This window comes from Meles meles, chromosome X (assembly GCF_922984935.1).
Source record: "Meles meles chromosome X, mMelMel3.1 paternal haplotype, whole genome shotgun sequence".
NCBI lineage: Eukaryota > Metazoa > Chordata > Mammalia > Carnivora > Mustelidae > Meles > Meles meles.
This window is the reverse complement of record NC_060087.1, coordinates 102,143,790-102,214,304: the sequence shown is the minus strand read 5'-3', so window position 1 is coordinate 102,214,304 and position 70,515 is coordinate 102,143,790. Positions and strand designations below refer to the sequence as shown.

At 44.0% G+C, this 70,515-nt stretch overlaps 2 protein-coding genes across 6 annotated transcripts; one reads left to right on the top strand and one right to left on the bottom strand.

The window, feature by feature from the left end:
• Positions 1-17,616: 17,616 nt before the first annotated feature.
• Positions 17,617-59,735, top strand: LOC123934911 (NFKB activating protein). 5 transcript variants are annotated; one of them, XM_045995129.1, is made up of 13 exons: positions 17,617-18,108; positions 20,813-20,893; positions 31,361-31,431; positions 31,624-31,764; positions 33,855-33,918; positions 35,546-35,655; positions 35,753-35,828; positions 36,780-36,929; positions 40,888-41,026; positions 45,139-45,432; positions 48,144-48,256; positions 58,613-58,692; positions 59,006-59,735. In XM_045995129.1, the coding sequence occupies exons 1-11, from the start codon at positions 17,723-17,725 to the stop codon at positions 48,183-48,185; spliced, it is 1,554 nt and encodes a 517-aa protein (XP_045851085.1). In that variant the 5' UTR covers positions 17,617-17,722; the 3' UTR covers positions 48,186-48,256; positions 58,613-58,692; positions 59,006-59,735. The 5 variants fall into 5 exon arrangements, with proteins under 5 accessions (XP_045851085.1, XP_045851086.1, XP_045851084.1 ...); XM_045995130.1 differs by lacking the exon at positions 45,139-45,432; XM_045995128.1 differs by lacking the exons at positions 48,144-48,256; positions 58,613-58,692; positions 59,006-59,735 and having other exon boundaries at positions 45,139-45,665.
• On the bottom strand, positions 46,309-64,472 carry AKAP14 (A-kinase anchoring protein 14). The gene is made up of 4 exons (XM_045995134.1): positions 63,487-64,472; positions 60,280-60,443; positions 59,829-59,920; positions 46,309-46,895 (listed from the first exon to the last, which is right to left on the bottom strand). The coding sequence occupies exons 1-4, from the start codon at positions 63,894-63,896 to the stop codon at positions 46,683-46,685; spliced, it is 879 nt and encodes a 292-aa protein (XP_045851090.1). The 5' UTR covers positions 63,897-64,472; the 3' UTR covers positions 46,309-46,682.
• Positions 64,473-70,515: the final 6,043 nt, after the last annotated feature.

Here is a 70,515-nt window from a genome sequence, read left to right as displayed (position 1 = left end):
GGTTTGTTTTGATCAATGTCACACTTGCTCCTTCTCAGATGTCATCATGGAGCTATGGGAAAAGGACCCTGGGTACAGTGGTGTGAATATAATTTTCAGATGCCATGAGCTGTGTTCCACCTCTATCCTGTCTCTCTCTCTCTCTCTCTCTCTCTCTCACACACACACACACACACACACATACACACACAAAGAGTAGGTCTTAAGGTGAAGGTTTGAATTCCCAACATTTACATGCCAATATTTTAGACTCTAGTAATGCAATAAGGACCTCTTATACACACACACCCTTGGTTTTAAAATCAAGGGACACGGGGCGCCTGGGTGGCTCAGTGGGTTAAAGCCTCTGCTTTCGGCTTCAGTCATGATTCCAGGGTCCTGGGATCGAGCCCCACATCGGGCTCTCCGTTCCACGGGGAGCCTGCTTCCTCCTCTCTCTGCCTGCCCCTCTGCCTGCTTGTGATCTCTGTCTGTCAAATAAATAAATAAAATCTTTAAAAAATAATAAAATAAAATAAAAAAATAAAATCAAGGGACACAAGAGATTGAAGGGGTGGCATTCAGGGAATGGGTACATAACTGATAAGTCTAGACCCATCCTTTTTTTTTAAAGATTTTATTTATTTATTTTATAGATCACAAGTGGCAGAGAGGCAGGCAGAGAGAGAAAGGGAAGCAGGCTCCCTGCTGAGCAGAGAGCCAGATGCGGGGCTCGATCTCAGGACCCTGGGATCATGACCTGAGCTGAAGGCAGAGGCTTTAACCCACTGAGCCACCCAGGTGCCTCCCATGCTTTTTTTTTTTTTTTTAAGTAGACTCCATGCCCGATGTGGGGCCTGATTTCATGACCTTGAGATCAAGATGCCTAGACCCATCCTCAGCACAGTACCCAGATAAAATTAGAGCTACTATGTGAATTACAGATTTGGAGCACAACATTCTCTTCTTCCAGGACAAAGAAACTTGGTTTAGGGGAAAAAAAGATGGAGGCAAGGAAAAGTCTCTGTCCACTTGTCCTTTGAACAAGGGAGACAGAGGATGAAACAAAGGATGTTTTTAAATAGTAAGTGGAAAAGGAGACTGGAGACCTAGGGGAGGAAGAAATCCATGTCAACAGCTGGGCCCAGAGCTACTGATCAGGACTTGGAAGCTGGGGAGTGAGGGGGCCAGGCAGCTCAGCACTTCCTCTGGGAGGCAGGTGGTGGGGCACAAGGAGATGGCTCTGACCAGCTGGGCATGTAAGAGAAAGGAAAAACAGAACTCAGAATTCATATGCAAGTGAGTTCTTTACCTCTCCTTTCACCGCTTCGGCTTCTCGCTTGCCTACCCTCCTTTTAACTCAAATGGTCACCTTAAGGAATTTCATGAGGATTGACATATTCATAAAGAAGGAGGGAAAGTCAAACAGGGAGGAGGGAGGACGGGGGTCTCACAATGCAATTGACCCTGGCCAAGGTATCTAACCCCAAAGCCCCAGAAACATCCAAAAGGGTCCTATTTCTTCATTTAAGCAGAAGACGTTTCCAAGAATATCCAATGAATTATGTAGGCCCACCCTCCACATCAAAACCTCGATTCAAACAGGGAGTCAGACAAAAATATTTCAAGGCAGGGAGCCTGGTCTCAGTTGTCTCTCAGTTGTGTCTCAGTTGGTTAAGTGTCCATAAGCATCTGACTCTTTGTTTCAGCTCTGGTCACAATCTCAGGGTGGTGAGATCCAGCCCAGCACTGGGCTCCACACTTGGCATGGAGTCTGCTTGAAATTCGCTGCCCCTCCCTCTCGATCTGCACCCCCCAACTCGTGCTTGCTCACACACACACTCTCCCTCTAAAATAAATTTAAAAATAAAAAATTTAAAAATTTCAAGGTGTTAAATTAGGTCTTCTGCTACCTATTTAACATAGAGACTTAGACCTCAGGGGTCTCCACAGCCAAACCTATCTTTCCCTTAGATGAAGCCACTCTATAGTTTCAAAACTCCCTGTAACCTTTAGCTGAAAAGAGTGTTCAGTCCATTCATTCCAATCAAGAAACAAGAAAGCTGGCCACCATCCTGGCTGAGATGAGGGTGCAAAAAAAATGAAGAAAGAGCTCATGGTTATGAGGTAGCGTCCAAGAGTAGCAACCAAATTCAAGGTCAGAGATCGAGGTCCATTAGCCTCACCCTGCTCCTTCTCACCATTTCTTCCCCTGAGAACCAGGAGAAGAACTTAACCCATGAGCAATAAACAAATTATATATATATATAATTTTTAAAGATTTATTTATTTATTTACTTGAGAGAGAGAGAGAGGAAGACAACGTACAAGCAGGGGGAGGGACGGGGGGAGAGAGAGAGAGAATTCCAAGCAGACTCCCCACTGAGTGAAGAACCTGATGTGGAGCTTGATCCCAAGACCCTGAGAACATCACCTGAGCTGAAACCAAGAGTTGGTTGCTCAACTGACTGAGTCCCCCAGGCACCCCGACAAATGATATTTTGAGTAACTCTCAATACTTCTTTGGCATTTCAGTGTCCTTTGCACAAGATTGAGTCTTCCACATTGATTGTTTTCCCCAACACAGCTGGGTGGTGTTTCACATGTAACATGAATGGACAGTAATAAGAGCCACAGCTTTCCGAGGGCTCACTGTGAAGCACTACATCGCCAAGCAACATGCACGAATCACCCTGAACCTTTTCTGCAGACAGAGAAACTAGCACAGAGGTTGAATAGCATGCCCAAGATCACACAACTCACAAGGGGCCATAATGAAACTCATTGACTTAAATATTCAGTTCACGTCAATAAATTATTTGAGTTTGAGAGAAAAATGTACTGTGTATGTTTTCATTTTTCTCTTCAACAGAAAAGATGGAAATAAAAGAAAAACATAAGTTGTGTGTTCATTCTCAGTTCATCATAACATTTTTAAAAATTTATTTGCTTGAGAGAGAGATAGAGAGAGCACAAGTAGGCAGAGTGGCAAGCAGAGGGAGAGGGAGAAGCAGACTCCCTGCTGAGCAAGGAGCCCAATGTGGGGCTTGATCCCAAGACTCTGGGATCATGACCTGAAGCACAGGCAGACACTTAACTACTGAGCCACCCAGGCGCCCCACACCCCCTCACTTTAAATCTGGAGGTGTCTTTGGGTCTAAAATGAGTCTCTTGCGACAGCATACCAACAGGTCTTGGTTTTTTATCCATTCTGATACCCTGGATCTTTTGATTGGGGCATTTAGCCATTTTACATTCAGGGTAACTATTGAAAGCTATGACTTTAGTGCCATTGTATTGCCTGTAAGGTGACAGTTACTGCATATTGTCTCTGTTCCTTTCTGGTCTATATTTCTTTTAGGCTCTCTTTGCTTAGAGGACCACTTTCAATATTTCCTGTAGGGCTGGTTTGGTGTTTGCAAATTCTTTTAGTTTTTGTTTGTCCTGGAAGTTTTTTTTTTACCTCTCCTTCTATTTTCAATGACAGTCTAGCTGGATATAGTATTCTTGGCTGCATATTTTTCTCCTTTAGTGCTCTGAATATATCATGCCAGTCCTTTCTGGCCTGCCAGGTCTCTGTAGATCGGTCTGTTGCCAATCTAATATTTCTACTGTTGTAGGTTACAGGACTCTTGTCCTGAGCTGCTTTCAGGATATTCTCTTTTTCACTGAGACTGGTAAGTTTTACTATGAGATGACGGGGTGTTGACCTATTTTTGTTGATTTTGAGGGGGGATTCCCTGTGCCTCCTGGATTTTGATGCCTGTTTCCTTCCCCAAACTAGGGAAGTTGTCCACTATAATTTGCTCCAAAATACCTTCTGCCCCTTTCTCTCTTTCTTCTTCATCTGGGGTCCCAATTATTCTAAAATTGTTTCATCTTATTGTATCACTTATCTCTTGAATTCTCCCCTTGTGATCCAGTAGTTGTTTATCTCTTTTGCTCAGCTGCTTTATTCTCCATCATTTGGTCTCTTCATCACTAATTCTCTCTTCTGCCTCATTTATCCTAGCAGTAAGAGCCTCCATTTTTTATTGCACCTCATTAATAGTTTTTTTTTTATTTCAGCTTGGTTAGATTTTTGTTCTTTTACTTCTCCACAAAGGGATTCTCTAGTATCTTCTATGCTTTTTTCAAGCCCAGCTAGTATCTTTATAATCATCATTCTGAACTCTAGTCCTGACATCTTACTAATGTTCATATTGATTAGGTCCCTGGCAGTAGGTACAGCCTCCTGTTCATTTTTTTGAGGTGAGTTTTTCCATTTTGTCATTTTGTCCAGAAAATATAATAGATGAAAGAGAGAACAAAACACTAAAAGGTTAACAATGACCCCAGAAAAATATACACTACAAAAATCAGAAGAAACCTGAAACTGGGTAGGGGGCAATGAAAGGGAAAAAAAGAAAAAGGAAAAAAAAAAGAATATTATCAGGCTGTTGAATTGAACAGAGCCACACACTAGATTTTGGGTGTATTTTGGATCTGGTAGAAGAAACTGCTTCCCAACATTTTAAAGAAAGGAAAAAATTATACACACACACACACACACACACACACACACACACACACAAATACAGGTAAATATGATGAAGGGATGGAATATGACTGTAAAGATGAAAATTGAAAAGTATTTTAGGAATTAATAAGAGGTTGGTTGAAAAAAGAAAGAAAATTTTTAAAAGATGAGGGGAGATTGATCAGGTAGGAGACTAGAATAAAGCCATACACTAGATTTAGGGTATATTTTGGGCTGTTAGAAGAGACCGTATCCCAAAATTTTAAAGAAAGAAAAACTTATATATATATATATATACACAAAAAATAAGGTTAAATAAAATGAAGAGATAGAATATAACAATGAAAATTTAAAAAGATTTTCTTTATTTATCTGAGATAGAGAGAGTGAGAGAGAGCATGAGAGGGGGAAGGTCAGAGGGAGAAGCAGACTCCCCATGGAGCTGGTAGCCCGATGTAGGACTTGATCCCGGGACTCTGGGATCATGACCTGAGCTGAAGGCAGTCACTTAACCAACTGAGCCACCCAGGCGCCCATAAAAGATTTTTAAAAAGGAATTGATAAGATGAGATGTTGGTTAAAGTAGGAAAGAAGAAAAATTTAAGAAAAGAATAGAAAAAGAAAAAAAAACAAAGAAAATTTAAAAACTTAATTTTGAAAGACTAAAGAGTCATGGGGGAAAAGCCATGAATTCTTTGTGTTGTATTCCCCTAGTGCTGGAGTTTTGCAGTTCTCTTGAACTGGTGACCTTGGTCTTGGCTGAATGTTCTTGCTGATCTTCTGGGGGAGGGGCCTGTTGCAGTGATTCTCAAATGTCTTTGCCTGATGTGGAATTGCACCACCCTTGCCAGGGGCCAGGCTAAACAATCTGTTCAGTTTTGAACCAGTAGCTTTTATTCCCTGAAAGCTTTCCACACAGCTTTAGAGAAGAATGAAAATGGCGGCCTCCCAATCTCCAGCCCAGAGGAGCCAAGAGCTCAGGGCCCCACTCCTCAGTGCATCTTCAGAGAAAAGCAGTCAATTCTTCCCATCTCTCTAGTCTCCGGCTGCACTCCGTGCTCATATGGCCTGTGACCGAGCATCTCTATCTCTGGTGCACAGCCCCGTTTGGAGTCTCCAAACCCAGCAGATTCCTGCAGTGCACTCCTGTGCTGCTTCTCCTGGAGGAGGAAGGTGAGTCTCCCTGGATCTGCCACTTGTGGGTCCCTGCTTAAAGAGTAGTGGCCCAACTCTGCCTCGGATCACAGTTTAAGGTAACCTCAAGCTGAGAGCCACCCCCATCGGCTCCATCTTTGCAGCCAGCTTCCTGGCTCTGATACCTGTCAGCTCTGCTACACTCAGACACCCCCGGTCTTTCTGTGACCCTGTGGGTCCTGAGACCACACTGTCCCCATGAGGACTCCACCCACCACTTAGCCAGTGGAGTGACATCTCTCCGGGGAGCAGATATCTAAAAGTTCTAATTTTGTGCTCTGCTGCTCCATCACTTGCTGGGAGCCTGATGGCAGAGACTCTCTTCCCACCCCCCCCCCCACCCCCCACAGTCTATCTTCCTGTATGTCACCTCAGATTCACTTCTCCACATGTCCCACCTTTCAGAAAGTGATTGCTTTTCTGTTCCCAGAATTGCTGCTATTCTTTTCTTCAATCTCCTGTTGAGTTTGTAGGTGTTCAGAATGGTTTGATAAGCTATCTAGCTGATCTCCTGCTACCTGATATCGTCTCAGCCTGCTACTTCTCCGCCATCTTCGATTTTATAGTATGTTTTAAAATTAAGTTGTTTATATATATATCCCTATTTATTTACTTTTAAGATTTCATTTATTCATTTGAGAGAGTGAGAGCACAAGAAGGTGGAGGGGCAGAGGGAGAGGGATAAACAGGCTCTCCACTGAGCAGGGAGCCCCACATGGAGCTTGATCCCAGGACCCCAAGATTAGGACCTGAGCTGAAAGCAGACACTTAACCTACTGAGCCACCCAGGTGCCCCTGAAATCTCACACTTTAAAAAGTAAGACAAAGGCTTCCAGTTTCCAGTCCAACACATAAAAATCATGGAAGCAATTCATAACAAAAAAAATCTTCATAACAAGAAAAATAATGGACTAAACTAAAAACAATACTTAGGGGTGCCTGGGTGGCTCAGTTGGTGAAGGGTCTGCCTTTGGCCCAGGTCATGATTCCAGGGTCCTAGGATGGAGCCCTACATCAAGCTCCCTGCTCAGTGGGGACTCTGCTTCTCTCTCTCCCTCTGCTGCTCCCCCTGCTTGTACTCTCTGTCTCTCTCTCTCTCTCTCTCTCTCTCAAATTTCAAAAAAAAATCTAAAAAATAATTCTTCACAGATCTGTCAAAGAATTGAAGTCATAGGGGCAAACTGTTCCCCTGAAAAATAGAGAGAGGACAGATAAACACAGTTTACCCAGGAGCAGAAGAAGCCCAAGCAGAAACCCACAGTTGGAGCCAGTATGAGCTGGGACATATTAAACAGTAATTGGTGAATTTGGGAAGCTCAGTATGGACAACTTGAAGAGTTAATACTCTGGCGGGGGAAGGGTTCGGAGGAGCTATCACTGTAAAAATTGGAGAAATATCCACTCTTGCTTATAGATGGGAGAGAGGGAAAATATTTTAAAGATTTTATTTATTTGTTTGACAGAGAGAGACACAGCAAGAGACCGAACACAAGCGGGGGCAGGGGGGTGGGTGGGAGAGGGAGAATCAGTTTTCCTGCTGAGCAAGGAGCCTGATGCGGGGCTTGATTCCAGGACCCTGGGATCATGACCTGAGCTGAAAGCAGACACTTAACGACTAAGACACCCAGGCACTCCAAGAGGGAAAATATTTTAAGGATATTACTTATTTATTTATTTATTTTGAGAGAGAGAGAGAGATAACGCAGGTGGGGGGCAGTGAAAGGCAGAAGCAGAGGGAGAAGCAGACTCCCATCTGAGTAGGGAATGTGATGCAGGGCTCAGTCCCAGGGCCTTGGGATCATAACCTGAGCCAAAGGCAGATGCTTAACTGACTGAGCCACCCAGGTGCCCAAGGGGAAAGATATTTTAAAACATGTCTAAAGTGCTCTCTTTTTCTCAACCAAGGGCTGCCCTGAAAGGAAACTAAACAGAGCTTCAGGAACATGGGTTTTACCAAAGCCTAGTTGGGGTGGGGGGACAGGTAATACCCAGCTCTGTCCCCCTCTAGCCTTCCTGTTTCAGCTAAAGGAAAGCATGGGGAAGTTGAGAAGCACTGTAATGGCCCCAGCCTAGGGACACAGGCTGCCTAAAAGACAGAGATCTAATCATAAGACTATACACCTAACCCACCACCAAAAAATCAATGGTGTTCCATTACAATAACAGTGGGATACAGCTAAAGGAATTGTAAGCCTCAGACCCCGTCTAAGGACGAGCGTCTAGGAAAACTCAAACAAGACAGTGGAGACAAAACCAACACCACCAAAGGCCATTTTAGCCTCTGAAACCTACAGCCAACAGTGAACACAGCCTCATTCCCAGCCAGATAAACAGAAAACCTCCTCCTGAAAACTGCCCAGTTCTTTTATCCAACACATGTGTGGCTTTCAACAAAAAAGTATAAGGTATGCTAAAAACCGAAAAAAAAATTCTGAAGAGAAAAAGCATTCTCAAGCAGACTCAAATATGGCAGAAATCTTGGAATTATGTGATCTGGAATTAAAATAACTATGGTTAATAAGCTAAAGGCTTTCCTGAAAAAAGTGGACAACACGTAAGAACAGATGAATAATATAAGCCAGGAGATAAAAACACTAAGAAAGAATCAAAAGGAAATACTAAAAATCAAACACATTGTGACAGAACTGAAAAAGGCCTTTTTAAAAAAAAAGCTATTTATTTATCTATTTGAGAGAGAGAGAAAAGAGTGAGCGAGAGAGAACATGAGTTGGGGGAGAAGGGCTGAGTAAGAGAGGAGGAAGCAGTTTCCCTGCTTCCCTGTTCTCTACACCTATCATTCTTTTGCACATTGCGGTCTAGTTTTCCATACACCTTTATTAAAGAGACCGTTTTCCCTATTGTATATTCTTGACACCTTTGGCATAGATTTTTTTTAAGAGAGAAAGAGGAGGGGGAGAGGGAGAGACAATCCTAAGCAGGCTCCACACCCCAGTACAGAGCCTGACTTGGGGCTCGATCTCACAATTGTGAGACCATGACCTGAGCCCAAATCAAGAGTTGGGCACATAATTGACTGAGCCCCCCCCAGGCGCCCCTCCTTTGGCATAGATTAATTGACCATATAAGCATGTGTTTACTTCTGGGCTCTCTGTTCTGTTCCAGATACCTCCAGCTTTGTTTCTCTTTCTCAAGATTGCTTTGGCTACTGGGAGTCTTCTGTGGTTCCATACAAATTGCAGTATTATTTGTTTTAGTTTTGTGAAAAATGCTGTTGGTATTTTTTTTCTTTTGAGAGAGAGAGAAAGAGCATAAGCAGGGGAGAGGGGCAGAGGGAGAAGGAGAGAGAGGGAATATTAAGCAGCCTCCATGCCCAGTGCAGAGCCCAACTTAGGGCTTGATCTTACGACGCTGGGATCATGACCTGAGCCAAAACCAAGGGTCGGATGCTCAACTGACTGAGCTCCCCAGGTGCCCTGCTGTTGGTATTTTGATAGGGATTGCACTGAACCACTATGTTGTACACTTAGAACTAATACAACATTGCGCGTCAACCATACTCAAAAAATGTTTTTAACCTTCAAAAAAAAAGTAAAAGAGTAATACTGCCAGAGAATTTTTCCAAATTAATGGCAGACACCAAACAACACATCCAGGAAGTTCAAAGAACATCGAACAGTATAAATAACAAAAAAATCTATACTTGGACTTATCATATTCAAAGTGGAGGAAATCAAAGACAAGGAGAAAAATTTTGAAAGAAGCCAAATTGGAAAACAAACAAACAAACAAAAAACCCTGTTCCTATACAGGAACAGGTAAGAATCATATCAGACTTCTCTTCAGAAAATATGCAAGCAAGAAGAGTGAAGTGAAATATTTAAAGCATTGGAGGGAAAATATCATTCACCTAGAATTCTGTATCCATCAAAATTATCCCTCCAAAGTGTAGAGAAATAAAGACTTTCTCAGACAAATAAAACTTTTGAATTTGTCACCAATATACCTGTTTTGCAAGAAATGTTACAAGAAATGCTTAGAGATAAGGAAAATAATATAGGTCAGAAACTCAGATTTGGGGCGCCTGGGTGGCTCAGTGGGTTAAAGCCTCTGTCTTCAGCTCGGGTCATGATCTCAGGGTCCTGGGATCGAGCCCCGCATCCGGCTCTCTGCTCAGTGGGGAGCCTGCTTCCTCCTCTCTCTCTGCCTGCCTCTCTGCCTACTTGTGATCTCTGTCTGTCAAATAAATAAATAAAATCTTTAAAAAAAAAAAAGAAACTCAGATTTGCATAAAGAAAGGAAAAGTGTTAGAGAAATAATAAGTGAAGGTAAGATGAATATTTTATTCATAATACTCTTTTTTCTAAAGATTTGCTTATCTATTTTTAGAGAGAGGGAGGGGCAGAGAGAGAGGGAGAAGCAGACTCCCTGCTGAGCAGGGACCCTGGGATCATGACCTGAGCCAATACCAAGAGTCAAATGCTTAACCCACTGAGCCACCCAGTTGCCCCTATTTATAATCTTATTTGATCTAACAGATAATGGTTTGTTCAAAATAGTAATAGCAAAAATGTCTTCAGTGATTATAGCATATGGATATGTGAAATGAATGACAGCACTGTTATAAAAGACAGGAGACAGGACCTGGGAATACTGTGCATACGGTACTTGTGCTACCAGTGAAATGATCTAGTGTCATTTGAAAGTGGACTTATTTGCCATAAACATACATTGCCAATTCTAGGGCAACCACTAAAAAAAGTTTCTAAGTGTTACTGATATGTTAGGAGAAGAGAGAAAATTGAATCATAATAAAAAGTTCAATTAAAACCAGAGAAGGCAGAAAAAGAGTGGAAGACAAAACAGAAACCAAGAACAATGACAAAGAATAGAAAACGATTATAAAAATGGTAGATATTAATCAGAATATACCAATAATAATTTTAAATGTGAATAGATTAAAAACGCCAATTAAAAGATAGAGATTGTAAGTTTGGATAAAAATAAATAAATAAGGGCCCCTGGGTGGCTCAGTCGCTAAGTGTCTGCCTTCGGCTCAGGTCATGATCCCAGGGTCCTGGGATTGAGCCCCACATTGGGCTCCCTGCTCAGCAAGAGACCTGCTTCTCCCTCTCTCTCTGCCCCTCCTTGTGTTCTCTCTCTTGCTGTGTCTTTCTCTCTGTCAAATACATAAATAAAATCTTAAAATAAATAAACACCAACTATATATCACCTACAAGAAACCTACTTTATTTTTAATTTTTTTTATTTTTCAAAGATTTTATTTTTAAGTAATTTCTACACCTAACATGGGGCTTGAACTCACAACCCTGAGATCAAGAGTCACATCTTCCTCTGACTGAGCCAGCCAGGAACCCTAGAAACCTACTTTAAATATAAAGACACAGGGTTCCTGGTGGATCAGTCAGTTAAGCGTCTGTCTTGGGCTCGGGTCAAGATCTCAGGGTCCTGGGATCGAGCCCCATGTCGGGCTCCCTGCTTGGCGGGGAGGCTGCTTCTCCCTTTCCCTCTGCTGCTCCCCCTGCTTGTGAGCTCTCTCTCTCAAATAAACCAATACGATCTCAAATAAATAAATAAATAGACACGGGGTGCCCGAGTGATGCAGTTAAGCGCCCAACTCTTGGTCTCAGCTCAGGTGGTGATCCCAGGGTGGTGAGCTGGAGCCCGGAGTCAGGCTCCACACTCTGTGCAGAGTACGCTTGAGATTCTCTATCCCCTCCCACTCATGCTCTCTCTCTAATAAATAAATAAATCTTAAAAAAATAAATATAAAGACACAGATAGCTTAAAGGTAAAGATATTGAGAAAGATATACCATGCTAACACTAAGCAAAAGAAAACTGGAGTATCTGCAACAAAGCACACTTCAGAACAAGGAAAATTATCTGCGATAATGAGGGGCATTATATAACAGCAAAAGCCTCAGTTTTCCAGAAGACAGCAATCCTTAACGTGTACATGCTTAACAACACAGTGTCAAAATACATTAGTAAAAAGGGACAGAACTGCAAGGAGAAAAAGACAAATGCACTCTTGTACTTGAGGACTTCATCCTTTCTCTGTTACTCATTGCCAAAGACAACAGATAGAATATCAGTGTAATCAAATACAGTTGAACTAAGAGCACCATCAATAAACCAGATCTGATTGACATTTATAGAATACTTCAGCAACAGCCGAAGGCACATTCTTTTCAAGCTCCCAAGGTACATTCACTAAAATAGACTATATTCTGGGCCATAAAATACACTTCTAAATAACACATGGATCAAAGAATAAATCTCAAGAGAATCTGGAAAAGAAATTTTGAGCTAAATGGAAATGAAAATACAGCTTATCAAAATTTGGGGATGCAAATAAAATTAGTGCCTAGAGGGGCATTGGTCACACTGAATGTATATATTAGAAAAGAAGAAAAATCTAAAATTAATAATCTAAGTTTCCAGGGAATCTGGGTGGCTCAGTCGTTAAGCGTCTGCCTTTGGCTCAGGTCATGATCCCAGAGTCCTGGGATCGACCCCCCGCACTGGGCTCCCTGCTCAACGGGAAGCCTGCTTCTCCCTCTTCCATTCTCCCCACTTGTGTTTCCTCTCTCTCTGTGTCTCTCTCTGTCAAATAAATAAATAAAATCTTAAAAAATAATAATATTAATAATCTAAGTTTCCACATTAGGAACCTTGAGAAAGAAGAGCAAATTAAATCCACGTAAGCAAAAGAAAAGATAATAAAAATCAGAGCAAAAATCAATGAAACTGCAAACAAGAAAACAGTAGAGAAAAATCAATGAAACCAAAAATTGGGTATTTGAAAATATTGATAAAAGGGATAAGTATCTATTCAGGCTAACCAAAGTAAAAAAAAGAGAAGACACAAATTGCTACCATCAGAAATGAAAGGGGGACATCACTTCTGATTCCGTTGACATTAAAAGAATAATAAAAGAATATTATGAATAACTCTGTGGCCACAAATTTGATAACTTAGAAACAAAAGGCCAGTTCTTTGAAAAACAATCTAACAATACTCATAAAAAGAGAAATAGACTATATGAATAGGCCTAAATCTATTTTAAAATTGAATCAATAATTAATAACCTTCCAAGACAGAAAGCACCAGGCTCAAATGGGTTCACTGGGGGAATTCTACCAAGAATTTAACGAAGAAATGATATGAATTCTCTACAATCTGTTCTAGAAAATAGAAGCAGGGGAATGCTTCCTAACTTATTCTTTGAGGTCAGCATTACCCTAATACTAAAGCCAGAACAACACATTATAAAAAAGGCAAACCAAAGAGCAATACCTCTCGTGAATATGGATGCAAAAATCCTCAACCAAATATTAGCAGATCAAATCCAACAATGTCTGAAAAGAATTATATACTATGAGCAGCTAGAATTTATCTCTGGTATGCAAGGCTAGGTCACACCCAAAAAGTCAATTAATGTAATCCATCACATCAACAATCCCTAAAGACTGATATGATCATATCATCAGATGTAGAAAAAGTATTTGACAAAATCCAACACCAATTCATATTAAAAAACCCTCAGCAAGGAGCTCCTGAGTGGCTCAGTTGGTTAAACAACTGCCTTTGGCTCAGGTCATGATCCCAGGGTCCTGGGATCCAGCCCCATATTGGGGTTCCTGCCCCGCAGGGAGCCTGCTTCTCCCTCTCCCTCCGCCCATCTCTCTCCCTGCTTGTGCGTGTGCTCTCTCTCTCTCTCTCAGTCAAATAAATTAAAAACTTAAAAAAAGAAAAAAACACTTAGCAAACTAGGAATATAAGGGAAGGTCCTCAACATGATAAAGGACATCCATGAAAAACCTACGGTTATTAACATATTTAGTGGTGAGAAATTAGATGCTTTTCCCCTAGTACAATCAGGAAGAAAGCAGGGATGTCCTCTCTTCCTACTTCTATTAAACATCATACTGGAAGTCCTAGCTAATGCACTAAGACAGAGTAAAAAAGGTACGTGGATGGGGAAGGTAGAAATAAAACAGTCTTTATTCACAGATGACATGATTGTTTAGGTAGAAATTCCCAAAGAATTGTTTTTAAAAAAAAAAACAACAAACAAATCTTCCCGGAATGCATAAATGGTTATACAGCAAAATTGCAGGGCACAGGCTAATATGCAAAGGTCAGTCACTTTCCTGTATACCAGCAACGAGCAATTGGAATGTAAAATTTAGTTATTTATTTCTAAAGATTTTATTTATTTATTTATTTGACAGAGAGAGACACAACGAGAGAGGGAACACAAGCAGGGGGAATGGGAGGGGGAGAAGCTGGCTCCCCGCTGAACAAGGAGCCCTATGCCGGGCTCGATTCCAGGAGCCTGGGATCATGACCTGAGCCAAAACCAAGAGCCTGACTTCACCCAACTGAGCCACCTAGGTGCCCCTGGCAAAGGATTTCTAACTACAACACCAACAGGGGTCTCCATGCTCAGCATGAGGAGTCTGCTAAAGTTCCTCTCTCCCTCTGCCCCTCCACCCCCCACACCCTGGACTCTCGCTCTCTTTTTCTGAAATAAATTAATTAATCTTAAGAAAAAATAGTCCGCCAACAGCACAATTCATGAAAGAAGAACTGAGAACTTGGACTTCATTAGAATTAAAAATGTGTGCCCTGGATGGGGAATCCAGATGGCAGAATAGGGAAATCCTGAACTCAGCTCCCCCCACGGACAAAGCAAGGCTGCAACTACATAGAGGCGCTCTGAGAACAACCCGAAGGCCAGCCGATCAACTTTTGCTCATCTAAAGATATAAAGAAAAAGTGGTATCAAGAAGGGAAGGAGGGACAGAGATGCAGGGTGCTCAGGACCCACACCCCCAGGACAGTGACCCACAAGTGGGAGGCTATCACGGGTGCAGAGCTCTTCCATCATCCGGGCACCTCCAGCCCTGGGGCCCTGAATCAGGAAGATGATCCGATGTAATGTCTGGCTTTGAAAATCAGAGGGCCATAACTCTAGGGGAGTCAGAGGGCTGTAGAAAACTGAGGCTCTACTACCAAAGGCCCAGTGCCTAAACCCAGACCCAGCACAGAGGCAACAGTTTGAAAAGCACCTGTGCCTTACATGAAGATTTATTGACAAATTTTAGGGTATGTGCTGGAGGGGCAGAAATCTGTAGGAACTTTCTTTAGGGCAAAAGCATGGTCAAAGGAAATAAAAAACACTTCGAATGAAAAAATAACATTAAAAATCCTTGGGGAAAAAAGAGAAAAATTAAAAAATAAAGGGGTGCCCGGATAGCTCAGTCGGTTAAGCATCTGCCTTTGCTCGGGCTGTGGTCCTGGGGTCTTGGGATGGAGCCCCGCATTGAGCTCCCTGTTCGGTGGGGAGCCTGCTTTTCCCTCTGCCTCTGCCTGCCACTCCCCGTTTGCACTGTCTCTGTCAGATAGATAGATAACTTTGGAACACAGCAAAAGAAGTTCTAAGAAGGAAGTTTATAGCAATACAAACCTACCTCAAGGAACAAAAACTTCAAATAAACAACCTTGTACCTAAAGGGACTAGAAGAAGAACAAACAAAGCCTGAAGTTAATAGACGGAAAGACATAATAACGATCAGAGGATAATTAAATGAAATAGAGACTAAAACAGCAATAGGAAAAGCAGTGAAGTCAAGAGCTGGTTCTTTGGAAAGATAAACGAAATTGATAAAGCTTTAGCCAGACTCAACAAGAAAAAAAGAGAGGGGACTTAGGTGAATCAAATCAGAAATGAAAGTGAACTTACCAGTGACACCACAGAAACACAAAGGACTGTAAGAGAGTACTACAAAAATTTATATGTCAACAAATGGCACGATCTTGAAGAAATGTATAAGTTCCTAGAAACATTCTTCTAAGACCGAATCATGAATAAATAGACAATCTGAACAGGCCAATTACTAATAATGAAATTGAATCCCTAGTCAAAGAACTCCCAGTGAACAAAAGTCCAGGATCAGATGGCTTCACACGTCACGCTAAATGAGTTATTTTTTAAAACTTTTTTGTTATTTTTTAGTATCATCCCTACCAGAGGGGCTGGGGTATGGGTTTTGTCATTGGAACTAAAGTGCATGCCTACCAGCCATTGGGCAGATATACCAAGTGCTGTTGCCAAGCTGGCTTTTATGGGCAGTGGGTGTGAGAGTGTACAGCCTGGTGTCACAAAAGTTAGGTGTAGGTTTTCCATCCAAAACTTCCTTCTTTTTTTCTTTTAAAAGATTTTATTTATTTATTTATTTGACAGAGAGAGAGGGAACACAAGCAGAGATACTGGCAAACGAGGAGAAACAGCTCTCCACCGTGCAGGGAGCTAGAAGCGTGGCTAATCACAGGACACCGGGATCATGACTTAAGCTGAAGGCAGATGCTTAACTGAGTCACCCAGGCGCCCCCATCCTAAACTTATTAGATTAATTATTTATTAGATTAATTTTAATCAATTAATTAGTTTAGGTAATTAGATTAATTAATTTCTTATTAGAAACTTCTGCAAATCCCCATCCCAAATCATAGCATTTCTCCTACTCAATTCAGTCCTTGGCCCTCATCCCAAGATCAATTGTTTTTACATAGAAGATATCCAATAGTGCGGTCCACTTTTCCTATTTACATTCTGTTAGCATCTTTCCCTTAAATTCTAAAAAAGGAGATTTCCAATAATTGGTGGCATTAGTTCTCATGGTCTCATAAGTTACTTCTTACGAGGAAAGGCAAAAGGCCATCTAGCTACTAGTAGACTGGATTCTGAATTTCCGTAGCACACTCATTGTACCTTCGAAAATTAAAGTCAATAGAATTAGTGTTGGAATGCTCTTTCATTTAAAAGCGGTATAAGGGACCGCTTATACCTGAGTGGCTATAGCCTGGGTGGCTCAGTCCTTAAGCAGCTACCTTAGGCTCAGGTCCTAATCCCAGGGTCCTGGAATCCAGCCCCACGTGGGGCTCTCTGCTCAGTGGGAAGCCTGCTTCTCCCTTTCCCACTCCCCCTGCTTGTGTTCCCTCTCTCGTTGTGTCTCTCTCTGTCAAATAAAAATTAAATCTTAAAAAAATAAAAGTAGTATAAAATGAACAGAACAGATAACCATTAACCATGTATTGCTGAGCTAGCATATGATGGGACTAGTTTAAGGGGCTGGACAAGTAGGCGGTTACAAGTTCCTTTTGCTGGCGCATATTAGTGGTGATGAATTTCTGGGGAATAAATAAGCAGTTTTCTCTCCGCTGCGAACTTAACTGTAGCATATCAGGCTCAAATTATTAACAAAGAATTTGCGCCCTCTAAGCTAACTGAGGAAAATGGGGCTTAGACATCATATAGCTCACCACCAATTTCGATAAACCCTCCTTATTTTTTTTTGAGTGTAGAAAGAAAAAACTGTGGGGACGCCTGGGTGGCTCCCTTAAGCGACAGCCTCGGCTCAGGTCATGATCCCCAGATCCTGGGTTAGAGCCCCACCTCCAGCTCCTTGCTCAGCCGGGAGCCTGCTTTTTCCTCTGCCTCTGCACGCTCCCCCCTCCCCCCACCCGTTTGTGCTAGTGCGCTCTCTCAAATAAATAAAAATCTTTTAAAAAGAAAAGAAAAAGAAAAAATTGTGTGGGGGGAGGTGGGTGTACTCGCACACACAGACATATATATATATATATATATATATATATATGTTGGCTTTGTTATTCACACCGCCGCTCAGTGAAATGTCTCCTGTAGCCTATCGCCCTTCTCTTCAGGTGTTTCAACTCGGGGATAACAGACACGCTCTCTAAATCCAGTTGAGATTTGAGCAGCCTCACTCGGGACCGGAAGGATGAGTGGATCCAGTTGCTCCACGGACTTCTTTATACCGATGCACACATCCCCGTCCCGTGGGCAGGACCACCTAGGTCGGGGGAAGGGATTTGCCGACGTACCCGGAACTGTTACCAAGGTTTCCTGGGGTTCGGGCGGTGGCGCGACGGCGGGTTTGAGACACGAACCGACCGAGATCTTCCTAGGCTCGTGAGAGCGCCCCCTTCTCTAGCGGTTTAGGGGACCCAGCGGCCGCGATGGCCCCGGTGTCGGGTTCGCGCAGCCCTGAGGGGTCGGCTTCGGGCTCCGGGGGGAAGCGTCGCAGTTCGTCCAGGAGCCCTAAGCCCAGCCGATCCGCCCGCTCCCCGCGGGGCCGTCGCTCGCGCTCCAGCTCTCGCTCGCACTCTTGCTCTCGGAATGGTCTCAGCCATCAGCTGGGCAGCTTCGGTCAGGGCTCGCGAAACCAGTCCTACCGTTCCCGCTCGCGGTCCCGCTCCCGGGAGCGGCCCTCGGCGCCCCGGGGCAACACCTTCGCTTCAGTCTCCTCGACCGCGTATTATGGCGGCTACTCGCGCCCCTACGGGAGCGACAAGCCGTGGCCCAGCCTTCTGGACAAGGAGAGGGAGGAGAGCCTGCGGCAGAAGTGAGTGAGGCGGGCACACCTCTTGCGGGAGCCCACGCGACTTCGCAGTCGGACTTTCGCTTTTCGCCCTTTGCCCAGCGCCCTTTTCTATCCATCCTTTCAGTTCCCCCCCCCCCCCCAACCGCCTTTTTCCGCCCCCTTTCTTCCCTTGGGTTGTCGCTCGTCCTCGGGACCCTTCGTACCGCGCTCCGGTGTCTCCGCTACTACTTCTGCCTCCTGGCTTGTAGCGGTTCTGTCGGGAGCCTCAGACTTGCCCGAATTACAGTACCCGCTTGCTTGTGTCTTTATTATTTGGAAGCGCGCTTTTATTTCGCACTCGGTTGAGCTCGTGGCCAAGAAGAGACCTATTTTATTGATCACAAAATTAGCAGTGCCTAGCACTTGGTAGGCGTGCCACCGTTGCTTGCTGAATGATCGGACGGGTTTGAGGTCACAGGATGTGCACGGTGGAAGTGTTGTGGGGCGAGTTGGGAAGGCTGGAGAGGAAGAGTTTAAATCCGAGGGGAGAAAACCCTCTGAGACCAGATGATTGAGCGCGGGAAAAGTGATCCGCCAAACTGTTGATTAAGCTACGTTGAAAAAAGGCCTTGTTAAATGGTCTTAATTCGACTGTGAAAAATGATATTCACTCTCGTGAATGAGTATTGGAGTGGAAAAGTGGGTAGTTTAAGGAGGAGAAAGGAAAAGCGTTCTAATTATTGCCATGTAAGTTTTAATATCTAATACTTATTGATTGTTAAATTCTATCAGGCACTGTACTAGGGGCTTTACATGTCCTCTCTGTTTTGTTTTTAAGATTTTATTTATTGGGGCGCCTGGGTGGCTCAGTGGGCTGAGCCTCTGCCTTCTGCTCAGGTCATGATCTCAGGTTTCTGGGGATCGAGCCCCACATCCAGCTCCTTGTTCGGTGGAGAGCCTGCTTCCCCCGCTCTCTCTGCCTGCCTTTCTGCCTACTTGTGATCTCTCACTGTCAAATAAATAAAATCTTTTTTAAAAAAAGATTTTTAAAAATCTTTTCTTTCTTTAAAAAAAATTTTATTTATTTGACAGAGAGAGAGTACAAGCAAAGGGAGCAGCAGGCAGAGGGAGAGGGAGAAGCAGGCTCCCCTCTGAGCAAGGAGCTCCATCCCAGGACCCTGGGATCATGACCTGAGCAGAAGGCAGAGGCTTAACCACCTGAGCCACGCAGGCACCCCTACATATCCCCTGTGTTAGAAAAGAAATTTAAGAGTATCACAGGCATTGAGGGGCAGGTTAGGATTCCAAAGCTGGAAGATGTCTCCATAAATCTTTTTTTCCAAGAATGGGAATAGAGGATAGTGATGAAGAGGACAGGCTCCAGAATTGGACTGCCTTGAGTTTGAAACCATGCTTTGCTGCCTAATGGTTGTATGACCTTGAGCGAGTTTCTGAAGTTCTCTGAGCTTTATTTGTAGACATTTAAAAAGGGATAAAGTTGGCGCCAAGGCTTTTAGAGTTGTGATGATTTAGTTCCTGGAACATAATGAATAGTACTTGAGTGTTAGCCATTAGGCTTCCTGAATAGAAGCAGAAACAATAAAAACAGTAGTGAGTTAGGTTGGAGACCTACCTCTCCAAATTAAAATTTTCAGGCAGTTACCTCCTAAGCAGCCAGCGTCCTACTGGACAATCCTCATCAAAAGATGTCAGAACTTCTTGGATGAAATTTGCATTTGTACATTTAGAAGATAAATAATTTATCTTAAGAGTGCAGATGAATATGGTATGGTGACTAACATAACATTAAAAAAAAGACGTGCAGATGAAGCTGGTGGCAGCAGGGATGAGAACTTAACTGTTCTTACAGCCTGTCATACTTCCCCCTGCATATGGATTCCAAGTTGGGTGGTAAGTATAACCCTTTTAGGCTCTTCAGGTGGGAAACCTGAGTCTAATTCTGCATGATTATAATATCTTTTCTCCTGAATAAAGAAGTAAAAAATTGTATATTCAAGCAATCAAACCAATTTATTTTGTAAGGGTTTGGTGTGGGGTGTGTGTGTGTGTGTGTGTGTGTGTTTAAACAAATGGAATCAAAGCAGCTAAACTTTGAGGAATTGAGCCTTCTTTTTTTGTATTTTGTGAGCAAAATTTTTAAAAAATCACAAACATAATTTTTTCCTGTCCTCCGAGAGTAGATAGAGGATATAGTTCTTTTCCAAAAAAGGAACTAAAGGGAAAACAGAGAAAACAAACCCTGTATCTCATTGAGGACAGTTTTTGTCAAATAAAACTTTTCTTTTATTTTCAGACCTCTCTTTATTTTCTATTTCTAATGCTTCATTTTTATTTTCGGTATTAATTCCTGAGTTTCTGAAAACGGGTTTGACTAAATCAAAAGTAGAGACTGCTTTTTACTCTCATAAATGTGTAAAGGAATTTATTTCCAAATATAAATAAAACTGTTTGTGTCACATATTACAGAAGATGAAATGAGCAATTAAGAACTATGTCATACGGGAGGCAGAAGAGATGCTCTTGACGGCTTTTTAAGCTGTATTTCTGGCCTGGCCTCAGGCTGTCTCTAGTCTGTACTAAGAACAACAAATTATAATGAGTATTAATTTATTAATTTAACTTTTAAAAAAGGAAAATAAGACTTAACTGGACTCCTTTGAATTGATTATATATTTGGAAAACAGTTTAGCCATGGACTTATAATTTATATGCCTATATCTTCTAGGAGATTAAGTGAGAGAGAAAGAATTGGAGAACTGGGAGCTCCTGAAGTATGGGGACTTTCTCCAAAGAATCCAGAACCAGAGTAAGTGATTAAAAAATACTTCGTAAAAATGTAACATTTGTTTAAATCCAAAGACTTGTCAAAATTTTTGTTAAATGAACTTTTAAGTACAGCTCACATTTTCTCTTCTTTTTGTGATTTGTGCCATTCTACCCCTTAGAATTTTTTTTTAATTAATTAATTTATTTATTTGACAGAGAGAGATCACAAGCAGGCAGAGAGGCAGGCAGAGAGAGAGGAGGAAGCAGGCTCCCTTCCGAGCAGAGAGCCTGATGTGGGACTCGATGCCAGGACCCTGAGATCATGACCTGAGCCGAAGGCAGCGGCTTAACCCACTGAGCCACCCAGGCGCCCCTACCCCTTAGAATTTTAAAAACACTGAACATACCTAACGATTAAAACATGTTGCTGGGGCGCCTGGGTGGCTCAGTCATTAAGCAGCTGTCTTATGACTCAGGTCATGATCCTGGGGTGCTGGGATCAAGCCCTGCATGGGGCTCCCTCCTCCTCTCCTGCTCCCCCTGCTTGTGTTCCCTCTCTTGCTGTCTCTCTCTCTCTCTCTGTCAAATGAATAAATAAAATCTTTAAAAAATAAAATAAATAATAAAACATGTTGCTAGTGGATTTTAACATATTAATTGTTCTTTCGAAAGATATTTACTTTTAAAGATTTTATTTATTTATTTAACAGAGAGAGAGCACAAGTAGTCAGAACGGCAGGTAGAGGGAGAAGCAGGCTCCCCACTGAACAGGGAGCCCGACATAGGGCTCCATCCCAGAACCCTGGGATCCTGGGATCATGACCTGAACCAAAGGCAGCCACTTAACCAACTGAGCCACCCAGGCACCCCTTAATTGTTCTTTTTAAATCGTAATTCGTGGCAGTACTAATTTCCTATTCATAGAAGTGTTCAGTATTAAGACGAATACATTTTTATTATTTTGAATTGTTTTTTCTCAACCTAATAGTAGAATACATGTCACATGTTAGCCTTACAAAGGGATTTTTTTGAGATACAGTTGACAAACAATATGGATGGTAGAGTAGGGTTTTCTTATATATATATCATTTGCAAATAGTGACCGTTTTACTTCTTTACCAATTTGGATGCCTTTCATTTTTCTTGTCTTGTGGCTAGGACTTCAGTAGTGTGTTGAATAAAAGTGGCGAGAATAGGCATCCTTGTCTTGTTCCTGATCTTAGGGTAAAGCTTTCAGCTTTTTACTGTTGAGTGTGATATTAGCTGTGGGTTTGTCATAAATGGCCTTTCTTAAGTTAAGGTATGTTTTCTCTGTATTCACTTTGTTGAGAGTTTAAATCTTATTTGGATGTTGAATTTGTCAAATGTGTGTTTCTGCATCTATTAAGATGATCCTAGGATTTTTATCCTTTATTTTGTTAATGTGGTATATCCACATTGATAAGATTTGTGGGTATTGAATTATCCTTGCATTTCTGGAATAATTTCTACTTTAGAATGGTATATGATCTTTTTAATGTAGTATAAAATTTGATTTGCTAATTAATATTTTGTTGCAGATTTTTCATCTACATACATCAGGAATATTGTCTTGTAATTTTTTTTTATTTGTGGTGTCTTTGGTTTTGGTATCAGGATAATGCTGGCCTCATAGAGTGAACTTGTTCTTTCTTCAGTTTTTTGGAATTGTTTAAGAAGTACATGTCTTAACTCATTAAATATTTGGCAGAATTTACCTGTGAAACCATCTGGTCCTGGAGTTTCTTTTGTTAGGAATTTTTTGATTACTGAGTCAATTTCATTAGTAATAATCAGTCTGTATTGTAATCTTCCTGATTTAGACGATTGTTGTTTCTAGGAATTTATCCATTTCTTCTCAGTTGTTCCATTTGTTGGTACATAATTGTTCTTAGTAGTTGCTTACAGTTTTTTTCTATTTCTGTAGTATTGGGTATAACTTTCCCCTTTCACTTCTGGTTTTATTTATATGGGCACTCTCTTTTTTTCTTGATGAATCCAGTTAAAGTTTTGGGTTTTTTTAATCAATTTTATCTTTTCAAAGAACTAACTCTTAGTTTCTTTTTTTTTTTAAGTTATCTATTTGAGAGCAAGAGAGAGAGAGAGCATGCATGAGCAGGGGTGGGGAGGGTTAGAGGCAAAGGGAGAAGCAGGCTCCCCACTGAGCAGGGAGCCTGATGCAGGACTCCATCCAAGGACCCTGGCATCATGACCTGAGCTGAAGGCAGATGCTTTGCTAACTGAGCCACCCAGGCACCCCCAACTCTTAGTTTCATTGATCTTTTCTGTTGTCTTTTTAGTTTCTTTTACATTTATTTTTCACTCTGATTTTAATTATTTTCTTCCTTTTACTAACTTAGGGCTTTGTTTCTTTCTAGTTCCTTTAGCTGTAATATTAGATTGTTTGAGATTTTTCTTGGTTCTTTAGTTGGGCCTACAAACTTCCCTCATAGAACTTTTGCTCCATTTGATAGGTTTTGTACTGTTGTGTTTCCATTTTCATTTGTCTCAAGGTATTTTTTCATTTCCTCTTTGATTTCTTCATTGACCCATTGGTTGGTTGGTTGTTTTTTAAAGATTTATTTATTTAAGAGAGAGAGCACATGCACAAGTAGAAGGGTCAGAGGGGGAGGGAGGGAGAATCCCAAGCAGACTCCATGCTGAGTGGAGAGCCTGACTTGGGGCTTGATCTCATGACCCTGAGATCATGACCTGAGTTGAAACCAAGAGTCAGACATTTAACCGACTGTACCACCCAGGCACCCCCATCCATTGGTTGTTAAATTCCATGTTGTTATGCCTTTATGTGTTTGTGTTTTCCTAGTTTTCTTGTAATTGATTTCTAATTTCATACTGTTGTAGTCTGAAAAGATGCTTGATACAATTTCAGTCTTCTTAAATTTATCAAGACTTGTCTTGTGGCCTAATATGGGATCAGTCCTGGAGAATATTCCATGTACACTTGAAAAGAATGTGTATTCTGCTGTTTTTGGATAAAATGTTCTGTGTACATCTGTTAAGTCTATCTGGTCTCATGTGTTGGTCAAGGCTACTGTTTCCTTATTGATTTTCTATCTGAATGATCTATCCATTCATGTAAGTGGGGTGTTAAGTTCTCTTACTGTTAGTGTATTACTATCAATTTCTCCCTTCATGTCTGTTAATACTTGATTTATGTATTAAGGCACTTCTATGTTGGCTGCATAGGTATTTATAAATGTTATATCCTCTTGTTGGATTGATCCCTTTATCATATATAATGTCCTTCATGTCTTGTTACAGGCTTTGTTTTCTAGAATGTTTTGTATGATACAAGTTTTGCTACCCCAGCTTTTTGTTTGTTTTCATTGGCATAGGATATCTTTTCCATCTCTTCGGTTTTAGTCTCTGTCTGAAGTGAGTCTCTTGTAGGCAGCATATTGTTTTTTTTTTTTTAAACAATTGTTTTGGGGTGTTTTTTTGGTATTTGGTATTTTTTTTAATCTATTCAGCTACTGTGTGTGTTTTGATTGGAGCACTTAGTTTACATTTAAAGTAATTATTGATAAAAAAAATTATTGATAAGTGGGGCACCTGGGTGGCTCAGTGGGTTAAAGCCTCTGCCTTCGGCTCAGGTCATGATCCCAGGATCCTGGGATCGAGCCCCGCATCGGGCTCTCTGCTCAGTGGGGAACCTGCTTCCTCCTCTCTCTGCCTGCCTCTCTGCCTACTTGCGATCTCTGTCAAATAAATAAATAAAATCTAAAAAAAAAAATTATTGATAAGTATAGACTTGTTGCCATTTTGTTGATTTTTTTTTTAAAGATTTATTTGTCAGAGAGAGAGAGCGCACACAAGTGGGGAGCGGCAGGCAGAGGGAGAAGCAGTCTCCCTGCTGAGCACGGAGCCAGATGTGGGACTTGATCCGGGGATCCTGGGATCTTAACCTGAGCCAGAGGCAGACACTTAACCAGCTGAGCCACCCAGGCGCCCTTTCTGTTTTTGGAGGTCTTCTCTGTTCCATTCTTCTCTTGCTCTCTTCCCTTGAGAGTTGGTGACTTTCCTTAGTGTTATGTTTGTATTCTTTTATTTTTTGTTTATCTGTTGTACGTATTTGGTCAGTGGTTACCATGAGGTTCATATATAACATCTTACGTATATAGCAATCTATTTTAAGTTAATGCCCACTGAAGTTCAGATGCATTCTAAAAACACTGCATCCCCCCACTGTTTTATGTTTTTGACATCATATTTTACATCTTATTATTTTATGTTTCCATTGACTAATTATTGTGTGTCTGATTTTGCTGCTTTTGTTTTTTAACCTTCATCCTAGCTATGTAGGTGGTCGATCCACTACCTTTACTTTATGTTTACCTTTACCAATGAGATTTTAACTTTCATGATTTTCCTTTTTTTTAAAGAATTTATTATTAAATAATCTGTACCCAACATGGAGCTCGAACTCACAACCTCAAGATCAAGAGTCATGTACTCCACTAATTGAGTCAGCCAGGTGCCCCTCCTTTTATAATTTTCTTAGTTGTAGCTATGATTTATCTTTTCTACTTAAAATTAAGTCCCTTTAATATTTCTCGTAAGGCTGGTTTGGTATTGATGAGCTCCTTTAGCTTATGCTTATCTGAGAAACTCCTTGTTTCTCTTTCGCGTCTGAGAGATAACCTTGCTGGGTAGAGTAATCTTGCTTGTAAGTTTTTTCCTTTTAGCACTTCGCGTATATCATGCTGTTCTCTTATGACCTATAAAGTTTCTGCTGAAAAACCAGCTTATAGACTTAGGGTTCCCTGGTATGCAACTAGTTGTTTTCCTTTTGCTGCTTTTAAGATTCTTTATCTCTAACTGTTGACACTTCGATTATAATGTGTCTTGGTCTCTTTGGGTTCATCTCATTTGGGGGTGTTTGCTTTGTAGACTTGGATGTCTGTTTCCTTCCCCAAGTTAGGGAATTTTTCAGCTATTATTTTTTCACATAAGCTTTCTGTCCTTTTCTCTCTCTTCTCCTTCTGGGACCCCTATAGTATGACTATTAGTACATTTGATATTACCCCAGAGGTCGCTTAAACTTAACCTCATTTTATTCCATTCTTTTGCTTTTTGCTGTTTGGATTCAGTGGTTTCTACTATCCTGTCTTCCAGAGTGTTAATCTGTTCTGCATCCTGTAATCTGCTGTTGATGCCCTGTAATCTGCTGTTGATGCCCTCTATTTTTCATTTCAGTTATTGTGTTCTTTGGCTCTGATTGATTAAAAAAATACTTTCTGTCTCTTTGTTGAAGTTCTCACTGTGTTCATCCGTTCTTCAATAGAGTTCAAGGAGCATCTTTATGGCCATTAGTTTGAATTCCATCTGGTAGATCTGCATTTTGTTCTGAGGTTTTGTCATCTTCTTCCATTTGGAACATACTGTCTGTCTCATTTGCGTCACAGTGTTTGTTTCTGTTTTAGGTAGATTAGCTGTTGTCCCAGTCTTGGAGGAGAGGCTTTAGCCAAAGGTGTCTGTGGGGCCCAGTAGCACAAAGCCCCCTGGTCACCCAAGCAAGGTAGCCCAGGAGTGTCTCCAGTGTAGGCCGTGTGCTCTCTCTTGTGGCTGGTCATAATTTGTGTAGACTGGTATAGACTGGTATATGGGGCTGTTTCCTGGTGCAGCTGTCTGGTAGGCCTGGCTATGACTACTTTGTGGATGCTGGTGAGTGGGGCAGGCTTCTGGCCTGTCTGATTGACAGGCCTGGTTGCAGCTGTTGTGGGCATGCTGGTGTGTGGGGTCAGCTCTTGACACAGCTGGCTGTAAGGCTTGCTTGTGAGCGGCATGAACACTGCGGAATAGGGCAGGCTTTCAGTGCAGCTGGCTGCAAGGTCCAGCTGCAACTGATGCAGGCACTCTAGTGTGTAGGATTGGGCCTCCAGGGCAGGAGCCCTTGGATGGAAGGTCTGCTGGTCCTGGCTGAGGATTCCTGCTGGGTATGATGGGTATGGAGCTGCTAGAGAGGAGTGCCAGGCCAGGGCAGGTGGGCTGGGTGGGGTGAGTCTGCTTGGGCTGTGCCAGTACTGCTAGCACAGGAGATGGAGAGTGTCAGAAATGGCACCCGCCAGCGCTGGACCAGCTAGATGTAAGGGAAGTTAAAAGAAAATGGGGCCCGCCAATGCTTTTCTCTGGAGAATGTTCAGACAGATCCCTGCTCCTCTACACACACCCTAAACTTAGTCTCTTTGGATCTCTCCTTCACCTCTAACCTAGGTGATTTTCAAACCAAATGCCTCTGTACTGGAGTGCCCTTTAAGAGGGAAGTCTCAGTTTCCCACTGTCCTTTGGCTCTCCCAGACATAAGGCCCACTTGTGTTCAACGCCAGACATTATGGGTGTTTGTCTTTCTGGTACAGGTCCTTCAGGCTCTGGAGGCTGATGTGGAACAGAGATCTCTTATTTCTCAGTGAGGGACTCTACAGTTATGATATCCCTTCTGCTGCTGGTCGCCATGCCGAGGGTGTGGGTCCTAACCAGACTGTTTCTCTGCTCCTCCTACCTTTGTCAGTGTGGCTTTTTCTTTATATCCTTAGTTGCATATGATCTGTTCTGCTAGTCTTCAGTTCATTCTCAGAGACAGTTCTGTGTGTAGTGGTAGGTTTTGGTGTGTCTATGGAAGGAGGTGAGCTCAGGAATTTCCTACTCCACCATGTTGGTACCCTCTCCTGTACTACATTTTCCTCATCTCTACATCCTTCCATAGACATTTGGGTTATTTTCATGTCTTGGTTATTGTAAGTAATGTGCAGTGAACATGGGAGTACATATATCTTCAAGTTAGTGTTTTTGTTTTCTTTGGATAAATGCCCAGAAGTGGAATTGCTGGATCATATGGTTGTTACATTTTTAGTTTTTAAGGAAGCTCCACACTGTTTTCCATAGTGGCTACACCAATTTGCATTCCCACCTACAGTGTGCAAGGGTTCCCTCTCCCACATCATCACCAACACTTTTCAACATACTTTTCAAGTATGGCCATTCTAACAGGTGAGGTGTTATCGATTTTTTAAAAAAGATTTTATTTATTTATTTGACAGAGAGATCACAAGTAGGCAGAGAGGCAGGCACAGAGAGAGGAGTAACCAGACTCCCTGCTGAGCAGAGAGCCTGACGTGGGGCTTGATCCCAGGACCCTGAGATCATGACCTGAGCTGGAGGCAAAGGCTTAACCCACTGAGCCACCCAGGTGCCCCTCGATTTTTTATTTTGAGTTACATTTCCCTGATGATTAGTAATATTGAACATTTTTACATTTACTGGTTACCCAGTTATATGTTTTTGGAAAACATCTATTCAGATCCTCCGCCTTTTTTTTTTTTTTTTTTTTTTTTTTTTTAGAGAGAGAGAGCATGTGTGCGTGAGGTGGAGGTTGAGGGGCAGAGGAAGAGAGAGAATCTTTTTTTTTTTTTTTTTTTAATTTTATTTATTTATTTAACAGACAGAGATCACAAGTAGACAGAGAGGCCAGGCAGAGAGAAGGGGGGGGAAGTAGGCTCGCTGCTGAGCAGAGAGCCCGATGCGGGGCTCAATCCCAGGACCCTGGGATCATGACCTGAGCTGAAGGCAGAGGCTTTAATCCACTGAGCCACCCAGGTGCCCCGAGAGAGAATCTTAAGTAGGCTTCACACTCAGCACGGAGCTCAAAGCAGACTTGGTCTCATAACTCTGGGATCATGACCTGAGGCAAAATCAAGAGTTGCATGCTTAAGACAGAGCACCCATGTGCCCCTGTTACCTTTGTTCTTTTTTTTTTTTTTAAAGATTTTATTTATTTATTTGATAGACAGAGATCACAAGTAGGCAGAGAGGCAGGCAAAGAGGGAGGAGGAAACAGGCGTCCTGCTGAGCAGAGAGCCCGATGCGGGGCTCAATCCCAGGACGCTGGGATCATGACCTGAGCTGAAGGCAGAGGCTTTAACCCACTGAGCCACCCAGGCGCCCCTGTTCTTTTTTTTTTTTTTAAAGATTTTATTTATTTATTTGACAGAGATCACAAGTAGGCAGAGAGGCAGTTGGGGGTGGGGGGGAAGCAGGCTCCCTACTGAGTGGAGATCCTGTTGTGGGGCTCAATCCCACGACCCTGAGATCATGACCTGAGCCGAAGGCAGATGCTTAACCCACCAAGCCACCCAGGTGCCCCTGTTACCTTTGTTCTTATTGGGAAATCTAAAAACCAGGGCACCTGGGTGGCTCAGTCAGTTAAACATCTGCCTTCGGTTCAGGTCATGATCCCAGGGTCTTGGGCTCCAGCCCTGCGTCAGGCTCCCTGCTCAGTAGGAGAGTCTGCTTCTCCCCTTCCCTCTGCCACTTACCCTACTTGTGCTGTCTCTCCATCTCTCTCTCTCTCTCTCTCTCTCTCTCTCTCTCGCTCACTCTCTCAAACAGATAAATAAAATCTTTTTTTTAAAAATGTGAAAACTATTGCACAACTCCCATGAGGTGGTGAGGGAGCTAACTGCTTATGTTTTCTTCTAGGTAAATTTTTGTTTTCAAGTCTTCAGTCCATTTTGAGTTAATTTATGTGTATGGTGTAAGATAGTGGCTCAGGTCCGTACTTCTGTATGTGGCTGTCCAGTTTTCCTGGCACCATTTAGTAAAGAGGCTGTTCTTACTCACTGTATATTCGTTACTACTTTGTCATAGATTAATTGCCTATATATGTATGGGTTTATTTTTGGGCTTTCTAGTCTGTTCCCACAGGGATTTTTAAAAAATGAATATACCAATACAGTTTTGTTTAGTTTTCTTTTTTTTAAGATTTTCTTTTTAAATAATCTGTATGTCCTGCATGGGGCTCAGACTTAGAGCCCCACGATCAAGAGTCTCAAGCTCCACCAGCTGAGCCAGCCAGGCGCTCCTGGTTAGTTTTCGTGTATTAAATAGTATCTGACAGCCTAATTCTTTTTTTTTTTCTTTTTTCCCTTCGGTGCTGTTCCTAAGGTTCTTCTTCTCTCTCCTCTATTTCTAAGTCTTCTTTGAGTTGAAACAATGTGCTTGACAGGTATACTTGTGTTTTATGACAGGGCGATAGCATTATTATTTGAAACTTGTTCTTATAGATACTGTTGAAAATGATCAAAGAATCTGAACTAAAAGAGTGAGTTGGAAGGAAAACTACAAATAATTTTCTGGGCAATACATTTTGCAATTACTCTATATGTGGTCTTCAGATTAAGGTTATATGATATGAAAATTCCTCTTCTAAACTATTTTTATAAGATTCATTTATTTTTTTAATATATTTTTTAAAGATTTTATTTATTCATTTTTTTAAAGATTTTATCCATTCATTTGACAGACAGAGATCACAAGTAGGCAGAGAGGCAGGCAAAGGGGGGGGGAGCAGGCTCCCCGCCGAGCAGAGAGCCTGATGCAGGGCTTGATCCCAGGACCCTGAGATTATGACCTGAGCCAAAGGCAGAGGCTCAACCCACTGAGCCACCCAGGCGCCCCTTATTTATTTATTCATGAAAGAGAGAGAGAGGGCACCTGGGTGGCTCAGTGGGTTAAGCCGCTGCCTTCAGCTCAGGTCATGATCTCAGGGTCCTGGGATCGAGTCCCACATCGGGCTCTCTGCTCAGCAGGGAGCCTGCTTCCCTCTCTCTCTCTCTGCCTGCTTCTCTGTCTACTTGTGATCTCTCTCTGTCAAATAAATAAATAAAATCTAAAAAAAAAAAAAAGAAAGAAAGAGAGAGAGAGAAGCAGGGTACTCGCAAAGCAGAGCCCAATGTGGGACTCTATTCCAGGACTCTAAGATCATGACCTGAGCCAAAGGCAGACCCCCAACTGACTGAGCCACCCAGGTGCCCCAAAGATTTATTTATTTTAAAAGAGAGAGCAAATGGGTCAAAGGGAGAGGGAGCAGATCCCCCGCTGAGCACAGAGGTGAATGTGGGGCTCAGTCCCAGGACCCTGCGATCATGACCTGAGCCAAAACCAAGATTTGGCTGTTCAGCCGCCTGAGCCACCCAGGCTCCCCATCCTCTTCTAAACGATTATAGAATTTTAATAGTACTCATTTTTAGAATTATCTATAATAGAATGAAATCTGCTTATATTGTACTGTGTTAGGTTCTTCTTGCTCTGGGGACAGAATGGTTGCTGCTCTACCATATGTCCTTTATACGCATGCAATAAAATGCAGTCTTCCTTTGGTCTTCCTGTCTCTAGTTTTTTCGTCTTTCCTTACATTCATCTTGTGGCTTCTGAAAATTAAATCTTACATGTTGCTTTCAGTTTGAATAGTGTTTCGTAAATGTTAAAGCATGCACACGTAAATGATTATTACGTTATTTTGAAGGTGGTAGACTCTCGAACTGTACCTTTACAAAGTTATTCCAGTGTTTGCTTTTAATGGTTCTTGGACAACCGGTGTCATTACTGAAATTTTTTGATTCTGTATTTTTATACTCCATGATTCACGGTTTATCAGTTTTCTGATTCTTACAACCATCTTCTTTAAATTCAGCTCTGATGAACACACACCAGTGGAGGACGATGAGCCAAAGAAAAGCAGCAGTTCAGCTTCTACTTCAGAAGGTATTTTTTTAACTACTACAGAGCTGCTGTATTGAGAAGTTGAAAAAAATGTTTATAAATAGTCAAACAGTAGACTTTGCTTTTACAAATCAAGTTGTCTGTCATCTGTTCTTTTTCAGTATTTCAGATACAGTAAAATTGATAATCGTAATACTTGCCTAGAAGTTAATTTTATATTTGTACTTCATGTAGAAGAAAAGAAGAAGAAGAAGAAGTCTAGTCATTCGAAGGAGAGGTCCAAGAAAAAGAGGAAGAAGAAATCCTCTAAAAGAAAACACAAGAAGTACTCTGATGACAGCGACAGTGACTCTGACTCTGACTCAGACTCCAGTGGTAAGAGGCCGGCATCGCTCTGCAAGCCTGGCTTCAAAACTCGTTTTACTTCGTAGAACCGATTTCAGAGGAAGGTTAAGGACAGTAGCCGAGAGGTGTTGAGCGCTGACTGTCTCGGTGCCAGGAGCCCTGCTAAGCGCTCGGTGTTCTCAGTGCTGTTCAATGCACACGTGGCTCCAGACTACGTCTTAGAGATGGGGAAATGGGGCGCAGAGCAGGTCGCGACACCGCACTCCGGCTCACACAGCTGAGATCCAGACCCGAGCGCTGTGACCCCAGATGGGTGGTGTCTAGCTGTACAAGGCACGTCGTGGCAGCAAACCGAACTGAGGCAGGGTAGAGCCAGGAGACGTGTGGCAGCAAAGCCAGCCCCATGGGGCTGCTTCAGGCCCGGGGAGCAGCTCTCTTGTGTCGTCCTCACACTCAGTGGGCACCTCTGTGCCATTTTCCAAAAGGCACACTGCAGAGGACCCCCTGCTGGCTGGCAGCTGATTTGTGGAGGACACCCCCCCCCCCCCCCCGTGGCGTGGTGCCTCACAGAAAGCCACCTTTTTGTGCCTTCTCCTGGCTAATGATTGACAGGATGATTGACACCCCCACCCCCCGCCTCTGGGGACATTGCATAAAGGTGTCTTTTCTGCTAATGTCACTGGGGTTTCCTGTCTCCTGTTGTTACTTTTCTTCCTCACTCCTAAAAGAGTAAACTACCTTTTTTTTTTTAAAGATTTATTTATTTTAGAGAGAGTGTGCAGGTGGGAGGGAGGGGCAGATGGAGAGAATCTGGAGCTGACCTCCCCACTGACCATGGAGCCTGACAACAGGGCTGGACCCCGCAATGCGTGAGATCATGACCTGAGCTGAAATGAAGAGGCAGCCGCTTAGCCGACTGGGCCACCCAGGTGCCCCTGATGACCTTTCTGAGAGCGCAGATGTGAGCGCATCTGTCCCCTACTTAAAAATTCCTTCAGCAGCTCTCTGTCGTCTTCAGGGTAAAGTTCGGACCCTGATTGATCCCTCTCTGATCACACATGCCCTGTCGCTCTTGCAGCATCCTCTTAGCCTGAGAACGACTGTCTCCTCAGTCTTCCATGTTCTTTCTCTTGCTTCTGTGACTTGATACAGAGAGTCCATCTGCCTGCAGTGCCGGTCTCTCCCTGCATGCGACTTGGCTTACTCTCCTCAACAGTGGGCATGCAGTACTTTTGTAATGAAACTGATTTTAAAGAGAACTAGCTTGGGGCACCTGGGTGGCTCGTCAGTGAAGCAAGCGTCTGTCTGCGGCTCAGGTCATGATCCTGGGGTCCTGGGATCGAGCCCCACGTTGGGCTCCCTATTCAGTGGGTATTTGCTTCTCCCTCTCCCTCTTCCCTTCCCTGCTGCTCTGTGCTTGCTTGCTCTGTTGTGCTCTCTGTCTCTCTCTCACTCAAATAAATAATTTTTTAAAATCTTAAAAAAGAACTAGCTTAAGAGTCAGCATTCCTTAAATACCGTCCCCAAACCAGCCTGATAATGAGACTTCTCTGTATGCCCAGAGCACCCCATGCTTCCCTGTATCACTCTGGATTGTTTATCTCTTTACTTCTGTCTCCTCTGTTAGACTGAGCTCCTAGAAGGCATGTCCCTGGCCCCAAACACATAGGGTTTTTTTCTTTTTTTCATTGTGAAAATGCTCAAAACATTATAAAGTAAGGAGGGTAGTATTATACTATATATCACTTAGATTTTAACAGTTTTTAGTATTTTGACATTTACTTTAAATATCATTTTTTTGCTGAGATATTCAAAATAGATTAGCAATATCACACTGTCACCCTAAAGATTTCTGTGTCCATTTCTAAAAAACAAGGACATTTTCCTGCTTACCCATACTATTATCTCACCCAATATACTCTGTATCACTGAAGACTTAGTATAACTTTAATTTCTGTGTCCCCGGTGCCTAGTACATACCCTGATGAGTAGCAATAAATGTTTGAATTGGTTAATTTCTCTGTAACAACAAATAGACCAGCAGTAGGATATTTACTCAAAATTACTGGGGTTTTAAAATTAAACTTTTGTTTTTAATTAAAATGTGCTTTAATTTTCAGATGAAGATACAAAAAGAAGAGCAAAAAAAGCCAAGAAAAAAGAAAAGAAGAAGAAACATAGATCGTTAGTTTTCTTTTAAATTTTTATTTTGGAAAAGTTAAACTATATATAAAATTACATAAGATAAAGTAATAAATAAGTAAATAATGATAAATAAAATAGTGTAATGATCCCCTGTGTAACCATCACCCAGCTTAATAATTTCAACTTTGGACAGTCACCATTGCCCTCCCCATTATTTCAAAACCAATTCCAGATATCATTTTGTCCATAAACCAGCATGTTTCTCTAAAAGATAGGCATTCTTTTTAAGAAATCATAACCACAATACCGTTATCATGCCTAAGATATTTAGCAATAATTCCTCAATTCTCAGCAGGTTTTTATACAGTTCATTTAAATCTGGATCCAAATAATGCCCATCAATTATGATTGGTTGGTATGTCTCCTATATCTCTTTAAATCAGTTGGTTTCCCTTCCATTTTTCTTGCAGTTTGTTAAAGAAACCAAATCGTTTACGTATAGAGTTTCCTGCAGTATAGATTTTGCTGATTATATTTAATTTTTTATTTCTTTATTTTTAAAGATTTTTTTAAGTAATCTGTACACCTAATATGGGGCTTGAACTCAGGATCCCGGGAGCAAGAGTTATGTGCTCTACTGTCTGAGCCAGCCAAACACTCCTGACTGTATTTTTATGGTGTGGTTTTAACATGGTCTTTGTCTTGTCTATTTCCTATATATTGATAGTAAGGTCTTGAGACTTGATGAGGTTCAGATTTGAGTCTTTGGTGCACATACTGCATAGGTGGTGCTGTGTACTTGGTCAGGAGGCAGTTAATGTCTGGCTGTCTCATTTTGTCATATTAATAGCCATGGATGGTCATTGCTTAGATCCCTTATTTCATTAGGGGTTGCAGAGTTGTGATAGTCTAATTCCGGCTTTCTTTTTTTTTTCCTTTCTGGCTTGCTCTCTTCATTTATTGGGTAGAATAATTCTATAAGAGAAACCTACCCTCATCAACTGTTTGGTTACTCTGAAGTACAGTTTGTATAGGGAAGGCAGGATAATTTCTTTTTAACTTTTTTTGTTTTATGAATTTTCAAAATAATGAGTTGGACTTTTTTTAGTATTGTTATGAACCCATGGATTCAAACATATTTGATGTATTTTAACCCATTACACTTCAAATTATTGATGCTCAAATTGGTGAAGAGCTGTTTTTTGTTTTTTTTTGTTTTTTTTTTTTAAAGATTTTATTTATTTATTTGACAGACAGAGATCACAAGTAGGCAGAGAGGCAGGCAGAGAGAGAGGAGGAAGCAGGCTCCCTGTGGAGCAGAGAGCCCGATGCGGGGCTCGATCCCAGGACCCTGAGATCATGACCCGAGCCGAAGGCAGCAGCTTAATCCACTGAGCCACCCAGGCGCCCTGAAGAGCTGTTTTTTAAACTGCTTTATTATCTTTCTGCAACATGAGAACTATTTCATTGTCCCCTTGAGAGATCTTTTTTTATAGTGAAACATGATTTGGTTAAATAAGTTGAAATCTTTTAATTAAAATTCTGCTCTAAAAATTGTAATCAGCTAAGAACTTGAATAATTTTCATCAGTCTTTCATTGCCTTAAAAAATGAGAGTCCCTTTAATGTGCACTATTAAGTGTACTTATATCAAATTATAATTACAGGAAGAAATACAAGAAAAAGAAGTCTAAGAAGAATAGAAAAGATTCTAGTGATTCAAGCTCTAAAGATTCCCAGGAAGAGTTTCTGGAGAATCCCTGGAAGGATCGATCAAGTAGGTTCTTCCGGTAGACTTTGATTCACAACAGATAAAACATTAAATTAAATGGTTAGTCAAAATGTGAATCTGTGTCTGAACCTCTTTCCTGCAGAGCCTGAAGAACCCTCAGATTTAATTGGCCCAGAGGCTCCAAAAACACTTGCCTCTCAGGATGATAAACCTTTGAAGTAAGTAACAGTGTATTTAAAATATCTAAAGTTCCTTCCTAAAAGTACAGCCCTAACTAGCCTTTCCAACTGTATCCCCTGTACGCCCTAATTTTCATGCCAGCTTCCTGCTGACCTGAACTAGGACTTCCCTGTATTGACTGTGCACTTGCCCACATTGTGCCTTGTTCACCTTATGTCTTCCCCCAACATGCCTTCACTTCTTTTCCCTGCCCTTGTTTCTTTGCTATTCCCAACTTCTTCCTGTTAAAATCCTTACCATCTTTCAAAGCTCTTTTCAAAAGGAGGGGTCATGTGCTGATTCCCAGGACCTTCCCTCCACAAATCAATGGGATTCCTACCCTTCTCTAATCCTCTGGTCCACACAGTATTTTGTTTCTTTTGTGAGTGTCTTATATGTTCTACCGTATTGTAGTTATGTCCCCATCAGTATATAAATTCCATAAGAAAAGAGATCATTTTTGTGTTATACGCTTTAAGTTTAATAGGTATTAAAGATGCAGTGAGTGAATTGAAGGAAGGGATGGTAGTTTTTAAAGTCCTCTCGAGTGAAAGTTAATAGGTAATTGTTACTGTATAGCATTATTACTCGTTACAACTCTAAAAAGTATGTTAATTTGAGATATATTATTTCTCTTTTTTTTTCTCGAAAGGAAAAAGGAATTCACTGGAGGCAGAAGCCATAAAGGCAGTTCCCTACCATGAATCTAGACTCACATCAGTTCTTTTGTTCCTCCAAAGCATGTCTGTATTCCTGGGGTTTTTTATGCAGATCAGAGTGCAATGTTCACTAATTAAAGTAATTCACATTGGGCTTCCCAGGATGCTCCCATTCAGCAGCCGTTATTTGTGCTGTTTTCTGAGAGAAAACCTTTTTGTGCTTTCTTTAGATGATGAGCTTTTTATAATGATGAGCTTTTTATAATGAATCTTTTCTGGATTACTTTGTAGCTATGGCCATGCGCTGTTACCTGGTGAGGGTGCAGCTATGGCTGAATATGTAAAAGCGGGGAAACGTATCCCAAGAAGAGGTGAAATTGGTTTGACAAGTGAAGAAATTGCATCATTTGAATGTTCGGGTTATGTAATGAGTGGTAGCAGGTAAGTTATTGGCATCGAGGTCAGTTTCCATGATTAGATCTTTTCCTTTATTACTACCAGAATTATATTTTGGCAATTGATTTTCATTAAGTGATCATTCCTAATGAAAAGTAGAGTATAAATTTTGGTTTAATATTGGTTTTACTGATACAAACATGGTTGGCTAGAATTCCATGTGCAGCTCAGCCTCAAAATTAGCGGTCTCTCCCAGCTTCAGAGAATCAGTCTTTCTGTTGTCCTGTCCTAGTTTGTAATTTGGTACTTGCAGTTTGTCTTCTGGAGGATATAGTTAATTCAGTTATTTATCACTGCCCCATGAGGAATATGGCATTGGCATTCTGGTAGTAGGAAATAATTTTCATGAGACAGTGTTTCCTGTTTTTGGAGTTTGCCTCTGGTTCTCTGTAGAGGCAGAGAATATGGACTCTAATTCTCTGTGGACTCCGAGAATGAAGAGCAGAAAAGGATTATGACAGCATAGGGAAATGAATATAAAATTGTGGAGGAAAAAGCAAAGTACCAGGAAGAATGAGGAGCGTAAACTAATAGGACATCAGTACAAAGATCAAACTGAATTTTGGATTTTTTAAAACTTTATAAATTATTTAAAGTAAGTAAGTATTTTATTTTTTTTTAAAGATTTTATTTATTTATTTGACAGACAGATCACAAGTAGGTAGAGAGGCAAGCAGAGAGAGAGAGAGGAGGAAGCAGGCTCCCTGCTGAGCAGAGAGCCCGATGCGGGGCTCGATCCCAGGACCCTGGGATCACGACCTGAGCTGAAAGCAGAGGCTTTAAGCCACTGAGCCACTCAGGCGCCCCTAAAGTAAATATTTTAAAATAAAGTTGGAAGCAGGTATTTGCAAAACCCCTGAAGCACCTCCAGAATGTCGGGATTCGGAGGACCGGCACAGTAAGACAAAACGAAATGAGGGCTGCCTGGGTGACTCAAATGGTGAAGCGTCTGCCTTCAGCTCAGGTCATGATCCTGGGGTCCTGGGATCGAGCCCTGTGTCAGACTCTCTGCTCAGTGCTCTCCCTCTGCCATTCCCTCCACTTGTGCTTTCGGGCTCTATCTCTCTGTCAAATAAATAAAATCTTAAAAGAAAAGGCAAAAAGAAATGAGAGTCATAGGCATTGGAAAGGAGGACATAACTCATTTTTTGTGAATGATGTGATTTTTTTTTTTTTACATAGAAAATCCTAAGGAACCTTCAGGTGATTCTGAATAGTAGGAGGGTTTAATAAATGGTTGGATGTAAGGTTAATACATGAAAATCAGTTGCATTTTTATGTACCAGGAAACGGTTAGAAATGTAATTATATAAGAAGGAAGCAACATTTATAATAGTATCAGAGAATATGAAGGATTTAGGAATAGATCTTAACAAGAAATGTCCAAGACCTCTACAGGGAAAACCAGAAAACATTATTAAGAACATTAAAGGGGCACCTGGGTGGTTCAGTTGGTTAAGCGTCTGACTCTTGGTTTCAGGACAGGTCATGATCTCAGGGTTGTGAGATTGAGCCCTGTTTCAGGCTCCACACTCAGCAGGGAGTCTGCCTGAGATTTGTGCCCTCTCCCTCTGCCCCATCTCCACTTACCCTCTCTCTGTCTCTCAAATAAATAAATAAATTTTTTTTAAAAAGAGAGCCATTAAAGAAGGCGTAAGTGGAGAGATACCATGTTCATATAGGAAGACAGTATATAAAATCAGTTCTCCCCAAATTGGTCTGTATATAGTGTAGTTCCAGTCAGACTCACAGAAGAGCTTTTTGTGAAACTTAAGGTGGTTTGGGGCTTTTTTAAAAAGATTTTATTTATTTATTTGACAGAGAGCACAAGCAGGGGGAGCAGCAGAGGGAGAGGGAGAAGCAGACTGTCTGTGGAGCAGGGAACCCGATGTGGGACTTGGTCTCAGGACTCTGGGATCATGATCTGAACTGAAGGCAGGTGCTTAACTGACTGAGCCATCCAGGTGCCCCAATAAGATGGTTCTAAAATTTATGTTAGACTAGAGGGCCAAGAATAGCCCTGTCACCTTTGAAGAAGGACAGGAAGATGAGATTTAGCCTACCATATATGAAGACTTACTATGAAGCTTACAGAACTTCAGAAAGTATAGGAGAACAAATGACTTGTTCAGTGGGATAAAATACGAAGCTCGGGCAGAGCCATACATGTGAGAACTTAGTTGTATGAAAGGGATTGCATGTCAGATCACTGGGGAAAAAAGGAACTCTGCAGTAGATGGAGCAGGACAAAAATGGTTATCTGTTTGGAGAAAGATGAAAGTAGAACCCTGCATGGCCATATTTAAACATCAGCACTACTACGGGTGCCTGGCTGGCTCACTAAACCATGCGACTCTAGATCTCAGGGTTGTGAGCTCAAGCCCCACACTGAGTGGAGCCTACTTAAAAAAAAATTTTTTTTAATAAAAAAAGTCAGTGCAGCCAGAATAAGGACTTAAATGTCAAAAACAACTTTAACACTCTTAGTGTAACATATAAGTAGATATCTAATAGATCTTGGGGTAAGAAAGTGTTTCTTAAGGAAGAATCCCAAAAAATGTACTGATCATAAAGTAGTGATAATTTGCCTAAGTTAAAAGAAACGACTTCTGTTTATCAGAAGACATCTAAAATAAGAAAAAGACAAATTTTAAGCCGGGATAGGATCTTAAAACTGATAATTAGTATTGAGAGTATTTAAAGAATACGTACAAAAAACCCAAAGGAAAAATGGGAAAAGGACACAAACATTTGTTAGAAGAAGAAAAATATATGGCCTACACATACATAAAAAGATGTTCATTATCATTGGAAATGGAAATCAAGAACATGCTAAAGTACCATTTTACATTTATTTGATGGAAAAAGTTCACAGTTCTAACAATACCAAGCATTGGAGAAGATGGAAATCTACAGGATCTCTTAAATACCGCTAGTGGTGATATAACTTGGTACAATGACTCTGGAAAACAGTCTGACATCATCTTGAAAAGTAGAGCATTCGTGTAAGCTTTATGTCCCAGCAGCTCAGTTTGTAGATACCCAAGAAGAAATCTTTCCTATGTACTAGGAGACATGTACATAGATGTTTTACAACATTGTTCACATAGCGCTTGATGTTCTAAACAAACCCCTCTGTTCACTGTATAGTGAGCAACCTGAAATACAGTGTCCTCTCCTTGTCTTTCCATCCTGCTGCTCCCCCAGTTTCACACTAATCTTGAATGAGTTTCCCCTCTTTTCCTTACTCCGCTTTCTCTATTTTTCTAGACGTAGGTCAAGCCGTATATCAAACTGACTTTGTAGGATTGGGTTACATATACCTAAAAGAGTTTCATGGAGTTTTCCCTCTAATTTAGCAGACCCTTTGAAGATAATGTCATAGTTTCCCTCTGCCCCCTGTACTTCCTGATTTGGCCTTTGTGATTAATCTCTTTGAGCTGCTCCTGGATTCTGAGGAAGTTAAATCCACTCACAAAACTCATCAAAAAATTCTATTATGGTATTAGACCTAGTCCTTTTGGTTGTACAATAAATTAGAACCATGAGGAACTTCTACCTGACTGATGACAACTTAAACCTTTCTTCTGTCCTGCTGTCAGTTCCCCAAAGGCAAATTCCACATAGCACATAGGAAATTTAATCATCTGCTAGTTTCTGGTTGTTTTAGTAGAAACAACAGAACTAGACTTACGACCTTAGTATTTGAAATTAGTGACACTCGTGATGTTGACAGAACAATAGATGATTATTTGAATACTGGAAATGACTCAGTACACGTTGGCAGATAAAATGCATGATCTTTTGAAAATCCAGCCCATTACCAAACTAATTTCTATTTATCAGTTCTTTAAATAGACCACTCTGTCTTAAGAAGGGTAAGTGCAGAAGTACTATGAGAATAATTACTGAGAAATTAAGCCAAAAATAAAATTATCTGCAGGCATCGCCGAATGGAGGCCGTGCGACTGCGGAAAGAGAACCAGATCTATAGTGCTGATGAGAAGAGAGCCCTGGCGTCCTTTAACCAAGAAGAGAGGCGAAAGAGAGAAAACAAGATTCTGGCCAGTTTTCGAGAGATGGTATACAGAAAAACTAAAGGGAAAGATGACAAATAGGCATTTTCTGATTATTCAGCAGACATTTTTAACAAAAAAGTCTGGGTTCCATATATACATACAAGAAGATTACTATGATCTGAAAAAGCTTTATAGTGCTCCTGTGCCTTCTATTAAACTCTTTCAGTCCTTCAATAAAAAGCTGCTTATTGATATAATTTTAGCAAGTTCTTTGGGTTATTTTTGGATTGACCATAATAACTTTCTAGTTTAAAAATCCAAATTACAAGTAAAATCATACTGTACTTGGGGAGGTGGCATTGAGAGAAAGTGTCAGTAAGATCAGAAACTTAACTCTCAAATCATGGGACAGTGCTCCTATTAGCTCTACGTGATGCCCGTCCCCCACCCCCACCCCCACTGAACTGGTGGGAAGTCATCATTCCTCTCTGTTGAATGTGTTACAAATGGACTTGATAGAAACATACAGGAGTCCACTTTTGTTAACAAGTTGAAGGCATTGCTGAAAAAAGCAAATCTGGAATTTGAAAATCGACTTGTATAATATATAGTCTGCCCTGGAAGTAATGTATTTTGGTTTTAGTCCCTACCTCTACCCTCCAACAAACAAGCCAAAAAGCAGACTAACCCGCAGACTTACTGAGTTGAAAATGTGAATGTTAGTGTTTTAAGTTCTTAAAATTTTGAGTTCTTAAAAATGGTTCTTCAAATATAAAATATTGGGATGTGTACTGTTGTGCCAATATAAGTACATTATCCATCTAAGCTATGGATTTGAATACTGAAAATAAATGGGAGTCAACTATGGTTAGGAGTTTTAATAAGGAAAAATATACTGAAGCATTGGTTTTAATTTAGTTTTGTAAGGATGAAGTTAAAATGATATTAAGTATATTTGAACTGTGCTTTATGTAATAAGCATATTTCATTTTAAAAATTGTTAAACGTTTCAGTTTATTTTTTATATCTGTCATTCGGTTTAACTTTTTATAGAATCCCTCACTTTATCACTTTTTTATGGCTGCTATTGACTTTTAAGTTTTGGAGAAATGGGACTAGCAGTTTGTGATCTTTTTTCTTCCTATTATTTTGTTCAGTTTGAGGTGTTAGGTGAAGGGAAAGGGGACAGTGGAAGCTTTGGCTGTTCCTGTTAAGGTTGTTTTGAGTTGTGTTGTTATGTATGTAGAGTAAGTTCTAACTCTGCAGTTGTAAAACGTCCCCTCTCTTTTTAATAGTTTAAGGTGTTTTTTCCCCTGAGTTTTAAAATAAGGCAGTCATATTTCAAAGTATAGATAAGAAGTTTTACTATTTAACATGTGTTCTAGGAAAGTGTCTGCCTTTAACCCACAGCTGAGGAACTAAACCACTTGGCGTGTAGCAACATTTATGACCCCTGAATCTGAAGTGATTTCTGTTTATCATCGTTGCTGCCTAACCTGATAAATATCTTGATTCCAAAAGGTAAAAAAAGGAAGCTAGGTTTCAAATTTATGAGTTATAATCCATCTACTTCCCTGCATAATAAAACCTAAATTTATAATCCCTATGTAAGAATTTTGTTCTCTAAGAACATTATTTTTTGTTATTGGCTCCTAGAGACTGAATGAGTTTGCACTCTTACTTTCAGTAGGCAAAGCTGTGTAAGTGCAACAACTCTGTGATAGAGGATTATTGTGGGTTTTTATTGGATTTTCCCGTGTCATCCACAGAGTAGATATTCAGTAACTGAAAGAAAGCGTATTAATGTATTTCAGAACTTTGTCGTTTCTTTCATCAGGGTTTGTTCAGGAAAGATCTGCCAAAGAACAGCTTCAATAGCATGTTCTTTGGCAAAGAGGAGAGTAGAATCAAAGGGCTGAAAGTATTTTATTTTGAGATCATGAGAGTTACTGCTTCAGACTGTGTTGAGTCATCTGAGCCCTAAGTCCAATAGGGGACCTATTGTATTTGAAATGTATGTTTTGTTCTTCAGGAAGACTTATCTAGTTTTCCACCTCCTTGCCTGTTGTTCTGATAAGATTTTCCCTTCTTTTATGTTTATTGCACAAATGTTAACAGTTAAAGAAGAAAAACTACCCACAGTCTTACCACAGTTGTCTTTAGTATTCTCTGTTCCCTTCCAGTGCTTGTCTGCATAAATATGTATTCTGACATGCCTGTAAGTAATCACCCACAATGTAATCTTGTCTTCGGTGTTTTAAACCTTTACAGTCAGGCAAGACAGCCTCCCAGGGATGGTAGGAACAAGTGGTGATCTGGTGTGAGGACGGAAGGAAAGAGGACCAGAAATAAGTAAGGGTGGCAGTCAGCCATTCCCTGTTTGATTGCCGCCTGTCAGGAAGCCCCCCCGCTGCCATCATAGCTGTGATGCTGTGTGGTGCACAGCACACCCAGTGTCGGTGTGGGAGTGTACTGGCTAACCGTGAGGCTTACGTCACCCTGCGTGAAGCGGTCTGTGAGTGGGCAAATCTTTAGACTGGCTGTATTACGAGCTGCAGAACTGTCACCATTTTTCTTTTCCCCAGTTATGCCCATTAAAGAGGAGTGTTTACTAGAGAGTTGGGTTCAGATGGGGGAATAAGCAGCCAGGTAACACTCTCAGTTTTTACCCTGACAGGTGAATTTTAGCAAATCTCTAAACTTGGCTTCTGTACCTGTAAGACTCAAGTGATGTAGACAGTGATGGGAAAGACTACTTAGAAATGGAAAACAGCTTACTGGTTACTCTGCTAATGTGATGGAAGTTGCCAAATGGAAAGTGAATGAATGAATGCAAAAAATGCAGCCGGATTGTTTGCCACAAGTTTATTATTCAATAAATATTCTGTGGTTTGATGTGCAGTATCGTATTTTTAATACATTCTGATTAGAAGTCTAATCCTAAAACATTCTGTAAGAATTAGACACAATTGAATTAGAAGGGAATTGACTCCATTAAAATATTTTTGGCCTCAATAATGTCCCTCAGCCATTTTTCTCGAAAGCGAGTCATTCCTGGTCTGTAGAGGAAGGAAAACAAACATACCAAAACTTTTTAACATGAAACATTGAGCCAGGGATTCCCTCTTTATTCTGTTACATTCCTAGTGAGCAAGAAGACTTTGGGGGTGGGGCGCAAAGGTTGTCTCTATTCCATAGGCCCCATCAGTAAAAGGATTAGTGAGTTTCTCTGTAAACATTCTTTAAAAGAGCTGCTGTACAAATCAAAGATTATTATATGGGACTTAATTCCGCATAACTGAATTTCCCATAGAAACAATAGACATGATCCACTTGCCCCCACCCTCCTTTAGCAGTTAATCCTCAAGTTTCTAACGACTGAAAAACGAGACATTAAAAAAAATTTTCTAGAACAATGGCAGAATCCTTCGAGCCCATCCTGATGGGACGGGTGGGCCAAAGAAGAAAAATGACCACCCTTTAAAAAATAAGTCTCCCTCGGGCACCTGGCTGGCTTAGTAGAGCATGCAACTCTTGATCTTGGGGCCATGAGTTCTAGCCCCACGTTGGGAGTAGAGATTACCAAAAGAAAAAAAAAGTCCCCAAATGTTCATTACCTGTGAACTAATGAAAGACCCTCAAAGATATAAGAGATCTCAATGGGCATATCCTAAGAGAGAAAAGGATAACCGTTAGCCTATACCAGTCATACCAACTCATAATTCCTTCCATCCCTACACTCGTCCTTACGTATAACCTCAAGTTGCTAGAATTCATCCTCCTTACTGGGATATCTGTAGGTGGTAGTTCTTTGTCACTTCAAATCTCTGTTCCCCCAAAAGATCCTTTTGGCAACAAATACCTGAAGGATCACTGCAAAATTGGGAGCAAGTCAGGAAAGGCTTGTGCTCCTCGCCAATACTCATTTACCTTCTTGATATGTTCCACTCTGCTCAGTTGACAGTATTTACCTCTCGGGAGTAGCATAAGAATGAAATAATACAGATAGGCAAGGTTTGAAAACATTTTTAGAGCAGCCGTGGAGGTTATAATACTGTCTCTGTAGGCCCCTCCCAAACTCCCTTCCAAAATTCTACTTGGAATTTTGAGCCAGAGCCCTTCTCCTAAGCCCTGAGTGTACAGGCTCTGGTCACGGTCTTGCTTTCCTCCAGCAGCCTTACTTCCGGTCTCCATCCTTGCCAGTGAGCAAGACAGCTGATGGCGGGAGCAGCGAGAACTCACGGAGGCAGACAGAGCCCCAGATAACTTCTGTGAAAGGATGGATGGCAAGGCGGGGAGTAATCTGTTCACGTCAGCTGTATTCCAGGCATCATGCTTGGAACCAGACCTGCTTCTCTGCTGACCCTAACCCTGGATTCGTGGACGTTCTTTGGACTCCTTTCACACCAGCTATCAGCCTGTCTCATATTCATGGTCTCCCTGGCAGCTACACGCAGTCATTCCTTCAAGTATTCATTGAGTGCCTGTTACCTGCCAGGCTTTGTTTTACAGCTAAACGAAAAACAAAAACTCCTACCTTTGCAGAGCTTACGTTCTAGTAGGCGGAACAGACAATCACGTAGACCATCAGAAGGTCAGAAAGTGTTACGGAGAAAAAGTGAAAGCATGGAGGAAGGGACAGAAAGTGTGATGTAGGACATGAGAGTGGGGTGTGCCCATCCCTAGGGAAGAAGGTCAGAGGGAACAGCAGGTGCAGAGGCCCTGAGGGGGGACTCTTATCTGGGTTATTATAGAGCCGTGAGATCACAGCAGCTGGAAGAGAGGGAGGGAGGGAGGAGCAATAACAAGGGACCAGGCCTCGCAAGGCCGGGTAGGCCCTCATTGCTCAGTGTACTCCGGGCCGGCAGCAGCAGCACCGCCTGGTAGCTTCTTAGCAATGCAGAGGCTCGGGCCCCACCCCAGACCTGCCGAGTCGGAATCTTCCTTTCAACAAGCTCGGCTAAGGTGCATGCACTTCGGAGTTAGAGAAACACATGGGAACGTTTTAAACAAAGGAGTGACATAATTTCATTTTATCAGGCTCACTCTGGCAGGCGTTCGCTGTTTTGGAAAGCTACACGACGAGGGCGAGGGTGGAAGCAGGGAGACCAGTTAGGCCATTGGAACAGTCTTGGTAAGAGATGATGGTGTCTCGTACCAAGGTGGTAGAAGTGGGGCGGTAAGAAGTTGTTGGATTCAGGACCTATTTTTGAAGATAGGGCCAATAGGATTTCCTAATGTGTTGGATATGAGGGACAGGAGTCAGGGATGATGCCAAGGATTTGGGCCACAAATGGAAATGAGAGGTCTGTGGGCAGACCAGGTTGGGAAGGGAAAATTGGAAGTTCAGTTTAAGTGAGATGTTTATTAAACATCCGAGTGGCAGAGGTCTGGGCTGGAGGTCAGATGTGGGAAGCCTAAGCTAGAGGTGGCATTTAAAGCCAGGAGGCAGTAAGACCACCAAGGAGAGGAGTACGGAGGACGGGTTCAAGACCAGTAGATACTGAGAAGGAATGGGCAGTGAGGCAGAAGGAAAACCCAGATAGTGTGTGGTTCTAGCAGCCAAATGGAACATTTCATGAAGCCGGGAGTGAGCAGCTCTGGCGAGTGCTGTAGATCGGCCAAACAAGATGAGGACAGAAATAGGACTTGAGTTTTACAAAGAAGGGGTCATCAATGCCCTTGACAACAGATGTCTCCATTTTCATTGAGGTCTCATCTAAGCGAAAGGGGGAGAAAAGGAGGAGCTTACTGGAGGTTTGTTTTTGGTGATCTTGATGGTGAAGAAGGCAGAGGCAGTAACTGGCGGCATGGGTCTCTTAGCGGTTGGGGTGCTCCAGCGTACACAGTAGATGTAGTGGTAGCTGTGAATCAGGTCTTCCCTCTCTATAAACTGTGTGTAGTGCACCCAGCGGTCCTGATACTCCCACGTCTGTTTCATATAAAAGAGAAAGAGCACACGGAGAAAGGCAAACTTCCCATTCGAGTCCTCTAGGTAAAGGCAACAAAGGAGGGGTTACAGCCTGGCTTCCGGCATCCATTTCTACCGTTTTGGATTGGGATTCAAACTCGAGTCAACTCCCAATTATCTCCCCAAGTGGAGGAGAGCAAAGGCAGAGCCCGCCTGAGTGACGAATGCAACATCCCTGGAGATCAGGCTTTGGAACACAGAGGCCATGCTCAGATGCGTAGGGGCGCATGCACGCCACACACACACACCACACGCGCGCCACACGTACGCCACACACACGTACACATGCGACCTCCCTCCGGGCCCTTAACTCGGGAGACAAGCGTGGTTAACTGGAGAGTAATGAGAATGTGATCGGAACTTGTGTTCTGCTCACTCCTTGGGAGCCCTAAAGGTGTGACTGGAAAGTAATGGGGTCAATTTCACAAGCTGTTTCTGAAAATCCAACTCACTTCAGTGCAGCCGTCGGTGGTACATAAAATAAGTTTAGGAAAGGAATGAGTCAGGCGCTAGGATCCTCCAGATCCCTCAGATCCCTATTTGACCCCCTTGGAGAAGTTTTTCTCTCAAAAGCACAAATCTCACTAGCGCTTAGGGCCCAGAGAAGTCACAGTGCAGCTCCAGAGCCCTAAGTTCAATTTGACTGAAGCCCCTTGGGTTGGGGGCACAGGAAGCTTCCACAGCAAAAAACAAAACAAAACAAAACCCTGAATTGAGTTGAAGGGCCACAGAAGGAAGGAAGTGGGACAGTCTAACAGTTTCAGTGACATGCAGAGGGCCAGTCAGAGGGAGATAGCTAAAAGATTCCAGGCCCTCTTAAAAAAAAAAAAGGTTGGCGTTCTCCCTCAGCTTACTTTCTTTCAAACTTAAGTTGATTGTTTCAGTCACCCAGACAGGAGCCCCAGACTCTAGATTCCTGGGGATCAGGATTGTATTTTACACAGATTGTCATTCCTGTTAGTGAAGGAGCCTGCCAGTTAACCCTTTGCGGCCCACTGGAGCATGCCTTTCTTTCCAACCTTCCTATATGAATATATTTCTTCAGCCCTAATGTTTAATCTGTTACACCATCAAAAACCTTGTACCATTGGAAGGGTCCCCGTTTTTATCACTGTTCAGGCAGCTGATTCTCACGTAGCTCCAGTGAGTGTGTGTTAATCTTGTATTTTGTCATTTTTACATAACATTGCTTCATATACTCGCTTCCAGGAAACAATTTCTCATTGTGCTACTCTCCCATGGATGGCTTAGCCAATTACATATTATTGGACACTCAAAATCAACAGGCACCTGGAAATACATGCCCAAACCTCTTGTCAATGGTAAGTGACCCTTGAGGGAGTAGAACTGGGTATTGTGGGGGTCGAAGGGGAGCTCTCATTTTCTACTTTGTGTGATTTTGCTCACTGGGGATTTTTTGGTTTTTTTTATAATGTCTTATTTTATTATAAAAATAATTTTAACTTGGTGGTAGGCATTGGAGATTTTCCAACTTTTCTCATATAAAGAACTTATTTGTATATTCCTGTTGCCAGATTGTGTTCCTTGAGAGAATAAACTAATTGTGCCCATTGGCAATACATAATTGTACCTAGTCCCTCCCCAGAACACACAAGCCTTTGGACACCAGGTTTCATCATTCTTATTTGCATTATAATACCTCAGAATCTTGTGAATTTGCATTTTTCACTGATTGTAAAACTCTGCATTATTTTTGTCATCAGAAACTTTTCAGGGGCACCTGGGTGGCTCAGTCAGTTAAGTGTCTGCCTTCAGCTCCGGTCATGATTCCAGGGTCCCAGGATAGAGCCCTGAGTCCCACATCGGGCTCTGTGCTCACGGGGGAGTCTGCTTCTCCCTCTGCCCCTCCCCACACTCATGCTCGCTCACTCTCTTGCAAGCTCAAATAAATAAAATCTTTGAAGAAAAAAAGAAAGAACTTTTCCTACTATGGTGGCCAAAGTATATCAGACCTGTGATAAAAACTTCATTTTGCTGCTTGATCAGAAAGACTTAGGACCAAGGCACCTAGATGGCTCAGTCGGTTAAGGGTCTGACTGAGTTTCAGCTCAGGCCGTGATCCCCAGGGTCATGGGATCAAGCCCCGTCATGGGCTCCATGCTCAGGGCAGAGTCTGCTTGAGATTCTCTACCTCTCCCTCTCCTCCTGCCCCTCCCCTCGCTCGTGCACACTTTCTCTTCCTGAAATAAATAAAGAAATACAGTCTTTAAGACTTTGGACAAATTGTCCAACCTCTCTGAACCTCAGGGTTTCTCATCTGTAAAATGGGTACACTGATGTACCTACACGCAGGTCTGTTGTGGAGATTAGATGAGATCATGCATGCGAAGTACTTAGCAGTACTCGACACACAGTGATGCTCAGGAAATGGTAACTACTCATTTGCCATTCCCTGGTGTACAGTGGATTCTGGGAAATCTGCAATAAACTTGAGAAAGCTCTCCATCAGCAATGTCTGACCTCCGGAGGACAGACTTCGCTTCCAGGGCTCGCTGCATTAGCAGGTCTGGGAACAAGGGGATTTTCTGTCAGTAGCTTTATAGAGCTTTTAACTTTTCACTTAACTTTGTACTTTCTAATCATCTTATCCTTGTAACAGTCCTACGCAGTAGGTAAGCTTCTTCATCTGTGAACAAATAATGGTATGGAAAGAACAAATCTGTTCACGTATTCAACACATATTTTAGAGCATCTCTGTGTATGCGACCTTTTAGGATCTGGGGACAGAGAATTGGATAAAAGCTTCTCCCTTATGGTCTATATAATCTGTAGGTGGACGAAAGGCAAAGGGTTAGTAAGTAAAATCTAGTATCTTAGGTAGAGCTGAATGCTGAGGGGAAAAGTAAATCAGGGCAGGGGAATGGGTTGCAGTTTTAGATGAGGTGACCAGGAAAGGCCTCAGTGAGCAGGTAGAATCTTTTTTCAATTGAGCTATAGTTGACATACAGTGTTCTGTTGTTTCAGGTGTACAATGTAGTGATTTAATATTAATGTACGTTATGAAATGATCACGTTAGGTCTGTCACCATACAGAATTATGACACTTTCTCTGCTGTGCTTTTCATCCCCATGACTATTTTTTTAAGGATTCTATTGATGTATTTGACAGAGAGAGTGCACAAGTAGGGGAGCAGCAGGGAGAGGGAGAGGGAGAAGCAGGCTCCTTGCCGAGCAGGGAGCCCGACGCGGGGCTCTATCCCAGGACCCTGGAATCATGACCGGAGCCGAAGGCAGATGCTTAACCAACTGAGCCACCCAGGTGCCCCGTCGTCATGACTATTTTATTTTATTTATTTTTAAAGATTTTAAGTAATCTCTGTGCCCAATGTGGGCCTTGAACTCACAACCCTGAGATCAAGAGTGGCATTGCTCCACCAACTGAGCCAAGAGCGCCCTGTGACTAGTTCATTGTATAACTGGAACCTCGTACTTCTTAATCCCCTTCACTTGTTCCACCCAAATCATACCCCTCTCTCCCCTCTGGGAACACCAGTTTGTTCTCTGTATTTGAGTCTGTTTCTGTTTCATTTGGGTGGTTCATTTGTTTGTTTTTTTAGATTCCACTTGTAAGTGAAATCATATATTATTTGTCTTTCTTTAACTTACTTCTTAGTATAATACCCTCTAGGTCCATCCATGGGCAAGACATCATTCTTTTTCATGGCTGAATACTATTCTATTTTATATATATCACATCTTTGCTATCCATTCATCTACTGATGGACACTCAAGTTGCTTCCACATCTTGACTTAGAGCAAATAATGCTGCAATGAACATGGAGTGTGCATATCTTTTCAAGTTCGTGGGGTTTTTTTTTTTTGGAAAAATACACAGTAGTGGAATTGCAGGATCATATAATATTTCTATAGAAAATTTTCTGAGGAACCTCCATATTGTTTTCCATCGGGCTGCACAAATTTACATTCCCACCAACAGTGCACGAGGCTTCCCTTTTCTCCATGTCCTCATCAGTGCTTGTGATTTCTTGTTTTTTTGATATTAGCCATTCTGACTGGTGTGAGATGATGTTGTGCTTGTGATTTACATTTCCCTGATGATAAATGACGTTGAGGATCTTTTCATGTGTTTCTTGTCCATCTGTATGTCTTCTTCAGAAAAAGTTTCTATTCAGGCCATCTGCCCATTTTTTTTTTTAATGTTTCCTCTTACAACTTCAAATGGTTGTGTTTTTTTATTTTTTTAAAGATTTTATTTATTTATTTGACACACAGAGATCACAAGCAGGCAGAGAGGCAGGCAGAGAGAGAGGGGGAAGCAGGCTCCCCGCTGAGCAGAGAGCCTGACACGGGGCTCGATCCCAGGACCCTGAGATCATGACCTGAGCCGAAGGCAGAGGCTTTAACCCACTGAGCCACCCAGGCGCCCCTATCTGCCCATTTTTTAAATGGATTTTTTTTTCTTTTTTGGTGTTGAGTTGTAGGAGTTCTTTATGTATTTTGTTTTTTTAAATGCTTTTTTTAAAAAAGATTTTATTTATTTATTTGACAGACAGAGATCACAGGTAGGCAGGGAGGCAGGCAGAGAGAGGAGAAGGGAAGCAGACTCCCCGCTGAGCAGAGAGCCTGACACGGGGCTCGATCCCAGGACCCTGAGATCATGACCTAGGCTGAAGGCAGAGGCTTTCACCCACTGAGCCACTCAGGCGCCCCTCTTTATGTATTTTGGATATTAACCCTTTATCAAACATATATTTGTAAAATATCTTCTCACATTTAGTAGGTTGCCTTTTCTTTTATCGTTTTTTTTATTTGATGTAGTTGCAATTGGTTTTTTTTGTTTGTTTGTTTTTGTTTTCCTTGCCTGAGGAGACACGCCGAGGAACATATTGCTAAGGCTGATTTCCAAGTGTTACTTCCTGTGCTTTCTTTTAGAATTTTTATGGTTTCAGGTCTTACATTTAGGTCTTTAATCCGTTTTGAGCTTATTTTTGTATATGGTGTTCGAAAGTGGTCTGGTTTTTGTTTTGTTTTGTTTTGTTTAGATTTAGATTAGAGAGAGCGAGCATATGAGCAGGGGGAGGGGCAGCGGGAGAGAATCTCAAACAGACTGTGCTTCAAGTGCAGAGCCTGACTTAGGGCTCGATCTCACAAGATGATCTCCTGAGATGATGACCTGAGCTGAATCCAAGAGTCGGGCATGCAACCGCCTGAGCCACCCAGGCACCCCTCCATTTTCATTTTTTTTTTTTTTTTTTTGCTTGTAGGTGCCCATTTTTCTTAACACCTTTTATTGAAGAGACTCTCTTTTCCCTGTTGTATACTCTTGCTTCCTTTGTCATAGCTTAATTGACCATATAACTGTGGGTTTATTTCTGGACTCTGTTTTTTTCTTTTGATGTATGGGTCTGTTTTGGGGCTGGTACCATACTGTTTTGATTACGATAGCTTTGTAGTATAGTTTGAAACCCAGGAGCATAATAATTCCTGCTTTGCTCTTCTTTCTTAAGATTGCATTGATTGGGGGCACCTGCATGGCTCAGTCGTTAAGGATCTGCCTTCAGCTCAGGACATGATCCCAGGGTCTTGGAATCGAGCCCCACATCAGGCTTCATGCTCAGCAGGAAGCCTTCTTCTCCCTCTCCCACTCCTCCTGCTTGTGTTCCCTCTCTCTCTGTCAAATAAATAAATAAAATCTTTAAAGAAAAAAAGATTGCTTTGATTAATCAGTGTCCTACGTTGTTCCATGTAAATTTTAGGATTATTTGTTCTAAAATGAAAAAAATGCCAGTGGTATTTTTATTGGGATGTTATTGAATTCTGCAGATTGCTTTGGGTAGTATGGGCATTTTAATAATACTAATTCTTCCATTCCATGAGCATTTATTTGTCATCTTCAATTTCTGTCATCACTGTCCTACAGTTTTCAGAATACACGTCTTTCAAATCCTTGTTTAAATTTATTCCTAGGTATTTTATTCTTTTTGATGCAGTTGTGTATGGGATTGTTTTCTCAGTGGCTCTTTCTGATAATTATTAGCGTATAGAAATGCAACAATAGGTTTACGCATGTTAATTTTGTATCCTGCAACTTCATTGAATTCATTTCTTACAGATTTTGTTTTTATTTGATAGAGAACCAGCAAGAGAGGGAACACAAGCTAGGGGAGTGCGAGAGGGAGAAGCAGGCTTCCCACTGAGCAAGGAGCCCAGTGCAGGGCTCGATCCCAGGACCATAAGATCATGACCTGAGCCAAAAGCAGGCGCTTAATGACTGAGCCACCCAGGCACCCCTCGAATTCATTTATTAGTTCTAATAGTTTTTTGGTTGAGTCTTTAGGGTTTTCTATATATAGTATCATGATGTCTGCAAACAGTGGTAATTCTGCTTCTTCTTTATCAATTTGGATGCCTTTTATTTCCTTTTCTTGTTTCATTGCTACAGCTAGACCTTACACTATATGTTGAATAAAATGGAGAAGAGTGGGCATTCTAGTCTTGTTCCTGATCTCAGAGGGAAGCTTTCAGCCTTTCACTCCTTTTATTTATTTTATTTATTTATTTATTTATTTATTTGACAGACAGAGAGCAGCAGCACACAGAGAGGCAGACAGAGAAAGAGGAAGGGAAGCAGGCTCCCCACTGAGCAGAGAGCCCAATGTGGGGCTCGATCCCAGGACCCTGGGATCATGACTTGAGCCGAAGGCAGAGGCCCAACCCACAGAGCCACCCAGGCGCCCCATCAGCCTTTCACTCTTGAGCATGATGTTAGCCCTGAATTTGACATATCTGGCCTCTCTCATGTTGAGATATGTTTCCTCAGTGCCCACTTTTTTGAGAGTTTTTATCGTATTTGGATGTTAAGTTGTATCAGGTGCTTTCTCTGCATTTATTGAGATGATCATATTGTTTTTATCCTTTACTTTGTTAACATGGTATATCACGTTGATTAATTTGTAAATATTAAATCATCCTTGCATCCCTGGAATAAATCCCACTTGATCTTGGTTTATATGATACTTTTAATGTATTGTTGAATTCGGTTTGTTGTGTCATTGAGGATGTTTGCATCTATGTTCTCAGCAATTTCGATCTGGAATTTTCTTTTTGTCTGTCTGTCTGGTTTTGGTATCAGGGTAATGCTGGTCTCATTGAATGATTGGGAAGCATCCTTTCCTCTTTAACTTTTTAGAATAGTTGGAGAAGGACAAGTATCAGCTCCTTTTTAAATGTTTGGTGAGGGGCTCAGCTGGTTAAGCATTTGCCTTTAGCTCAGGTCAGGATCCCAGGGTTCTGGGATCGAGCCCTGCATCGGGCTCCCTGCTCGCCAGGGTGTCTGCTCCTGCCTCTCCCTCTGCCTCCCCCTCCATGCTCTCTCTCTCTCTCTCTCTCAAATAAATAAATAAAATTTAAAAATAAAAGTAAACAATAAATGAATGTTTGGTGAAATTCACTTGTGAAGCCATCTGGTTCCAGACGTTTTGTGTTTCTGAGTACTGATTCAATTTCATTATTAACATTTCATCTGTTCAGATTTTCCATTTCTTCTTGATTCCAGTCTTGGAAGATTGTTTCTAGGAATTTATCTATTTCTTCTAGGTTGTTTAATTTGTTTGCAACAAATAATTTTTCAGACTAGTCTAGTCTCTTATAATCATTTGTATTTCTGTGGTGTCAGTTATGATATCTTTCATTCCTGATTTTCTTTATTCGAGTCATCTCTCTTTTTTTCGTCATGAGTCTTGCTAAAGGTTTTCCAGTTTTATCTTTTCGAAGAACCAGCTCTTAGTTTCATTGATCTTTTCTAATGTTTTAAGTTTCTATTTAATTTATCCTCTCTCTGATACTTATTTCCATCCTTCTACTAATTTTGAGCTTGTTCTTTTTCTACTCCCTTTGGGTGTAAGATTAGATTGTTTGAGATTTGCAGATTTCTTCAGTTGGGCCTATAGTGCTATAAACTTCCCATAGCATGACGTCTGCTTAAGTTTCTTTCTCCTTCTCCCTCAGCCCCTTACCCCCTCAAACAAATAAATAAATCTTTTTTTAAGACTTGATTTATTTATTTGAGAGAGAGAGAGAACACGCCCAAGTGGGGGGATGGGCACAGGGAGAAGCAGACTCCCTGCTGGGCAGAGAGCCTGATGCAGGGCTCCATCCTGGGTCTCAGGGATCATGACCTGAGCAAAGGAAGACGCTTAATTGACTGAGCCACCCAGGTGCCCCTAAATAAATAAATCTTTAAAAAAAAATTCCCTTTGTAAAACTTCTTTGGCTACATCACATAGATTTTGTACTGTGTTGTTGCCATTTTCATTTGTCTCGAGGTATTTTTTTACTTCCTCTCTGACTTCTTGGTTCAGCCATTGATTGCTTAATATCATGCTTAGCCTCCAGGTGTTTGTAGTTTGTAGTGTTTTTCCAGTTTTCTTCTGTAATTGGTTTCTACGTTCATGCCGTTGTGCTAAGAAAGGATGCTTGATATGATTTCAGTCTTCTTAAGTTTGAGACTTGTTTTCTGGCCTAACACAAGATCCATCCTGGAGAATGTCCCATGTGTACCTGAAAAGAATGTGTATTCTGCTGGTTTGGGATGGAATGTTCTGGATATAGTTAAGTCCATCTGGTCTAATGTGTCATTCAAAGTCACTTTCCTTACTGATTTTCTGCCTGGATGATCTGCTGATATTAGTGGGGTGTTAAAGTCCCCTACCATTACTGAACTACTGTCAATTTCTCCCTTTATATTTGTCAATATTTTCTTTATATATTTAGGTGCTCCTGTGCATAGATATTTACAAGTCTTATATCTTCTTGTTGGGTTGACCCCTTTATCGTTATGTAAAGCCCTTTGCCTCTGGTTACAGGTTTTGTTTTAAAGTCTATTTTGTCTGGTATAAGTGTGGCTATCCCTGTTTTGCTTTTTTTTCTCCCATTTACTTGGAATATCTTTTCCCATCCCTTCACTATCAGTCTGTATGTATCTCGAGGTCTGAACTGAGTCTCCTGTAGACAGCGTATAGGTGTGTTTTATTTTTGTTTTTGTTTTTTTTAACATTTTATTTATTTATTTGACAGGCAGAGATCACAAGTAGGCAGAGAGAGAGAGAGGTGGAAGCAGGCTCCCTGCTGAGCAGAGAGCCCAACCCGGGGCTTGATCCCAGGACCCTGGGATCATGACATGAGCTGAAAGCAGAGGCTTTAACCCACTGAGCCACCCAGGTGCCCCTGGGTTTTGATTTTTTATCCATTCAGTCACCCTGTGTCGTACGATTGGAACATGTAGTCTGTTTGTATTTAAAGTAATCACTGCTGAGCATGTACTTATGATTAGTGTGTTCATTGTCTTCTGGTTGTTTTTGTAGTTCTTCTCTGTTCCTTTCTTCCCTTGTGACTTGGTGACTTTCTTTACTGTTATGTTCAGATTCTGTGTCTTTTGTGTGTCCATTCTAGATTTTGGGGATGTGGTTACCAGAAGGTTCACATATAACACACTATATAGAGCCCTGCATTTCAAGTTGATGGTCACTTAATTTTGAACACCTTCTAAAAGTGCTACGTTTTTACTCCCTTCCCATTTCATGTAGTTGACATCCTATTTTATATCTTTTTATCTTGTGTACCTCATAAGTAATTATTGTAGCCATAATTGAGACACTACTTTTGTCCTTTAACCTTCACACTAGCTTTCTAAGGGATTGACCCACTACCTTTACTATATGTTTACTCTTACCAGTGAGATTTTTTCTTTTGTAATTGTCTTCTAATCATGGCCTTTTCTACTTAAACAAGTCCCTTTAACATTTTTTGTAATGCTGGTTTAGTGGTGATGAACTCCTTTAACTTTTGTTTGAGAACTCATCTCTCCTTCAGTTCTGATTGATAACCTTGCTGGGTAGAGTATTCTTGGTTGTAGGTTTTCTTTCCAGTACTTCGAATGTATCGCACTACCTCCTTTGGGCCTGCAGACTCTGCAGAAAAATCAGCTGATAGCCTTATGAGGGTTCTCAGATATATAACTATTTGTATTCTCTTGCTGATTTTAAGATTCTCTCTTTATCTTTAATTTTTGCCATTTTAATTATTATGTGTCTTGGCGTGGACCTCCTTGGTTTCCTCTTATTTGGGGCTCTCTGGGCTGGCTGGACCCAGATATCTGTTTCTTTCTCCATGTTAGGGAAGTTTTTAGCTTTTGCATTTTCAGCAATGTTTTCTGCCCCTTTCTCTCTCTCTTTCCAGGACCCCGATAATGCAGATGCTTGTATGCTTGGTGTTGTTCCAGGGGCACCTTATGCTACTCCCATTTCTTAAGAATTCCATCTTCTTGGGCACCTGGGTGGCTCAGTCAGTTAAGTGTCCAACTCTTGATTTCAGCTCAGGTCATGATCTCGGGATTGTGAGATCGAGCCCCGCATTGGGCTCCACATCAGGTGAGGAACCTGCTTGGGATTCTCCCGCCCTCTCCCTCTGCCCCAGCCCCATTTGAGCTTTCTCTGTCTCTCAAAAAATAAAAGTAAAAATATTTTCTATCTCTTTGTTAAAGTTCTCACCAAGTTCATCCATTCGTCTCCCAAACTCTTGTACTCTTGTGAGAATCTTTATGACCATTCCTTTGAACTCTTTATCAGGTAAATTGCTTATCAACGTTTCTAGCCTTCTTCTGTGATTTTGTCTTATTCTTGTTCCTCTGTCTCCTCATTTTGTCTGACTCTCTGTGTTTGTTTCTATGTATTAGGTACATCAGCTCTGACTCCTGGTCTTGAAAGTAGCAGCCTTATGTAGAAGGTGTTTTGTGGGGCCCAGTAGTATCATCAGCCCTCATCACCAGAACGAGGCACTCCGGGGGTGTCCCACGTGTGGGCTACAGCCCACTGCACTGTCCACAATGCCCTGTCCTATTTTGACTCCACTATGATGGCTGTGGGGGTGCTGGTGACCGGGGCTGGCCCTTGGCCCCGCTGGCTGCAGTGCCTGCTGGTGGCTATTGTGGGCGTGCTGGTAGGTAGGGCTGTACTCCTGCACCCCACCTGGGGCATAAGTTGCTTTGGAGCGACACTGGTCTTGGCCAAGGCTGCCCACCAGCTGTGGCAGGGTGGTAATGACTTTGGGGAGATGCTGGTCCCAAGTGAGGCTGCCTGCCTGTTGTGGCAGGCCAGGAGCTGCTTCAGAGGGGCACCTGCCAGGGTGGGGTCAGGAGCACTAGCAAGGTAGATGGAGAAATGTCAGAACTGGTACCCACCAGCACTTTCATTCCCAGAGGACGTTCCTACAGACCCCTGCTCCTTTGGCACATAACCCTAAAATGACCTGATAAATCCCCTTCGCAAATAGTCCAGGCGCCTTTCAAACTACTGCCTCTGTGCTTGGTCTCAAAGAGAATGGTAGCGTGTGGGCCCTTTAAGAGCCGAGTCTCGGTTTCCCATAATACTCTGGTCAGGCAGCCCCCCCGATTTTCAGAGTCCCTGGGATGAATCCTGCTGATTCCCAAGGCCAGATGTTAGGGGGCTCATCTTCCCAGTACAGTCTCCAGGGTGGTGGGTGGTACCCAGAGGTGGGGCTTGGACCTCCCGCTCCTTGGAGAGGGCCTACCTGCCTGTGATAGCTCCACCATGTGTGGGTTGCTGTGCAGGGATTTAGCTCCTAACTTTGTCTCTGTCCCTGCTATCCTTCTTAACATGGCTTTTTCTTCATATCCTTAGCTGTGGAAGAGATCTTCTAGTCTTCAGGTCACTCTCAGAGTGAGTGAACAGGCGGCATCTTAACAAAGATCTCAAGAGAGGTAAGGCATGAACCATGAGAACAGAACCCAGGGGAGAGGGTTCCAGGCAGGGAACACTGCCAGTGCAAAGGCCCTGAGGTGGGAGCAGGCCTGGCAGTTGAACAGGAAGGAGACGGGTGTGGCTGCAGTTAGAAAGGTGAAAAGGGACAAGGTAGCAGGTGATGACTCTGGGCGCTAAGTTGGGAGGGAAGAGGGGACTCCGATCACTTCAAGCTCTGTAGGCCATTGTCAAGACTGACTTCTGCCTTTTACTCAGAGTAATGGGTGGCATTGTTGGGGGAAATTTTTCTGCTTATTCTGTGTCCCATTCCAGCCTGATTCACAAACCCTGGCTGCAGTAGGCAGAGGCTTTCGCCTGACTCCAAAGGGGGACGTCCTCCAGAGCAAGAAGGTCCAAGAGTAAGTAGTACTTTGCACTGTGCACCTCACTTCCACCTCACTGGGCCTTCCTTGGGCCTAGGGAATTGCCCTCAGGGCTGTAGGCCCTGACGGGCCAGCCAGAGAAGCAGAGACAGCAGGAAGCTTCTCGAGGGCTGAGGAGTTTGCCTCCACCTGTTTCAGCTCGGCTGTCTTCTGAGGAGATACAGCGGGCAAGTAGGGACTGAGGAAATACAGCGAGTAGGGATTTCAGGTCATGGTTTAACCCAACCCACCAGGTATGCAAGGCAACCCAGGGCCTTCTCTCCAGGATAAGCCACACAAATGGGTCAGAGCCAGGCACAGGCAGAAAAGAGACAGGAATTCACAGACATGCACATCACAGTGTGCAGGCATGATGTTCCAAAACCAACTCAGAAAGAGCCATCGGCATCCCCTCTGTTAATATGAGATCTCTAAAGTTGGTGACGGGAGAATTCCTGGTTTGAAAGCCAGCATGGGAGAATGGCTTAACCGGGCCTCTCAGATTTGCCGAGGGAGACTTAAGGTTAGGAAGATACAAACAAGGAAAGACGACTGTGCCTCTCACCGTCGAGCCATACCATTTTGATCTTGGAACCCAGATGGGGGACAGTTGTTTACTTATTTAGTCACCTTTGAAATCATTTAGGGTTTCTGGGTCTGAAACTTTCCCTCAGATGCTCCTTTTCACTGTTCCTCGCCCTCGTATGCCCATCCGGGGTGTTCCCCTGACTTACCAGGACGAACTCCTCAATCTGTTTGCGGCCCCTTTCTGCGGTGAATTCACCGTGTGTGATCCATTTGATGCTTTTCATGGGCTTTTCAGCTTCTGCAAGAAAAGAAGGTGAGAATTTGTCAGTTGCCTGGTGGCGTGGCATTGTTTAATGGGACTGTCCTTCAGGCCTCCAAGCAGGACGACTACCTTCCACAGTCTTTTTTTTTTTTTTTAATGTCGGGTTTCCTTTTTTAAATGTCAGGTATTTTCATTTGTTTTTAATGATTCTACCTGTTTATTTGACAGAGACACAGTAAGAGAGGGAACACAAGCGGAGGGGGGGAGTGGGAGAGGGAGAAGCAGGCTTCCCGCTGAGCAGGGAGCCCGATGCCGGGCTCGATCTCAGGACCCTGGGATCATGACCTGAGCTGAAGGCAGACATTTAACCAACTGAGTCACCCAGGCGCCCCTACCTTCCATACTCTTAACAGCAGCATGGATGGCAGTCTTCACTAACTCTCCAGCTAGTTCATTCACATCACCGTTGTCATCTTTGTCTGTCTCCTGGCTTGTAGGACTTTGATCCACATCCATATTCTGGATATTGAAATTTTGGGTCCCATCCATTTTCTTTCCCCTGGAAAAAGAAGCTCAAGAAGTTAGCCCTTGTGCCTGTGTGCGTGCATCTGCCTACAACACTTGTCTAAGTTCAGACCACCGCTTGAAGGATAAGATGTAGGAAATGGTTGTTGCCACTAGGGGGCAACAAAGGTTTAAGGGTGGGAATGGGAGTGAGGCCTTATGGTTTATCCTTTGTGCCTAGCTTCAGAGATCTGCTTTTCCTGAAAACCAAGGATTTTCAGATTCTTAGAACCATGAACAGTTCAATCAAGATGTAGTCGAATGAGTCCTAACTTCTTTGGAGTTCTAACAATATGGATTTCTAGCTGAGTCTTTAATGGAACCTCAATCCCTGCTTAGGCAACTGAGGGCACATGCCCCCCCCCCTTTATTAAGATTTTATTTATTTTATTTGAGAAAGAGAGAACATGAGCAGGGGGAGGGGTAGAGGGACAGGGAGAGAGAAAGAGAAATAGACTCCCGACTGAGCACCGAGCCCAATGCAGGGCTCGATCCCATGACCCTGAGATCACAACTCGAGCCAAAACTGAGTCGGATACTTAACCAACTGAGCCACCCAGCCACCTGGAACTATGTGCCCTGGGGCACCTGGGTAGCTCAGTCAGTTAAACGTTGGACTCTTGATTTTGGCTCAGTTCATGATCTCGTGGTCGTGGGATCAATCCCTGTGTTGGGCTCGGTGCTCAGTGCAGAGTCTGCTTGAGATGCTCTCCTTCTCCCTCTGTCCCTCCCCCTGCTCGTGCTCGCTCTCTTTCTCAAATAAATAAATAAATAAATCTTTTTTTTTTAAAGGATAATGTGAATTAAAATCATTAGAGGCAATACAGCTTAGGATGGAGATGGGATTTTAGTTTTTTTCTCTTGGATTCTCCAGGTGTACAAATTATATAGCATCTGCCAGAAACTATCATTTTTTACCATCTCCTCTCCTGAGATAATATAGTTCCATAAGTACTTGCTTTGGTGAACACTTCCAGAAAACTGTTCAGCGAAAGGGAAGGTAACATGCCTCCTGACTTCAGTGGGCGTGCTTTCTGCTGTTCCATCGTAACGCGTGCTGCTGGTTTATGGTGACAGATGTATCACATTGGGAAACTCTTTGCTCCTGTTCTGGTAAGAGGTTTATCATAAATGATCACTAGAATTTTCCAGATGTTTTTAACATCTACTGAGATGGTGAAACTTAATCGTTATTCGGGCTGTGAACAAGGGTTCGTCACAGTGCTAAGACTCTACACCTTTTCTGTCTTTTTTCCATCCTTTCCTCTTGAGTCTTGGATTTTCTTTCTTTCCTGGCTACTACTTAAGTCTCTTCACTTTTGAGAAATCACTTCCTTCTAGCACAGCTATGCATCCCTGCGGCCAGTTGCATGGGGGGTACTGTAGCAAAGTGGGTGTCTCTCTCCAAAGGGAGCCCATTATTCTTCTGTAGTTACCGCTCCCAATTTGGGGGTGTTTAATGTGCCTTGTTTCATTTAACTCAGCCCCACTCCATGAAATCGTGCACTAGACACCTTCCATTTGCCCTTTCAGATCCACTCCTCCCGTGTCCCCTGCTCTCTGTCCTGGAAGGCTGACCTGACTGGACTGCATCAGTGGGCTCTCCCCCTCCCTCTGGCTTCCAGGAGGTTCTGCACAATGCAGAGGCCAGGCTGAGGGAGGAGAATGAGGGCAAGTGATATGTTTCCTGGGGAGCAGTCCACCTTCGGGGTCCCCTGTGGCTGGAGCGGACTCTGCTTGTCCGAGGGCAGGGGTCTCACTTCTCAGCCCCGTAAGGGCAGTTATGCTCTCTCCTTAGCCCTGTTCTAGAACAGCCCCACTGTCCCAGCCCCAGGGGAGCTGCACTTGCCCTTGTTGCCCTCCTGTCCGCCCACACCTTCGTAAACACTCCGTTCGCTTAACCCTTCTCTACCTGCACTGCTCTTAGTATGCCAGGTTTCCTGGTGGGACCCTGCGACACACAGAGACTCTTGTCACCACTTGAAAGGAGGAAGCCAAGTTCACGGCCAGACTGTCTGGCTCTGCAGCTGGTGCACTCAACTACCCCACTCCCCTCCCTCCAGGACTCCAGAGTCTGAAGCCCTCCTGAAGTCTAGAATGTGCTCGCTCGCTTTCTGTGAGCCTCCCTCGAGGAGAGGCACCCTCTGCCCCCTTTCTCATTGTTGGTTCCAGGGTGTGCTGGGGGCTGTCCAGGGCAGCCCAGTTCTTGGGGCCATCAGTCCAGGGATGGTCTGAACAGCCTTTCAAGCCTTGGGTAATGCTGACTCGTGTTCATTTGGGTCTTCATATTAGCATTTGAGGCTCGGTTTGCATCTGCCTCAGTTTCCTGTGGCTGCTCTCCAGGGGTGGACAAGGCCGTCTACGGGGGGAGGACGGAGTCTTCCCAGGCTGCCCGTCCCAGACAGTGAGGAGAGCCTGAAGGGTGGCCAGTGAGGGAGTCCGGAGGCCCTTGAGCCTAGAGAACTGGCTATCCCCAGCCTTAGAATTGGGCCAATTAGGCCACCGCAGTTTGCTATAAACTTTGTAGTTAAAGACAACAGTAGAGTTTTTTTGGTAAACCGGTAAATTTAGGAGGCTTTGGTGAGTTAACCATACAGCAACTTGATCCTTTAAAGAATGGCCCACGGGGCGACTCAGTCACTCAGTGACTTGGGTTTCAGCAAACTGCTTCTTGATGAATTGAACAGAAGCCAAATATATGACCTCCAAAACCAGGCAAAGGAGGTGGGGGGTTCTCATCCATGGAAGGGCCTCCTTAAGACCTTCCCTAGGGAACCCTGTATTCCGGCAGGAGGCAAAAAGGGGAGCGGGGCTCACATCGTGCCCTTGCCCGTCCGTGGGCACAAATCCTTCATAAGCGTCCCTCCGACTGACCTGTCCTCATGCTTCGTCTCCCCTCCCTTCCTAAGGAGAGAGGCCAGATGGGCAGGAAAGGCCGGGCGTGTGGTGGAGCCCGGGGTCAGGCGACAGCTGCGGAGAACCAGTGTGAGGCCTCTCTGCAGCACCTCCCCACCCCCCACCAGCCCCCACCCCAGTACCTGAGTGAGCAGATCCTTGTTTGGAACAGTAGCGGCCAGGTCAGCCTCAGACTCCCGGCCGCTCTGGCCCAGGCCTGCCAGACAGAATGTTTACATGTGCTCCCCGGGCAACACCCATTCCCACCAATGGGAGGCAAAGCCCCGAGTGGCCACCCGCTTCTGCCAGTGAAGGGGGGGACAGTCCGTCCCAGCAACCATGTGACCTCTGCCCTGTGGCACTCGTGGCCGGCTTCCTCCAGCCGGGGAGCTCGCAGGGCTTTTGCCGGAGGAGCAGGGATGGCAGGCCCAGCGTGTGGTGGGGGTGATGGGGGTCCGTTCTCTGGGCCACTGTGTGCAGCGCCATGTGTGTGTGTGTGTGTGTGGTCTCCGCCTCCTCCTGGCAGTCTGCAGGCCGGCAGTAGTGTTTGCATTACAGGGAAACACAGCGAGGCACCCAGGGTGTCAGACCCAGGGCCGCTGGCCTCACTGACAGAACTCCTTACTTCTCGAGACCCACATTCCCAGGCTCGGACCTCCCTGTGTGCTTGATTGTTTTCAGGGATGTGTTTTGTGAATCACGGATGAGCTTCCAACGTAATGGTTAGCCTAGACCCAGGAACAGTTTACTGCACATTTTGTAGTTTCCTTGTCTGCAAAATGGGGATCATAGTGCCTGTGGAATAGGGGTTCGCAGGAGGACCAGATCCCGCAATTCCTGTCAAGACTGGGAACAGTGCCTGGTGCATCAGAGTGGTCTTTACAACAATCAGATCGTTTTTCTAGTATTATCACTAATAGCAGTAGTACTATAGAGTGTTCTTTTCAATGGTGAAATCAAAAGTTGTGGGCCCTGGGGCGCCTGGGTGGCTCAGGTGGTTAAGCGTCTGCCTTGGGCTTGGGTTATAATCCTGGGACCCTGGGACCAAGCCCTGAGTCCTCGTCATTGTCATCGTAGTTGTTGTCGTTGTCATCCTCAGGCTCCCTGCGCTCCCTCTTCCTCTCCCCCTCCCTCTGCAGCTCCCCCTGCTTGTGCACCTGTGCGCTCTCTCTCTCTCTGTCAAATAAATAAAATCTTGAAAAAAAGTTGTTGGCCCTGTGTTAAGACCCAGTTTTATTTTATTAATTTTCTGTGAAATCCCTGTCTCTCAAGCCCTGCTTTTGACCACCATGCTTTGTGTCCGAAGTGCTTGGCTTCTCACCCCATGACAGTCTGGATCCCAGTGAAGAAAGGAGAGCGATTTGCTAAGTGTCCTCCTCACCCAGAACGAACACTGAACTCTGCCGGGAAGACGGTCCTGCGCACAGAGCTAGTGCGATGGCGCCGTGACATGGGGGCTGGGGCTGGAAGGGAGAAGGGTGGGAGGGGATGATGCGGCTTGCAGGAGCTCAGCCTCTGATCCCAGACAAGGGGCTCACATCCCAGCTCTGCCACAGGCTGGCTTTGTGACTTTAGGTAGGTTGTGTCACGTCTCTTGAGCGTGGGGATCTTACTAGCGGTCCCTTCATACCCCTGATAAGGGGAGACGAGGTGGCTCATGGGGAGCCGTCAGAACAAGGAAAGACACCCGAAGTGTGCGATGAACACTAGTTCCCATGGTCAGGGTGGTAGAGACAAGCCACCATGGGCAGAATCAAAACACAGAGGAGTCAGAAAGAGTCCACCGCTTCCACAAAGCAGGACACATGTGCCTGAGACAGGAGGGACCCGTGTGTCTTGAGCTGTCGCTGTGCAGGCCCGGTGCCCAGCCGCCGAGCCAGGAAGAGGGCTTGCGTGACACGCTCACTGGTGAGTCCAATGCTGGACTCCAGAGCTGCCAGTACTCGCAGTGATGACGACTGGCCTCAGTGCTCCTCCCACACAGCCCATCAGACCAGCGGCTCCGAACCTTCTAGTGCCGCAGCAGGCCTGCCCTTCTGGACTCCCTGGGGGACAGTGGGGAAGTGGGAGCTGCTGGGCCCCGCAGCAGCTGCATTCCAGAAGGGCCAAGCTCCAGCTTCCTTTGTGTCAAGCTTTGGTGGGCAGAGGCAGCAGGACCTTTCCCAAGGAGCTGTGGGGCCACTGGTGAGGGGTGAGAGGTGTGGGCCGAGGACCTGGCACCGGGATTCTTAATCGCCCAGAGGAGGACGTGCGGGCAAGTGACAAGAAGCTCCTTGGAGGCAAGACGCGTTCATGGCGGAAGCCGGGTGAGAAGGTGCCTCTTTGAATGAGGAGCTTAAACTCCTTGACCAGAACTTGACCTTCCCCTCCCACCCCCCAGCCAAGCCTCTTCCCCAAGTGACAGATTCTGGCCCTGGGCCCTCCTGCTGGAGCGGCCTCTGATGCCAGGTGGTGCTGAGGGCAGGTTCTTCTGCTTTTGCTCCCCCCGCCCAGCAGGTGAGTGTGGCCCTGGGATGGGGGCGGGGAGAAGAGAGGAGCAGGTGGGACAGCGGATGAGGAGCCCAGCCCAGCCCCTCATTCCCGGGAGGAAGTAGATGCAGCAGGTCAGGAAGCCCCAAACCCAAGTCCCCACCTTGCTGCCCCCCCCCCCCGCCACCATGAGCCTCTCCTCACTTAGGGCGTCCTGCCTCCTCGGAGTCCCCCGGGCCCTCGGCCCCCACTCGGACACCAGCCTATAGTACAGTGATGCCCCTCTGTTCGCCCAAGAAATGGGGAGCCTGGCCTGCTGCCACAGCGTGGCCCGGGCCCTTCAGGTCACGCTGAGGGGGGCTCCTGGGCCAGCGGCAGGCCAGGCCGGCACTCGGCATCCATGTCCGTGGAGACCAATGGGCAGGAGGGACAGGCTGCGCCGTGTGCATGCGGCCTTCCTGAGGCGGCCTTGCTGGGCACGCCGCCAGGGGGAGAGGGGAAGGCACCTCCCTCTGGGGGAGCCCACACCCTGGGCCCTGAATCGGACTCTTGCTCTCCATGTCCCCTCAGTCGTTTCACTCCCTCTCCTTCCCCTGCAGCCCACCTGGTTTATCTGCTCAACGTGCCCTCCTCCCTCCCTGGCAAGGCACTCAGCTCTCCTCCCTGGATCCCGGGCTGAGTGCTGACCCTGTCCGGTCAGGTGAGGCAGAGCCGGGGTGGAGCTTTTAAGGCCTTGCAATGCGCACGGGGAGCCGGCACTGTGGACAAGTGAGGGTGCGGGGAGGACGAGGCCCCCAGCCTCCCTTCGCGCACTTGGCCTAGTTGGGAAGCTAAGGAAAGCCCCCCGAAGAGAGAATGAGCAAGTCAAAGGTAGCAAGACCTGTCGGGTTCGGGCAAGCTCTAAGCAAGCAGGGCTTTATGATGGCGCTCTAGGTCCAAGAGGCCACCAGGCTGTCCCAGGAAGGGGCGCGAGGAGGCAGGAGCCCGGGGACCCTCCCAGGCTGAGGCCTGTCCTCCAGCAGTAAAGACCCAGGACCCGGAGTCCAATGCTGGTCCGTCCCAGGTCGGCGGGTTCCCAAAAGTCATACTGTCCTGAAGTCATCTCAGAACGCTCCAGCCATCACTGAGCACACACGTCTGCCACAGGGCGAGTGCCTTGTTGAACAGTGTGTCACTCAGAACAAAAGCCCAGTGGCAGAGCTGTTCCCCTGCAGCTGGACTTTTGCCGGTGCTGCCCTGATTCTCGTCCCCACTCGTAAGCACTTCCAAGCCCCAGATGCAAACTCCAGGGTTGCCCGGGAGACCTGAGCCACCCCACCCCCAAGACGGGGCTCTTACAGGTAAGAGAGAAGAGGGGGGCTTCTGGGGGATGCCCTGTATTCTGGCCTCTGGACGCCAAGGGTATTGGGCCCAGAAGGAAAATTCTCAGTGGAATGAAACAGACATTCCCAGCCACGTGTAGGTGGCACACAGGCAGGGGCCTGGGCAAGGGGTACCAAAGAAACCCTTAAATACACGGGAAAGATTTTTGTTTTCTTGGGGCCGTAATGCTCAGTGTTTCCACTGTCTTTCCCTTTTCCTGTTGTCTTTGGGATTGTAGTTCTTTGGGATCACCGTTGAAATTGCTTACTTGTTTGTAAGCTGTATTACCTGGCCCATAGGTAATAACTGGTTTCTTCACGGTTTCTGGACCTGAGGAAGATCTGCCAAGAAACAAGGCAACAGAAGACACGAAACGTGTTCCAGTGGGATACCTGGGTGGCTCAGTCGGTTAAGCGTCTGCCTCCGGCTCAGGTTCTGATCCCAAGATCCTGGGATCAAGCCCTGCATCGGGCTCCCTGCTCAGCAAGGAGTCTGCTTCTCCCTCTCCCCCTGCCCTGCTCAGGCTCTCTCTCTAAGAAACAAAACTAAAAAAAGAAAGAAAGCGAAGGAAGAGCACGCCCTGAAAGACCACATCGACATACCTAGGAAGAAGAAACTCTGTTTCATGTGTCTTGTGCCCACAAAAGTACAGTAATTTGTGTTCTTGGGTCACGATAATTATCACGAAAGTTATCAGGGTGAGAGGAAATCTTGAAAAGCAAGTGACGCCCAGCTCTCAGCCCCTACTCCCTGTCCTCATCCAGAAGCTTCCTGTTGAGGTGGCCGGCTTCAATCCCGTCCACTCATCACCTTCCCATAGATGGGGGCAAGTGGCAGCTGCCCCGAGGGGCAAGGGGGCACTCGGGTCTCACGCTGGCATTAGGCTGGATTGTGCTCTCTGCTCTCAGAAAACACCTTCAGAGCAATCAGTGTCTGTTGTCTTGGATCGCAGCGCTCTGGGATACCTTCATTGTGATCCTTCATTCCAGGAGGAAACCCTGGGGCCGCTGCACTTGGTCATGCACTGGGCCTGAGGGTGGCCCGACATCTCTTTGGGAACCGAGGAGTGGACTGGATGGCTCTTCGGGGGTGCTTGTAGTGTCAGCAACGGTCCCTCCCACGAGCACGGGCTGTAGTTACAGACCGCCTCCCGGACATGACTTCCTGGCCGGCTCCGAGCCCCAGGGGCCCGTGCAGGGCACATACCTGCCTCACTTGAGAGAAGGGAGACCTGAGGCTCAGAGCAGTGCGGCGACTTGCCTAAGGTCATACAGCCCCCAGGTGTCGGGGCCGTCCCCCAGGCGCTGGTCCTCCCGACACTCCTAGTCTCTGCATCACACATCCCCTCTTCCGAAAACAAATTGTCATGGGTCGGGGCGGGGTGGGGTGGGGGGGGTGTGTCCTGGGCATCAGAAGCATCGCCGGCCTCTACCCACTAGGTGGCAGTAGCACCCCATGAAAAGTGGCTAAACTCCGCAAGAGTAGTCCTGGCTTCTGGTCCGTGCTCCGCGGAGCAGCTGGGCAGGGGTGTGCCTGTCACCGTCTCACGCCCGCTTCCTGCCCTGCGGAGGCTCGCTGCTGCCCCAGGAGCGAGTCCAGCGCCCCGAGGGAGATAGGCCAGGTCCTTCGGGTTCTGGGTCCTGCCGGCCTCTCCGGTCACTCTTCCCCCCTCCTTGCCGCCTCCCCCTTGGCTCTAGTTTGCCTCCCCTGCTCGTAGGTCTCTCCCGCACAGCCGTGCTAGGCTGTGCCCCCAGCCGGGCCGTTTTTCTGCGTGCGGGGGTCCTCCCTTCGGTGGTTGAGTTCGTAAATCCTACCCAACCTCCGAGACTCGGCTTGGTGTGGGCATCACCTGGGAGCTTACCCTAAGCCTTTTCCCTACCCCCTCCACCCCCTTTCCCCCCAGCCCCCGCCCCACTGAGTCAGCCCCTCGGTCTTGCTCCCCGCACCTCTGCAAACTTCTTTTTTTTTTTTTTTTTTTTTTTTTTTTTAAGATTTTATTTATTTATTTGACAGACAGAGATCACAGGTAGGCAGAGAGGCAGGCAGAGAGAGAGGAAGGGAAGCAGGCTCCTGCTGAGCAGAGAGCCCGATGCGGGGGCTCGATCCCAGGACCCTGAGATCATGACCTGAGCCGAAGGCAGAGACTTAACGCACTGAGCCACCCAGGCGCCCCCCTCTGCAAACTTCTGTTCCTAGCACTCCGCACCCCACCCCGTCGTGCCTGTTTCACCCCTGCTGTGAGTTCCTGAAGGGCAAGGCTGGGTCTTACTCAAATCCGAGGCACAGCTCCTGGTGTGTAGCCTTTTTTTTTCCTTCTTTTTTTTTTTTTTTTTTTTTTTAAGATTTGTTTGTTTATTTGAGAGCGAGAGAGCACACAAGCAGGGGGAGAGGGAGAAGTAGGCTCCAGGACCCCGGGATTCTGACCTGAGCCCCCCAGGCGCCCCTGGCAGGTAGCATTTACTCAGCAGTGTTTACTGAACCCCAGAGAACAGTTAAAAGTCCACTGGGTTGGGAGTCAAAAACACCAGGAGTCTAGGCCCACTTCTGCCACTAGCTAGCTAAGTGATCACCTCCCATCTCTGAACCTTTGTTTCCTCATCTGGGGATTCAGAATTGGACGGAATGCCTAAGGGTCCTTAGAAACTGGATTGCTGAGTCCAGAATGTTTTTTCATAAATAGTCCACTTAAAACTGCTTCCCAAGCAGTTTGGGACGCAAACTGGGAGGAAGCAAAAGCCTGGGAGGCTCAGATGGTTGGACATTTGCCTTCGGCTCAGATCATGATCGCCAGGTCCTGGGATTGAGCCCCACGTCCGGCTCTGCTCAGCGAGGAGTCTGCTTCCCCCCTTTCTCACTCCCCCTGCTTGTGCTCTCTCTCTCTCAAATGAATAAATAAAATCTTTTTTTAAAATGCTTCCAAAAGGGCAGGGCCATCGTCTTCCTCCCCCTTTTGAATGTGTATGGCTTTCCTCTAACTTTTTTCAAAGGCTTTTCCTATTGACTTTTTCACTGGACCCTAGAAATAACTGCAGCAGCCTCATAGATATTGTTCCAAACAAGAACCATTCTTCCAGGGCGCCTGGGTGGCTCAGTGGGTTAAGCCTCTGCCTTCAGCTCAGGTCATGATCCCAGGGTCCTGGGATTGAGCCCCACATCGGGCTCTCTGCTCAGCAGGGAGCCTGCTTCCTCCTCTCTCTCTGCCTGCTTCTCTGCCTACTTGTCATCTCTTGTCTGTCAAATACATAAATAAAATCTTAAAAAAAAAAAAGAACCATTCTTCCAAACAAGTAACAAAAACTGTGTCACATTACCTTGACGGAAGGCAGAAGAACACGTGTTTG

Excerpts from the sequence above, each read along its gene's own strand:
- LOC123934911 (XM_045995128.1), top strand. The coding sequence starts at position 17,723 with ATGGCCCCGGTGTCGGGTTCGCGCAGCCCTGAGGGGTCGGCTTCGGGC. Across the intron at positions 18,109-20,812 it reads GAGGAGAGCCTGCGGCAGAA|GAGATTAAGTGAGAGAGAAA; the intron begins GTGAGTGAGGCG and ends TATATCTTCTAG. Across the intron at positions 41,027-45,138 it reads TGGCCAGTTTTCGAGAGATG|CCTTACTTCCGGTCTCCATC; the intron begins GTATACAGAAAA and ends TTCCTCCAGCAG.
- AKAP14 (XM_045995134.1), bottom strand. The coding sequence starts at position 63,896 with ATGCAAACACTACTGCCGGCCTGCAGACTGCCAGGAGGAGGCGGAGAC. Across the intron at positions 60,444-63,486 it reads ACAAGGATCTGCTCACTCAG|GGGAAAGAAAATGGATGGGA; the intron begins GTACTGGGGTGG and ends TTCTTTTTCCAG. Across the intron at positions 59,921-60,279 it reads TGCTGTTAAGAGTATGGAAG|AAGCTGAAAAGCCCATGAAA; the intron begins GTAGGGGCGCCT and ends CTTTTCTTGCAG.